This window comes from Salmo trutta, chromosome 13 (assembly GCF_901001165.1).
Source record: "Salmo trutta chromosome 13, fSalTru1.1, whole genome shotgun sequence".
In the NCBI taxonomy this organism is placed as follows: Eukaryota; Metazoa; Chordata; class Actinopteri; order Salmoniformes; family Salmonidae; genus Salmo; species Salmo trutta.
In genome coordinates, this window is record NC_042969.1 from 37,994,673 (window position 1) to 38,066,761 (window position 72,089).

At 40.1% G+C, this 72,089-nt stretch overlaps 1 protein-coding gene across 3 annotated transcripts; it reads right to left on the bottom strand.

Annotated features, from left to right (window-relative positions):
• Positions 1-12,596: 12,596 nt before the first annotated feature.
• Positions 12,597-57,741, bottom strand: LOC115205753 (kelch-like protein 4). Of its 3 annotated transcripts, XM_029772050.1 has the most exons (11): positions 56,946-57,741; positions 35,732-35,875; positions 28,781-28,917; positions 27,575-27,771; positions 24,599-24,811; positions 20,788-20,974; positions 17,318-17,542; positions 15,702-15,864; positions 14,448-14,660; positions 13,208-13,379; positions 12,597-13,058 (listed from the first exon to the last, which is right to left on the bottom strand). In XM_029772050.1, the coding sequence occupies exons 1-11, from the start codon at positions 57,401-57,403 to the stop codon at positions 12,999-13,001; spliced, it is 2,169 nt and encodes a 722-aa protein (XP_029627910.1). In that variant the 5' UTR covers positions 57,404-57,741; the 3' UTR covers positions 12,597-12,998. The 3 variants fall into 3 exon arrangements, with proteins under 3 accessions (XP_029627910.1, XP_029627911.1, XP_029627912.1); XM_029772051.1 differs by lacking the exon at positions 12,597-13,058 and having other exon boundaries at positions 13,295-13,379; positions 14,404-14,660; XM_029772052.1 differs by lacking the exons at positions 12,597-13,058; positions 13,208-13,379; positions 14,448-14,660; ... (1 more) ...; positions 17,318-17,542; positions 20,788-20,974 and adding an exon at positions 21,266-21,292 and having other exon boundaries at positions 24,567-24,811.
• Positions 57,742-72,089: the final 14,348 nt, after the last annotated feature.

Sequence of the window (72,089 nt, forward strand, 5' to 3'; positions counted from 1 at the left end):
CATTCTCACATAGGTGTTCCTTTTGTTCAGGTGGGAAAGGGCAGTGTGGAGTGCAATAGAGATTGCATCATCTGTGGATCTTTTTGGGCGTTATGCAAATTGGAGTGGGTCTAGGTTTTCTGGAATAATGGTGTTGATGTGAGCCATGACCAGCCTTTCAAATCCCTTCATGGCTACGGACGTGAGTGCTACGGGTCTGTAGTCATTTAGGCAGGTTGCCTTCGTGTTCTTGGGCACAGGGACTATGGTGGTCTGCTTGAAACATGTTGGTTTTACAGACTCAATTAGGGACATGTTGAAAATGGCAGTGAAGACACCTGCCAGTTGGTCAGCACATGCCCGGAGCACACGTCCTGGTAATCCATCTGGCCCTGCAGCCTTGTGAATGTTGACCTGTTTAAAGGTCTTACTCATGTCGGCTACGGAGAGCATGATCACACAATCGTCCGGAACAGCTGATGCTCTCATGCATGCCTCAATGTTGCTTGCCGAGGCGAGCATAGAAGTGATTTAGCTCGTCTGGTAGGCTCGTGTCACTGGGCAGCTCATGGCTGTGCTTCCCTTTGTTGTCTATAATAGTTTGCAAGTCCTGCCACATAAGACGAGCATCGGAGCTGATGTAGTATGATTCAATCTTAGCCCTGTATTGACGCTTTGCCTGTTTGATGGTTCGTCGCAGGGCATAGCAGGATTTCTTATAAGCTTCCGGGTTAGAGTCCCGCACATTGAAAGCGGAAGCTCTACCCTTTAGCTCAGTGCGAATGTTGCCTGTAATCCATGGCTTCTGGTTGGGGTATGTATGTACAGTCACAGTACGTCCTCGATGCACTTATTGATAAAGCCAGTGGCTGATGTGGTGTACTCCTCAATGCCATCGGAAGAATCCCGGAATGAATACACCCCTGATCACGCGTAAACACAATTAACTTTCATAGCAGCCATGAATGGTGCAAAGTACAGAGAGATCATTGATGAAAACCTGCTCCAGAGTGGTCAGGACCTCAGACTAGGGTGAATGTTCAACTTCCAACACAGGGTGAAGGTTCCCCTTCCAACAGGACAACAACCCTAAGCACACAGCCAAGAGAATGCAGGAGTGGCTTCGGGACAAGTCTCTGAATGTCCTTGAGTGGCTTAGCCAGAGCCCAAACTTGAACACAATCGAACATCTTTGGAGAGACCTGAAAAAAGCTGTGCAGTGACGCTCCTCATCCAACCTGACAGAGCTTGAGAGGATCTGCAGAGAAGAATGGGAGAAACTCCCCAAATACGGGTGTGCCAAGCTTGTAGCGTCATACCCAAGCGGACTTGAGGTTGTATTTGCTGCCAAAGGTGCTTCAACAAAGTACTGAGTAAAGGGTCTGAATACTTACAGTATATATGTGATATTTGAGATGTTTTATTTTTAATACATTTGCCCCAAAAAATTGCTTTGTCGTTATGTGATATTGTGATGTCATTATGGGGTATTGTGATGTCATATTGTGATATTGTGTGTAGATTGATGAGGGAAATTGTTTTTAAATACATTTAAGAATCAGGCTGCAACGTAACAAAATGTGGAAGAAGTCAAGGGATCTGAATTCTTCCTGAATGCACTGTACAGGGATTACCAACTGGGGTCATTTTGACCACAAGAAGAAACTATTGGAAAAAGCAACAGTCATAGCAATATATCAACTGAATTCTTATCAAAACATTCTTACACATGTACAGGTGAAGTCGGAAGTTTACATACACATTTAAACTCAATTTCACAATTCCTGACATTTAATCCTAGCAAAAATTCCCTGTTTTAGCTCAGTTAGAATCACCACTTTATTTTGTGAATTTGAAATGTCAGAATAATATTAGAGAGACTTATTTATTTTAGCTTTTATTTATTTCATCACATTCCCACTGTCAGAAGTTTACATACACTCAATTAGTATAATGGTAGCATTGCCTTTAAATTGTTTAACTTGGGTCAAACGTTTCGGGTAGCCTTCCCCAAGCTTCCCACAATAAGTTGGGTGAATTTTGTCCCATTCCTCCTGACAGAGCTGGTGTAACTGATTCAGGTTTGTAGGCCTCCTTGCTCACACACACTTTTTCAGTTCTGGCAACAAATGTTCTATGGGATTGAGGTCAGGGCTTTGTGATGGCCACTCCAATACCTTGACTTTGTTGTCCTTAAGCCCCTTTGCCACAACTTTGGAAGTATACTTGGGGTCATTGTCCATTTGGAAGACCCATTTGTGACCAAGCTTTGTCTTCCTGACTGATGTCTTGAGATGTTGCTTCAATATATCCACATAATTTTCCTTTCCTCTTGATGCCATCTATTTTGTGAAGTGCCCCAATCCCTCCTGCAGCAAAGCACCCCCCCCTCCCCCCCACAACATGATGCTGCCACCCCCGTGCTTCATGATTGGGATGGTTTTCTTCGGCTTGCAAGCCTCCCCTTTTTTCCTCCAAACATAACAACGGTCATTATGGCCAAACAATTCTATTTTTGTTTCATCAGGCCAGAGGACATTTCTCCAAAAAGTACAATCTTTGTCCCCATGTGCAGTCGCAAACTGTAGTCTTACTCTTTTATGGTGGTTTTGGAGCAGTGGCTTTTTCCATGCTGAGTGGCCTTTCAGGTTATGACGATACAGGACTCGTTTTACTGTGGAGACAGATACTTTTGTACCTGTTTCCTCCAGCATCTTCGCAAGGTCCTTTGCTGTTGTTCTGGGATTGATTTGCACTTTTCGCAGCAAAATACGTTCATCTCTAGGAGACAGAAAGTGTCTCCTTCCTGAGCGGTATGACGGCTGCGTGGTCCCATGGCGTTTATACTTGCGTACTAATGTTTGTACAGATGAACGTGGTACCTTCAGGCGTTTGAAAATTGCTCCCAGGGATGAACCAGACTTTTGGAGGTCTCCAATTTTTTTCTGAGGTCTTGGCTGATTTCTTTTGATTTTCCCATGATGTCAAGCAAAGGCCATGACATAATTTTGGCGAATTTTCCTAGCTGTTTAAAGGCACAGTCAACTTAGTACATGTAAACTTCTGACCAACTGGAATTGTGATACAGTGAATTATAATTTAAATAATCTTTCTGTAAACAATTGTTGGAAAAATGACTTGTGTCATGCACAAAGTAGATGTCCTAACCAACTTGCCAAAACTATAGTTTGTTAACAAGCAATTTGTGGAGTGGTTGAAAACGACTTTTAATGACTCCAACCAAAGTGTATGTAAACTTCCGACTTCAACTGTAAATAATGTAAATTTGCATATTCTGTCATATTAAACTATACATTTTTCCCTTAAATAACGTGCAGCTTTTTTCAAAAATACATTCCAAATAAGTACTAAAAGATGATTTACTGTAATTTCATTGTCGCAGGATTACATTTTTAGAATTTTGAAGTGAATAAACATTTAGTGATATTTTTGTGGTAAAAAAAATAAAAATGTAAAATATACTTAATTTTAATTGACAAAAAGTAATTGATTGATTGATCTTGAAAGACAGTGACCAAAAATATGGCTTAGTTTTCTCTATTTGCTTACTCCACAGCCAGCACTTTTATTGCTGCTAGTGAACAATGAGAGTGGTAGGGCCTATGGAATGCTTAAAAAAACATACCTAAATCATCAAAGTCACATCAAACCAAATGTTATAGCAACCCAAATACAAAAACAAATTGCACATATAGCACCAGTCCCTTCTCATTCAAGGGTTTTTCTTTATTTTACTATTTATTTTACTATTTTCTACATTGTAGAATAATAGTGAAGACATCAAAACTATGAAATAACCCATATAGAATCATGTAGTAACCAAAAAAGTATGGTTAAATGTGGTTGAGAGAATGCCAACAGTGTGCACAGCTGTCATCAAGGCAAAAGGTGGCTACTTTGAAGAATCTCAAATGTAAAATATATTTAGATCTGTTTAACACTTTTTTGGTTACTACATGATGCCTTATGTGTTATTTTATAGCTTTGATGTCTTCACTATTATTCTACAATGTATAAAATAGTTTAAAAAAAAGAGAAACCCTGTAATGAGTAAGTCTGTCCAAACTTTTGACTGGTACTGTATACAATATTGGAGGATATTACATGAATTCGGGTATTTATACTGCTCAAAAAAATAAAGGGAACACTTAAACAACACATCCTAGATCTGAATGAAATAAATAATCTTATTAAATACTTTTTTCTTTACATAGTTGAATGTGCTGACAACAAAATCACATAAAAATAATCAATGGAAATCCAATTTATCAACCCATGGAGGTCTGGATTTGTAGTCACACTCAAAATTAAAGTGGAAAACCACACTATAGGCTGATCCAACTTTGATGTAATGTCCTTAAAACAAGTCAAAATGAGGCTCAGTAGTGTGTGTGGCCTCCACGTGCCTATATGACCTCCCTACAACGCCTGGGCATGCTCCTGATGAGGTGGCGGATGGTCTCCTGAGGGATCTCCTCCCAGACCTGGACTAAAGCATCCGCCAACTCCTGGACAGTCTGTGGTGCAACGTGGCGTTGGTGGATGGAGCGAGACATGATGTCCCAGATGTGCTCAATTGGATTCAGGTCTGGGGAACGGGACGGGCCAGTCCATAGCATCAATGCCTTCCTCTTGCAGGAACTGCTGACACACTCCAGCCACATGAGGTCTAGCATTGTCTTGCATTAGGAGGAACCCAGGGCCAACTGCACCAGCATATGGTCTCACAAGGGGTCTGAGGATCTCATCTCGGTACCTAATGGCAGTCAGGCTACCTCATGCGAGCACATGGAGGGCTGTGCGGCCCCACAAAGAAATGCCACCTAACAACATGACTGACCCACCGCCAAACCGGTCATGCTGGAGGATGTTGCAGGCAGCAGAATGTTCTCCACGGCGTCTCCAGACTCTGTCACGTCTGTCACGTGCTCAGTGTGAACCTGCTTTCATCTGTGAAGAGCACAGGGCGCCAGTGGCGAATTTGCCAATCTTGGTGTTCTCTGGCAAATGCCAAATGTCCTGCACGGTGTTGGGCTGTAAGCACAACCCCCACCTGTGGACGTCGGGCCCTCATACCACCCTCATGGAGTCTGTTTCTGACCGTTTGAGCAGACACATGCACATTTGTGGCCTGCTGGAGGTCAGGGCTCTGGCAGTGCTTCTCCTGCTCCTCCTTGCACAAAGGCGGAGGTAGCGGTCCTGCTGCTGGGTTGTTGCCCTCCTACGGCCTCCTCCACGTCTCCTGTGTACTGGCCTGTCTCCTGGTAGCGCCTCCATGCTCTGGACACTACACTGACAGACACAGCAAACCTTCTTGCCACAGCTCGCGTTGATGTGCCATCCTGGATGAGCTGCACTTCCTGAGCCACTTGTGTGGGTTGTAGACTCTCATGCTACCACTAGAGTGAAAGCACCGCCAGCATTCAAAAGTGACCAAAACATCAGCCAGGAAGCATAGGAACTGAGAAGTGGTCTGTGGTCCCCACCTGCAGAACCACTCCTTTATTGCGGGTGTCTTGCTAATTGCCTATAATTTCCACCTGTTGTCTATTCCATTTGCACAACAGCATGTGAAATTTATTGTCAATCAGTGTTGCTTCCTAAGTGGACAGTTTGATTTCACAGAAGTGTGATTGACTTGGAGTTACATTGTGTTGTTTAAGTGTTCCCTTTATTTTTGGAGCAGTGTATATATGTTATTCCCCGTAGAATAACACATATTCTGAGAATGCTCACCAATACATCACTATGTCTTTTTTCAAAAGGGTATCTGGTTTCTCTATCACAGTTCTACCAAGTATTCATACCACTGACTGACTTTTATGAGCTGTTTTGACTGCATCTAAGCCTATATGTAAGGTTCTTTAGATGTTGTACACAGTCATACTGCGGTACAACCATAAGCGAGTCCATAAGGTGTACCATCTCTGCAGGGGATGTCTATCTGTTCAAAATCACTGATACAGGTCCCCCCCCTTTAACCTCTGGTGACGTGTATTATATCTCTCACCGGGATAATGAGAATGTACTCGGCCAATCTACCGCCGGTTCACTTTATGGTGAGAGACATAGCTCCTATTTTTTTTCCAAAGATAATGAGGTGACAATGTATTCAACCGACCTTAGAGAGAAGAGGGGGGGGGGGTGACATTCTACAGCACTTATCCACAGTCTTTGATCAGAGATCCAGCTGTCTCTCTGGGTGTCTGCGGACCATGAAAGCTGTGCCTGTGTCCCAAATGGCAACCTATTCCCTTATAGTGCGCTACTTTTGACCAGGGATCATACATGTAAGGCTGCTTTCATTAACACTATGTCCTTTTGGAGGTTGCATTGTTTCATTCTGACTGATATCCAATATGATGTGATGCTTTATTCTGACTGATATCCAACATGATGAGATGCCTTATTCTGACTGATATCCAACATGATGTGATGCTTTATTCTGACTGATATCCAATATGATGTGATGCTTTATTCTGACTGATATCCAACATGATGAGATGCTTTATTCTGACTGAAATCCAACATGATGTGATGCTTTATTCTGACTGATATCCAATATGATGCGATGCCTTATTCTGACTGATATCCAACATGATGTGATGCTTTATTCTGACTGATATCCAATATGATGTGATGCTTTATTCTGACTGATATCCAACATGATGAGATGCCTTATTCTGACTGATATCCAACATGATGTGATGCCTTATTCTGACTGATATCCAATATGATGCGATGCCTTATTCTGACTGATATCCAACATGATGTGATGCTTTATTCTGACTGATATCCAATATGATGTGATGCTTTATTCTGACTGATATCCAACATGATGAGATGCCTTATTCTGACTGATATCCAACATGATGTGATGCCTTATTCTGACTGATATCCAACATGATGTGATGCCTTATTCTGACTGATATCCAACATGATGTGATGCTTTATTCTGACTGATATCCAATATGATGTGATGCTTTATTCTGACTGATATCCAATATGATGTGATGCTTTATTCTGACTGAAATCCAACATGATGTGATGCTTTATTCTGACTGATATCCAATATGATGCGATGCCTTATTCTGACTGATATCCAACATGATGTGATGCCTTATTCTGACCGATATCCAACATGATGTGATGCTTTATTCTGACCGATATCCAACATGATTTGATGCTTTGCTAATATGTATTTTAAGGTAGCACATTACAGTCGGAACAGCACTGCGTGGCATCTAGGCCTCCTCCAGTCCTCTTCATCAGATGGGATTTTCTTCAAGCCCTTTATTCATGAATATGAAGATCTCCATCACATCACAGAGACCATGAATATAGATGGATTCCCCCCCATCTGCTCCATGTGTTGTGATGCCAACATGACCACCACACTCTACTCCACTGTAATTTCTTATCCTTTTACTCTCCCCCTTTTTCTTTGAGAAATAAACATGCTGTGTTAGATAGATTTTTTTGACATTGGTCAACTGACAATATGTCAATATCAAGCTGGGCGTTTTTCCCGTTTTTATATATCATATTGACAAAAGAGTTGAAATCTGTGCTCCAAAAAAAAATCTCAAATGTCAGTGTGAATGTGTCAGTGATTTCAAAAAGCAGAATTCCCATGTCTTGTAAGGCTTTAGGGCTTAAACCCTTTCAGACCACCTGTTTGTTACCAAGTAGATTTAGAGCAAAAACATATTGTACATATTAGTAATGTCTCCATTCAACAAGATAAAGATATAGATTGCGTGCGTCAAGGATGAAGTTGGAATTAGCACTTGAAATTGGAAGCCTGTGCTAAATGAACTCAGTAAAAGCTATACAGTGTCATATCTGTTTAGGATCTCTTCCATACCGGATGTGCTAGATCCATCCAATCCAAATTTAACTTGGCTTTGAGTTATAATTCTTATAACTCAGTAAGAGGCTCATTAAAAAAAAATAAAAAAAACTTTGCATCCAATTTCCTAATATTTCATCACAGTACCTCAATAATTATGCAGGGTTATTAGCTGAAGCTTTTGTCCTTGGTTCACTTAATTCAGGTTGACGTTTCTTGCTAACAGTAGTGGTAGACTGGGATCTTTGATTTCCCCAGTCTGTAATGGGTATGTATCAGCAAGTCCTCCACAATACAACAGTGCCATCTGCCGGTGCTTTAAAATATAACACCAACATCTGGAGAGCACTATTCATGTCAATATTACAGAGAGCTCTTGCATGTGTTTACAGACAACAACAGCATCATAATAAACACCATCTCCCCAAACCAGAAGCAGTTTATTTTAAAGACAAAGCAGATAAATGGATGTCTTCCTGCCTGTGTAGAATGGTTGGTCTGAGCACATGGAGTGTTCAAATGGACAGAGAACTTCAGGAGTGCTTTCAGAGCATTTTTCATATGCAGAAATGTTGTAGAACAAATCTTGCAAACATAAATGACTGTTATCAGAGGCCTCTTTCAAACTAAAAAATACGTGACAATTACACAGATACTGTAGTCACATACATAAAGGACAATTGTTTCATTTTTCATATATTCTCATTCCTATTATGGATTGATGCTATTTTTTTGGTTCAAGTAACAGCTAGAGATCACTGCTGTTATCCTGTACTAGGGATCCATCTAAACTTACACTGAATATACCAAACATGAGCAACACCTTCCTACTCTCTGTTTATCATATATGCATAGTCACTTTAACCATATCTACATGTACATACTACCTCAATTAGCCCGACTAACCGGTGCCCCCGCACATTGGCTAGCCGGACTATCTACATTGTGTCCCGCAACCCACCACCCGCCAACCCCTCTTTTACGCTACTGCTACTCTCTGTCCATCATATATACATAGTCACTTTAACCATATCTATATGTACATACTACCTCAATTAGCCCGACTAACCGGTCCCTGTATATAGCCTCGCTACTGTTATTTTCACTGTCTTTTTACTGTTGTTTTTTATTTCCTTACTTATCTATTGTTCACCTAATATCTATTTTTTACTTACAAATGGCATTATTGGTTAGGGCCTGTAAGTAAGCATTTCACTGTAAGGTCTACACCTGTTGTATTCAGCATTTCACTGTAAGGTCTACACTTGTTGTATTCAGCATTTCACTGTAAGGTCTACACTTGTTGTATTCAGCATTTCACTGTAAGGTCTACACTTGTTGTATTCAGCATTTCACTGTAAGGTCTACACTTGTTGTATTCAGCATTTCACTGTAAGGTCTACACCTGTTGTATTCAGCATTTCACTGTAAGGTCTACACTTGTTGTATTCAGCATTTCACTGTAAGGTCTACACTTGTTGTATTCAGCATTTCACTGTAAGGTCTACACTTGTTGTATTCAGCATTTCACTGTAAGGTCTACTACACCTGTTGTATTCAGCATTTCACTGTAAGGTCTACACTTGTTGTATTCAGCATTTCACTGTAAGGTCTACACTTGTTGTATTCAGCATTTCACTGTAAGGTCTACCTACACCTGTTGTATTCGGCGCACGTGACAAATAAACTTTGATTTGATTTGATAATAATGACTTTTCAAAATGGGAATTACAAACTTCAAAAGCTTTTTTAAACTTCAAATACACTACAAGGTTTACATTTCCTGCATAGAAGGAAAATTCTCCTGCAACCGGGTGATCAAATTAAGGTCCTACATTTCTACCAGAAATAAGATTTTACCCTTTAAATTGGTTTCCTTGTAGAAAGTATCGGACATAAAGACAATCACCTGAAGGGAGGTGTGATTCAACTCACTGCTTGGACCCCATTTCCACTCACCACTTACACTTTTTTCAAACACAAAAGAGGAAGAAAATGTACAACTTTAAAATGCTGTCACAGACGCCGTAATGGCACAGATACGAAGTTGAAACCTTCCCTCGGAAACATGGTTCCTACCTTGACACATAAGCATAGTTTACATCTTGCGCTAACATGTGGGTTTTCTGATCTGATCAATATGATCCAATCACTATCTGATCAAGGATTGCCACCTCTAGACATGGTATTAAAATGTGTCTCTTGTCCATTCAGTGTCCGCATTGTGACCAGATTTCCTTGTATGCTAATTATTTCGCAGGTATATTTTTCTAAATAATACTTATTTATTCATTTTTAGACATTGATGCCATAAGTCAATGGTGTCACCTGTCAATGATTTTGATCATTTCGATTTAAATGGTTTCACCGTCTAGATCCGTCTTCACATGTGGTCAGGAAGATGTGTCTGTTAATAGTTTACACCTGTCTAAAAATGTGGGCACAATCAAAATATTGACAAAAATCATGAGAAAGGAGTCATGTAAACACCAGGTATGAATGGGGTTTAAAAAATAGCAGAAACTCATATCCAGGGCAACTTACAGACACAAAAGAGGACAATGAAGTTGTTTTATTTCTAGATCTGTATGCAGTGTAAAAAATCAGGATAAAAATCTACATTTGGCCACAGAGCACGTCAATACATTTGTAATATTCCAAGCTGAACGATCCTCAGTGTGTAAACAGAAAAAAGTAATGTTGTTTACAGATGAACTCAACAGGCCATGATGTGAAAGAGTCTGTACACATGGTGATAATGTAGTAACTCAAAGCTGTATTTAATGTTCTCAACGTCATATAGGGACGGATTCCCAGACACAGATAAAGCCTAGGTCCAGTCCTAAACAACAACAAAAACAAAATGTGTTTCATGGAGATTCTCCATTGAAAGTGTGTCTTAGTACAAGACTAGGCATAATTCCTGTCTGGGAAACCAGCTCACAGTTTATTCATAAGTCAGTAGCAAACATGAAGTGAAATAAAGAAGAAGGGCATATTGTTAACTTACAACGTAATGTTAACTAGAATTCCAAAATATAAAACCAACATCTGGAGTTGATGGTTTAATGGTTTAGGAATGATGTGAGGTTATCAAGATGACTGCAATTTTGACAAACTTATAAAACAATCTTTACAGTAATGAGAAATATCAATATGATATATTTATATATTCACGATTGTGTAAACTTAATTTTTTAAAACATGTACGACACATTTTGTAAGACAGGCTAATGACTTTGGTGTAATTCATCTATAGCTTCCAAGAAAAAAAGAAAGAAAAAAAAAACAATTTTAAAAATGTCCTTTAGATTTCTTTCCTTGCTAAAAAAACGATATACATTATGAGTAACTTCCTCAAATTGGTCTGACAAAGCATCCCGGTATTGTACTTTACAAAACTCATCATCTTCAGTATTATTCACAGTGGTCTTTCTTAAAAAACTGTTTGTCCAAGAGTAGAAATCATTGGTACGCAGAGCACCTTCACCCAGATATGAAGTGAACCAGTTAATAACAGAGATGTATTCATTTCCAGGTGGCTAAAAGAGAGATATATATATATTTTAGAATATAAATCAAAAAAATATTCATATGTGATGAGACAAATATAGAATGCAACTGTATAAATGTAAAAGTATCAATTAAACCCCTAAGGTCCATGTCCGTGCACTCGCGGAAATCTAATTAGCATAATACAAAATCCCCCAATCAAATTCGGTCAGTTTAAGCTTGGGATATCAGTTTTTTTTTGTTTTTTTTTTGCATTGGATGCATCTCAATCCATCAAAACAACCTACTTCAACAGAGCTAGACTGACGCTTGTCAGACCATGAGACCCCCCCTCTCACAAAAACGTTTTTTTTTTCTCACAAAATCTTATGCAACGTCCAAACTATTATGACCCCTCTATATAAGGATGAGACTCTCACCCACATGATGGTGTTCTTCATTTGGCTCTACAAACCCCCACAAGTTTCTTGGGACTTCTCTGAACTCGGTACAGCCGATTATGCCAACTTCTGTCTGTAGCGTCCGAACAGTTTGGGCTACACACTAATATGACCCCCCATGTGGAAAGGTGAGACTCTCATGAACACGTACATGTCTCGCAAGACTCGTCTGAAAGTCCCACAGTATCAGTTGAAAAAATTTATGGAAGTATACTGTATATGGAGACTGTTCAGTGCCAAAAATAAGGGGTTAAATACATGTCCCCCAAAAAATAACAAATGTTTCCTGATCTTTCTTATAGCTCAAACTTCCTTTAGATGTTTTTGTGGGTGACTATGTGTTGTTCTATGTAGTGAATCTGTTATTCAATGTTTATATTGGCTAATAGCAGTCAGGCCAAATAAAAATGTTCATAAAAAAAAAAAGTACATAATTTTTTGATACTTCAAGGGGCCTTAAAATTCCAAATCGAATAGCTAAACGACCCTTGATATGACTTTCTTAAAACAATTCCATATAGCTTAGTAGAACCCTCCCTCCACCGGCTTAGACAGGGCTTAGACTGTTCAGTGCTAAAAATAAGGGGTTAAATACATGTAAAAAAAAAAAATACAAACGCTTCCTGATCTTTCTTATATCTCTCAGATATAGGACAGACACTTCAAAACAAACTTCCTTTAGATTTTGTTTTGGGACTATCTGTTGTTCCGTGTAGTGAATCTGTTATTCAATGCGTTTTGTATTGGCTAATAGCAGGCCAAATAAAAATGTTCATCAAATAATTATTTTGTTATACTTCAATGAGTCGTAAAATCCCCCTCCCCTGGCTTAGACAGGGTTTCGACTCTTATGGGTTAAATGTAATTTCTTTCTTTGTATCATATAGAAAACATTTTCTGACAGACCATTTTAACAGAGCAACCATATCAACAAGAGTGTGGCAAGGTTTCCTACTTTTTTAACCACTACTATGCAGATTGTTGATTCGTAGATATGGTAAAGTACATTCTCATAATCAAAAAGAAAATCCTTGGACAATGAAAATCACTGTTGACAGAAACAATGGTTTGTGAGGAATGCAATATAGGTTTGCCTTTACAGTAGAAAAAAACATATTCTTAGCGACATCAGTGGTGACATTATATCCTGTTTCCTGTGTGGCATTCCAGTGGGTTGTATGGAGTTGTAGTCCTCAAGGTATTCTCACAACTACAACACAGGCTCCAGCCCTTCCGATGTTGAGATTGACCTCCTATTGGAGACATACAGTACAAGTTGATGCAAGGTCGTACAGTCTGTCTTAAAAATGGATTACAGTAAGGAATTGTGCCAGGCTATTGGAATTGAGAAATTATGGTTCGAAAAGCATTGTAAGAAAATCTAAGAAATAATTCAAGTTACCTCAGTCCATTCATTGTTCTGTGCATCATAGGACTCAACACTGTTCAGGTAGGATGTTCCGTCGTATCCTCCAACAGCATATAGCCTGTCTCCTAGCAGACAGATACCTACAGCATCCCTGGGGACACTCAGAGAGGACACTGTGGTCCATGTGTCTGTTTTGGGATCATACCTGCAGTGACATACAAGGGTAAATATACCTGAAGAAGTATATCCCAGCCTCCCTGGGATATTTAAGAGATACAGAGCAAAGAGTACAACTTGTATATGGATGAATTCAACAATATCTTGTGACGTTTTTCATGTTGTTTTCAATTTAATTGTTTTGACATGATGGTATTCTGTTCATTGATAGGGTCACATGCAGTGTGTATCAGATACAGGTAGATTTTTTACAGAATTAGCCAGCAGAGGGTGACAGAAGCCAGATAATCACACTGCTAAAAAACCAACTCCCATGGAAAGAATGAGGTGTATTGGGTTTGCCCTGTACTTGCAGATAGACAGAGACAATGGCCATGTTTGAGAGCATCAAAACTGTGATGCATTATGTGTAAATTGTGACTGACTGACTGATCTACAAATAATAATGAGTAGTTATTTATGATGCAACGTTTTTTTTTTTGTAGATCAGTCTGTCGGCAGTTGCCTGCACCGTCAACTGCAATTTGAAACAAACTTAATGGCTGCGTTCGACATTGCAGCCGACTTTAAAGGCGAGTAGAGACTGACTGATCTACAAATCACCTTGCATCAAAATGAACTACTCAGTCTTATTTGTAGATCAGGCAGTCAGTCTTATTTTACCCATGATACGTCACAGTTTTAATGCTCTCGAACATGGCCAAAGCCTCAGAAAAGCACCACACACACCCACAACCTAAAATGTCTCTGTGTCTCTATTTGTATAGCTATCATCATCATAAAATCCATGAGTCTATAACAAGACACTTGGAAAAAACGATGTTGACTTTTTTGTTGTTGCTCTAGTACAGTACTGACATAGGCTACATTCCGATTCTCTGCCCTACTCCCAAAAGTGTGCACTTCCATTTCTGTCATGGATTTTAAAGCATTGGATTGGTGTAAGCCTAGGCTAGAGAGAGTTTCCACCATTGTTGAATGCATTTCAGGAAGTGTGCAAGTCCCAAGAATCGAAATGCAGCCATACTGTAGATTAAAGCTATGTTTTTTACCTCTCTACACAGTCTGAGAGTCTGGGAGCAGTCTTTTTTTTTACCTCTCTACACAGTCTGAGAGTCTGGAGCAGTGGTTGGACGCCGGGGCATCATGACCACCCACAGCATAAAGGAAACTGTTGTACGTGGCCACACCCACCCCTCCTCTCCGCTTCGCCATGGGGGCACACATACTCCACTTGTTGGTGTGTGGATCAAAGCATTCCATCGACCGCAGACACGAGCTCCCATCCCGACCGCCAACTGCAAACAATCTGTAAGGACAATAAAAGCATTACAAATCTGACTTTGGATGCTGCTCAGAAATTATGCTCATTTCTCTTCAAGAAATGTTGTGTCGGTCATTCCTAGAAAGTATTGTCTTTTAAGGGAGGGAGAATCCCAGGTTTCCTTAGCAGAGAGGGATGGAGGGGTGGAGAAACATATTCCTTAGCAGAGAGGGATGGAGGGGTGGAGAAACATATTCCTTAGCAGAGAGGGATGGAGGGGTGGAGAAACATCTTCCTTAGCAGAGAGGGATGGAGGGGTGGAGAAACATCTTCCTTAGCAGAGAGGGATGGAGGGGTGGAGAAACATCTTCCTTAGCAGAGAGGGATGGAGGGGTGGAGAAACATCTTCCTTAGCAGAGAGGGATGGAGGGGTGGAGAAACATCTTCCTTAGCAGAGTGGGATGGAGGGGTGGAGAAACATCTTCCTTAGCAGAGAGGGATGGAGGGGTGGAGGAACATCTTCCTTAGCAGAGAGGGATGGAGGGGTGGAGAAACATCTTCCTTAGCAGAGAGGGATGGAGGGGTGGAGAAACATCTTCCTTAGCAGAGAGGGATGGAGGGGTGGAGAAACATCTTCCTTAGCAGAGAGGGATGAAGGGTTGTAGAAGCATATTCTTTCCTTAAGAGGAGAGAGATGGAGGATTGTAGAAAAGTCTTCCTTCCTTGTTTTCTATTTTTCACCCAGATGCAGGAAGAAAATCTAAAAAGGTTTTATAGAGTGAAAACACACCGCAAAACAGTACTTTGTTGTCTGCCATTATGTAACGTAGAGCTGTTGTAGTCTAGGCCCAGGCTTACACACAAAGAAAAGCCTTCTTGTTTTTATACGAAGATTAGACCTTAACCAAAATGTGTTACATAACAAGAAACAGAACTTAGTTTTCCTGTTGTGCTGGTTATTAGCTTCTAGTGTCTATATACATAATACATTCTCCTTTCATTTTGTGCCTTATGTCATAAATAAGCTTGTGTTTCAGTAACAACTGTTACTGTATGCTGTCATAATGTTTTAGTACAGCCACTTACTTTCCATTGAGTGCGGTGACTCCCATAGTGCTGCGTGGGGTGGACATGCTGGCCACATAGTTCCACTGTCTAGCCTGGGGGTCCCACCTCTCCACTGTATTCAGGTAACTCCATCCATCATGGCCACCTACTGCATACATGGGGCCCTCCAACACTGTTATACCTGGAGAGTTAGAAAGAGGGGGGAACCATCAACCAGAGCATACTCTGTGTGTGTGTGTGTGTGTGTGTGTGGGTGTGTTGGTGTGTGTGTGTGTGTGTGTGTGTGTGTGTGTGTGTGTGTGTGTGTGTGTGTGTGTGTGGGAAAATATAATTTTGAATGGGACTGAATTGTGTAACCCCACAAGGTTAGCTATACAAGACTTTCTGTCTGTCTGTCTGTCTGTCTGTCTGTCTGTCTGTCTGTCTGTCTGTCTGTCTGTCTGTCTGTCTGTCTGTCTGTCTGTCTGTCTGTCTGTCTGTCTGTCTGTCTGTCTGTCTGTCTGTCTGTCTGTCTGTCTGTCTGTCTGTCTGTCTGTCTGTCTGTCTGTCTGTCTGTCTGTCTGTCTGTCTGTCTGTCTGTCTGTAAGATGCTCAACCAGAGGCATCAACCACGATGCTCATTCTAGAACAGTTGAAGTGCTGTTAGATGAGTCACCATTACGTGGAACTGAACGAATGTAGTCTATTCTATTCCCTTAAACAGACTTGGGATCTAGTACTATTTTAAGTCATTTAAAAAAAATATCATTTTCCATTTGATTGGTTTAATGGAACCAATATAATAGCCCCAAAACTACAAAACCGCCCATCTAGCACCAGGCAGGCTTGGGAAAACGTAGTATTAGAAAGATTTCAAATAGTATTTCAACACAGGGTCTGTTCTCCAAACAGAATATAAAACAACTGTGTTATTCCTGTTATTGCTGGGGTCACAGAGGGGAAAATGTTTTCCAACAACAATGAATATAGGATGTTACTGTACAACACAATAAATGGATTTATATAATGGCTGGTAATGTTCTGGTTTAGAGTACAACATTATTCTAAAGGAACATCACCTGTAAACATTCTACCTTCCGTATGAATAAAAGTTCAACTGAAATAGCCATTTTAAAAACCAGTTATTGTTGATTTGAAAATATGAATAAGTAGTTCCTTCTTTGCTGAATGCACACAGCAGGACAAAGCCTTAGCAGGGAGGCTATGTAGCTCCTCACATCTTCACAGTTAAACCGTGCTCACCACAAGCAAAGTATGAGAGCTATCTGCTACAGCCCCGATCAAAGGAGACTAGGTAATACTATTCACTGTAATCTCTGGGGCAAGCGTGTTCACCCATATCTCAGAAAAGCCAACCACAGACAAGTGAGATGAATACTTGACTACATCGCCTCAGTTCACAGGCATAGACCTATTTCAACTGTGAATCAAACCATTCCTCTGACATGAAACGTATGAGAAACGGCCAGGGAAAAGAGACAATCAGAGCAGGCGTACGGTAGGCTGACAAGGTTTTATATAGGAACAGCTTGTGCTACAATAGTATAGGTATGAATTGTAATCCCACTGAGTTTGTGCTACAATAGCATAGGTATGAAATGTATTTTTTATTTTATTTTTTACTGTAAACCCACCGAGTCCATGTCTGTGCGTAGACATGGGAGGCATGGTGGACCAGACATTGTTGAAAGGGTTGTAACACTCCACCATGTTGGATGTCTTCAGCCCGTCTCGGCCCCCCACCACGTACAGCTTGTCGTCGATCACTGCCACCCCGAACTGAAGCCTCCGGCCGTTCATCACTCCCACCTGGATCCATGTGTTAGTCCGCAGGTCATACTTCTCTATGGTCGTAGATCCTATTGGAACACACAAGGAGATCTATAGATCCTATAGGAACATACAAGGAGATCTATAGATCCTATAGGGACACACAAGGAGATCTATAGATCCTATAGGAACACACAAGGAGATCTATAGATCCTATAGGAACACACAAGGAGATCTATAGATCCTATAGGAACATACAAGGAGATCTATAGATCCTATAGGAACACACAAGGAGATCAATGGATCCTATAGGAACACACAAGGAGATCTATAGATCCTATAGGAACATACAAGGAGATCTATAGATTCTATAGGAACAGACAAGGAGATCTATAGATCCTATAGGAACAGACCATGAGATCTATAGATCCTATAGGAACACACAAGGAGATCTATAGATCCTATAGGAACACACACGGAGATCTATAGATCCTATAGGAACACACAAGGAGATCTATAGATCCTATAGGAACACACAAGGAGATCTATAGATCCTATAGGAACACACAAGGAGATCTATCGATCCTATAGGAACACACAAGGAGATCTATAGATCCTATAGGAACAGACAATGAGATCTACAGATCCTATAGGAACAGACAAGGATGATGCTGACGACTTCAGGTGACCCCCCCCCCCCAAAAAAAAATAAGTTTATTTGTCACACACGCCAAATACAACAGGTATAGACTTTACCGTGAAATGCTTACTTACAAGTCCTAAACCAACAACGCAGTTCAAGAAATACAGTTAAGAAAATATTTACTACATAAACTAAAGTAAAAAATTAAATAAAAAGTAACACAATAAAATAACAATAAGGAGGCTATATACAAGGGTTCCTGGTATCAAGTCAATGTGCAGGGGTACAGGTTAGTCGAGGCCATTTGTGCATGTAGGTATGGGTAAAGTGACTATGAATAGATAATAAACAGATACCGTAGTAGCAGCAGTGTAAAAACAAGGGCGGGGGGGGGTCAATGTAAATAGTCCAGGTGGCCATTTGATTAATTGTTCAGGGTAAGCAGGTTTAAAGAGGCTGAGCATTGAATTATATTCTGTTCTGATTCCACTTACCCTCCATATCTATCATAGTGTTTGATTAAACACCTACGTTTTAATATATTGTGTTTCTCAAACACACGCTGTAATGTGTTCTATTAACTGTATATCTAAACTGTATAGGATCCATTTTAGTATCAGCTACATTGGGGCAAAAAAGTATTTAGTCAGCCACCAATTGTGCAAGTTCTCCCACTTAAAAAGATGAGAGAGGCCTGTAATTTTCATCATAGGTACACGTCAACTATGACAGACAAAATGAGAGAAAAAAAAATCCAGAAAATCACATTGTAGGATTTTTAATGAATATATTTGCAAATTATGGTGGAAAATAAGTATTTGGTGACCTACAAACAAGCAAGATGTCTGGCTCTCACAGACCTGTAACTTCTTCTTTAAGAGGCTCCTCTGTCCTCCACTCGTTACCTGTATTAATGGCACCTGTTTGAACTTGTTATCAGTATAAAAGACACCTGTCCACAACCTCAAACAGTCACACTCCAAACTCCACTATGGCCAAGACCAAAGAGCTGTCAAAGGACACCAGAAACAAAATTGTAGACCTGCACCAGGCTGGGAAGACTGAATCTGCAATAGGTAAGCAGCTTGGTTTGAAGAAATCAACTGTGGGAGCAATTATTAGGAAGTGGAAGACATACAAGACCACTGATAATCTCCCTCGATCTGGGGCTCCACGCAAGATCTCACCCCGTGGGGTCAAAATGATCACAAGAACGGTGAGCAAAAATCCCAGAAGCACACGGGGGGACCTAGTGAATGACCTGCAGAGAGCTGGGACCAAAGTAACAAAGCCTACCATCAGTAACCCACTACGCCGCCAGGGACTCAAATCATGCAGTGCCAGACGTGTCCCCCTGCTTAAGCCAGTACATGTCCAGGCCCGTCTGAAGTTTGCTAGAGAGCATTTGGATGATCCAGAAGAGGATTGGGAGAATGTCATATGGTCAGATGAAACCAAAATATAACTTTTTGGTAAAAACTCAACTCGTCATGTTTGGAGGACAAAGAATGCTGAGTTGCATCCAAAGAACACCATACCTACTGTGAAGCATGGGGGTGGAAACATCATGCTTTGGGGCTGTTTTTCTGCAAAGGGACCAGGACGACTGATCCGTGTAAAGGAAAGAATGAATGGGGCCATGTATCGTGAGATTTTGAGTGAAAACCTCCTTCCATCAGCAAGGGCATTGAAGATGAAACGTGGCTGGGTCTTTCAGCATGACAATGATCCCAAACACACCGCCCGGGCAACGAAGGAATGGCTTCGTAAGAAGCATTTCAAGGTCAGGATTAGCCTAGCCAGTCTCCAGATCTCAACCCCATAGAAAATCTTTGGAGGGAGTTGAAAGTCCGTGTTGCCCAGCGACAGCCCCAAAACATCACTGCTCTAGAGGAGATCTGCATGGAGGAATGGGCCAAAACACCAGCAACAGTGTGTGAAAAGACAGAAAACGTTTGACCTGTGTCATTGCCAACAAAGGGTATATAACAAAGTATTGAGATAAACTTTTGTTATTGACCAAATACTTATTTTCCACCATAATTTGCAAATAAATTAATAAAAAATCCTACAATGTGATTTTCTGGATTTTTTTCCTAATTTTGTCTGTCATAGTTGAAGTGTACCTATGATGAAAATTACAGGCCTCTCTCATCTTTTTAAGTGGAAGAACTTGCACAATTGGTGGCTGACTAAATACTTTTTTGCCCCACTGTAAATAAATAGTGTTAGTCCGTGGAATGAAAGGGTTAATCTCAGTCGTGTGGATTGAGCTGCATTACATTAGTAGCCTAATAGACCTGAAGTCTGTAACAATAAAAGCGTCGTCGTGGTCGGGCGAGATCGACTGTGACATCACACGTTAGTGGGCATCCATCTTGGTAATGAGGCTCATTGATCAAAACCTGTGGGCTTTTATTAATAGTAGCAAGCCATTAGGGTCCAATAGACATAATGGATTTACTGAGCTTTATGTCTCACACTGGGGCAAACTCCATAAAGACTACGAATGCACCTGAAATGGCAACCTATTCACTATATCGGGCTTAAGTCAAAAGTGGTGCACTATATAGGGAGTAGGGTGCCATTTGGGATGCAAAACCCTATATAGGGCACTTCTTTTGACCAGAGCCCTATGGGCCTAGTGCACTATATACATTAGGGGAGTAGGGAATAAAGTCTAGGTCTAACCCTTGGTAGCGTCCATGCCTCCCACAGCGTAGAGTACTCCTACGGTGGACTTCCTGGGTTTAGTCCTGGGGCTCTGGAACATGAGACGACGCTCCGGCAGCAGATGGTACTTCATGGCTTCCATTAGAAGCTTCTGGCATTCCAGGTCATCTGAGAACATTGTGTTGTTCTCCAGGTCAGCTAGGAGCTGGAATTAAAGGGGAGTTCAGTTCAGTTCAGTAAATCTTCATTATCCCCAAAGGGCGATGGTGAGTGCAGCATAAAAATATGTAGGAAACAAAACAACAAGAAAAAAAAAATATATATAATTATTACATTGTATTAGCTAAATGTATGTCTTTCAACTAGGAAGCAGTAACAGCATTCAACCAGGAAGCATTAACCAGCTCATTGTCCCCTGGTCAAATGTAATGCACTATATAGGGAATAGGGTGCCATTTGTGATGAAGTCATTGATAACCTACTGACTGCCCACCTGTGGAGGTAGAGAAGGGTACCATTTGTGTTAAAGTCATTGATAAATTATTTTTTTTATATTTTTAATGGGTGGATCAGCTTTGCGGATTGCGGATAGATTGTTACTTCCTTCAATGTAAATGTCTGCATCCTGTCCAATCCCCCATATATTTTTTTAGGTAACTACAGTTGAAGTTGGAAGTTTATATACACCTTAGCCAAATACATTTAAACTTAGTTTTTCACTATTCCTGACATTTAATCCTAGTAAAAAATTCCTGTCTAAGATCAGTTAGAATCACCACTTGATTTTAAGAATGTGAAATGTCAGAATTATAGTAGAGAGAATTATTTATTTCAGCTTTTATTTCTTTCATCACATTCCCAGAGGGTCAGAAGTTTAAATACACTCAATTAGCATTGGGTAGCATTGCCTTTAAATTGTTTAACTTGGGTCAAACGTTTCGGGTAGCCTTCCACAAACTTCCCACAATAAGTTGGGTGAATTTTGTCCCATTCCTGCTGACAGAGCTGGTGTAACTGAGTCAGGTTAGTAGGCCTCCTTGCTCGCACAAGATTTTTCAGTTCTGCCCACACATTTTCTATAGGATTGAGGTCAGGGCTTTGTGTTGGCCACTCCAATACCTTGACTTTTTTGTCCTTAAGCCATTTTGCCACAACTTTGGAAGTATGCTTGGGGTCATTGTCCATTTGGAAGACCCATTTGCGATCAAGCCTTAACCTCCTGACTGATGTCTTCCAATGTTGCTTCAATATATCCAAATAATTTTCCTTTCCTCATGATGCCATCTATTTTGTGAAGTGCACCAGTCCCTCCTGCAGCAAAGCACCCCCACAAAATGATGCTGCCACCCCCGTGCTTCATGGTTGGGATGGTGTTCTTCAGCTTGCAAGCCTCCCCCTTTTTCCTCCAAACTTAACGATGGTCATTATGGCCATTATGGACATTTTTGATTCATCAGACCAGAGGATATTTCTCCAAAAAGTACAGTCTTTGTTCCCATATGCAGTTGCAAACCGTAGTCTGCTTTTTTTATGGCGGTTTTGGAGCAGTGGCTTCTTCCTTGTCCCTAACATCTTTTACTCTCTCGCAACAGTTGTGGAATACACACACACACACACACACACACACACACACACACACACACACACACACACACACACACACACACACACACACACACACACACACTCAACCCAACTCAAGAAAGGTATTGATTTACAAATGCGTGTACAGTTGCAGCTGTATGAGAAGGCCAGGAAAACTGAGCAAAAAAAAGGCAGAAATGGGGAGATTTGATTAACCATTGTCAAATCCTAGGTGATGGAGGCCAGATATACACCCTACCCCTGAAACACCTGGTCCCCCGTAGTGACCATATTCCCTGGCATTTTTGTGCAGTCAGACCTTTGATTTTGTGCCACCAGGGCCACAATAATATGCCCCTTCTCTGAATGTCTGAGTGTGACCCCCTCCCCATGGGTTACTGCAGCTAGTGTTGCCAGCTCTGCCACTTCCTGGGTCGGGGCACCAAACCGGAATCCCCACCGGCTAGATACAAGGTCGTCAAGGTTCTCATTAGCAGCTTTGAGAGTTTTCTTGTATATTATGGTCTCCCTTTAGGGGGCTTTGGCTTTGCAGGACCAACCCTGCCAAGCAGGCTCAGAATCTTGAGGGGGTGGTGCTGCTCTAGAAGGTCTCTGACCACATTTTGGCTGCATACAGGCAGCTTACAGCAGGCCCATAAAACAGTTAGGGACTTCTCTTTAGTATCTGGGTCATTCAGGTTGGTGTCTAGAGTAGAGGGTAGTGGACCGTTCCATCAAGATAGGACCATAAATACATTAATGAAACTTTAGAATTTACTTTTTAAATGTAGTTCCCCATGACTGGACAATAAAATACATTAGATGTATAATTTATTTTAAAATGCAGTTCCACCAAGATAGGACAATAAATAAATAAATAAATAAGGTGTATAATTCATTATAAAAATGTATATCCCTCATCTGCACAACATTGAAAGCTCTCTCACAACCCCTGCTCACAGACACATTGGTTCTGGGATATGCATCCATTTTCTTTCTCACTCACTTAACGCCACACTTTCCCAAACACCATAAAACACACACACCACACCATCCATCTCAATACATCCACACATACTGTGCCTTCTGTCTGCTGTGTTTTTATCACCACCATGTTGCATTTGTGCTTTTGTGTTACAATCACGATAGATAGAAAAGCTATATATTTTTTGGTATCATTACGATTCATACCATGGCTAGTATTGTGTGTTTCATTATTTGCCTCCTCTATGAGAACTTTGTAATTTTTAGAATAACCATGGAGTAATCTTTGTGTCTCTGAACAACTGGTTATCAATATACAGTTTATCGACTACTAGAGCTACTCTTTCTCCTTTCAATCTATTTTCCTTGAATATTGGATACAGAACTACAGACCTCCGTTCTGTAATTTCCTTCGGGAACTGGTCATTCATGCCTATTTTTGTGCCAGCAAGTCTTTTACCCAGGCTTTTAATCATTATTTTATCTTTAAAGAAAGCAAATTTTGTAACGATTGGGCATTCATACCTCTGCCCTCTATCCGAAACGATGTACCACTTCGAGTTGGATTTTGTCGATAGCTTCACGTGGGATCTGAAGAGCTGTAAGGAGGAACTCACTAACTACAGATTCAGGAACTTCTCCTTCTTTCTCTTGTATTCCTGTAAGTACCAGATTCTCTCTCATGGATCTAGTCTGTATGTCAAGTAAGGCTTCTCTCAGAATGATGTTCTCCTTTTTAAGTTCATTAACTTCGGTTTTTATCTTGTTGACTGTCCCTTTCAGCTTGTTTGTGTCTTTCTCCAATGTTGCAGGTTTTTGGTCACTCATCTCGAGGCCTTCAACTCTTTTATATCCTTACTGACTAGTTCTAGTATACCCAGTTTGTCATTTATTGATTTTAACAGATGCGTTTCGACCTTTACCATTCCCGGTGGTGAAAATATTAAATCTTCTGTGTCTGTAGAAGAATCACGTTTTCGTTTTTGAAATAGGTTCCCATCTCTTACTCTCTGTCATCTTTGAGTGTTGCTTGTTTTCATAATATTTGTCGATATATTTCTCTAGCCTTATGATTTGTTTTGTGTTGTTATCCAGATTGAAGGTTATTACCCACCAGATTGTGAAGTGCTAATATTTAGTCTAATTTACCGATATTGAATATTATGTTTTTATCTTGAGGTGAACTACACTGCTGTGTTCAGTCCGCCATCTTTTCCAGTCTAGTTTTGATGAAGTCATTGATAACCTACTGACTGCCCACCTGTGGAGGTAGAAGTGGCAGGCGGATGTAGGCCAGGAGAACCCCAAGGTCCTGCTGGCGATGCTGAACATCGAACCGCACCCACGTCATCAGAGCCTGGAAGATGGTCTCCTCATCTGGTACGTTTATGTCGTCACTGGCCAAGAGTTTGACGATCTCAGCAGTAGGAAGCAGGAGAAACTCCTGGTTCTGAATCACCTCTAGGAAGTGCTCCTGAAACAGGGATGTGACAGGGAGGAGGACTTACTGGTAAAGGGAAAATACTGCAACCCAACCTTACAGATGACGGTCGCCAAAACGCTGGGCTCGTTTTCATCTGGACGTTGGGTTGCAAAATACTTACATCCAATTTTCAGGTGCTGCCTGGATAAAAAATACAATTAATAAATGAAAGAAGACATTACTTATTGCATGTAGAAGTTAGTCATTCATTGGGTATATAAGTAGATTAGGTAGAGAAATTGCTTACGTAGATCTAGTGTAAACGTCTTACCAGTAGATGGTTTAAATGTGTTGTTTACAACAACAAATACATTTTCTATATACTGAAATCAGGAGTATGATCATACATTCTCGGACAACAGTATTAAGAAATGGTCTGAGCTGTCTGTCTCAGGAGCTAAATATACAGTCAATACGGACCGAATGCCTCATTTGTTTCTCGGTTGATTGATTCTCAGTATTTGACTGACACAGGAAGGAATCAGTGGATAAATCGGGCGGTGAACTTATTTAAACCTAATGAACAACACATTATAACATCAATGTTGCTAACATGGGCCAACATGACAGCTAAGCCACAGAGGGGAAGGGGAAGGAACGATGGAAAAAGGGGGATACTGAGTCAGTTGTACACCTGAATGCATTCAACTGAAATGTGTCTTTCCGCATTTACCACAGATTAATCGTGTTACCAGATCTCTATGCTAGTCGAGAACATAGTGAAAACACACTGCCAGAAATGTAATTAATAAAAATCATTGCATAGCAAATGATTAACTGTGGTCTTAAACTTAGTCAGTATGAGGTCAAATACACAGTAACAGTCACATTGGACAATAGACAATAAAGATTATGTTCAATCTGGAGCTCGGTATACATCTTTATATAGATTCAACTTCCATTTGTTGGCCATCATCCCGGGCAATACATATATATATATATATATATATATATATATATATATATATATATATATATATATATATATATACAGAATGGCTTTGTGTGATTGCCTCTACGAGCCTCTTCAAGGACTCTCTCTGGATAATATCGTTATAGAGATGATTCTATATAAAAGCCCTTTATGCTGCTCTGTTATGTTCAACATAACAGGGAACAAGACACTGAGCTGTTATTTATTGCACCAGCAAGAATAAACGTTGACACATTTAACATTTCTTTGGGGAAGTGCCTAACAATTATGAAAAAACAAGCATGCTATTGATCCTTAATCTGTTGCAAATTATAGTTGGCTCACAGAATGTATCACGAGTCTTGGTTTAGGATCTTAGCAGTGATAAGCCTAATGAAATGAGTCTCCTTCATTGATCTGTTCTGGTAATTCAGAAAGAGAGATCCTACTTCCTACACACTGTAGGAACATCTATACCAATGTTGTTTGACATTCATTATTTGTAATTACCATCAGCCAGAATGCTGACAACAAATTGAATACATGAATTATGCTACACTGCAGACTCTTCGATTCACAGACATTTAAAAACAAAGGATGACTCAGAAATGGCACCCTAATTCCCTGTATAGTGCACTACTTTTTGACCAAAACCATGTGGGCCCTGGTCAAAAGCAGTGTACTTTATAGTGAATCGGGTGCCATTTCAGACACACCCATTCATTATACAAGAAGACAAACCTGCGGTAAGTAACTGTTTGAGAAACAAGAGCAGTGGAGAAAAGTTGTGTGTTGATCTATAGAAGAAACACAATTACATAAGAAGATGAAGAGGTTTTGGCGAGAAAAAGAACACATCATAATTCAAAATGTGCATGAGATGCTTTGATTAAGTTTGTTAAGTTGAAACAGAAATGCTAGCATGAATAATAGAGCACTAATCTGAACCGGTCGTTTTTAAAGTAGGCTAATTCTGGGAGTAGCCTACTGAAATCTAACATGAAGACTTTAACAACAGGGCTCAAAGATAGCAGGGCAAGGTTTAGGACACTTATAGGAGAAAAAAATACACTTCTCTCACAAAGGAACAGGATGTCACAAAACATAGAACATCCATCCAGCGTAAACTAGCGACAAAAATATCCTTATCAAAATAACAAGCTGTTGATTCAGAACCCAGAGGACAGTGGTACAGGAAGCTCTGTGACTCTCCGACTGCGTACAAAATGATGCCCTATTCCCTATATATAGTGCACTATGGGCTCTGGTCAAAGGTAGTGCACTATTTAGTAAATAAGGTACCATTTGGGACGCTTCCTCCATGTTCTTTATTGGAGGGATTGGACAGGAAGCGGTCGTGCTAGTGTTGTGATTAGATGAGCCTCACTGTTCTGGACAGAGCTCTATTTAAACAGAGCCTAGCAGATGTCTTTCAGGAGATAACAGCTATCTCCATAAGTTGTTTACTCCGTCAGCCGGGGACATTATCTAGCAAATACTGCATCTTCTTGATCCCGTAGAAAAAGGTGTGAAAATAAATAATTCAGCTGTATTAAAAATTTTAAAAAATAAAAACCTACCTCTCAAAATGTTAGTTGATATGTCTCAACATTGATAGCCACAAAATAGCTAACCTTGACCAAACATTTTTAAATAAAATCCTAAAATGTAAAATGATATTTGCACTTTAGCTAAGCATTCAATGGTCATCCAACCCTAAAAATGTGATGTAGACCTATGGCAACCACCCAAAGGAAAATATGCCAATAGCAACAGACCCCCCAAATAATTGAAGGTGATTCTTTGGAGTTTAGGCTGTGTAAACCTGGTTGGATTCCTACCATAGTGTAGTTGTGAGCCACGTTGAGCAAATCCATGCATCCCTGGGCGTCAGCGAAGGAGTGTATCCCCAGGCAGTTAGATGGATGGAGTTGTTTCATGAGGAAGTTACAGCAAACCTCAATGACTTGTGAGAGCTGTAGAAGGCAGGCTGCAGCCAATAAACTCTCTATGGTCTCCTCCTTCAATTCAAGGACACCTGCAACATTAACAAGATATGTTGTTACAGAGAACAATGAAAGTAGAGTGTATTATGAGCTCCAAAAACATCACCATGCCTGGGGCACAGGGGAAAAAATAACTAAAAACATCACCATGCCTGGGACACAGGGGATAAAATAACTAAAAACATCACCATGCCTGGTGCACAGGGGATAAAATAACTAAAAACATCACCATGCCTGGGGCACAGGGGATAAAATAACTAAAAACATCACCATGCCTGGGGCACAGGGGATAAAATAACTAAAAACATCACCATGCCTGGGGCACAGGGGATAAAATAACTAAAAACATCACCATGCCTGGGACACAGGGGATAAAATAACTAAAAACATCACCATGCCTGGTGCACAGGGGATAAAATAACTAAAAACATCACCATGCCTGGTGCACAGGGGATAAAATAACTAAAAACATTACCATGCCTGGGGCACAGGGGAGAAAATAACTAAAAACATCACCATGCCTGGGGCACAGGGGATAAAATAACTAAAAACATCACCATGCCTGGTGCACAGGGGATAAAATAACTAAAAACATCACTAGGCCTGGGGCACAGGGGATAAAATTACTAAAAATATCACCAGGCCTGGGGCACAGGGGATAAAATAACTAAAAACATCACCAGGCCTGGGGCACAGGGGAGAACATAACTAAAAACATCACCAGGCCTGGGGCACAGGGGAGAACATAACTAAAAACATCACCAGGCCTGGGGCACAGGGGAGAAAATAACTAAAAACATCACCAGGCCTGGGGCACAGGGGATAAAATAACAGATTGACAGATGTGGAGATTTGATGCTGCCCTTTATGCACCAGCCGGCTCCATGGGTATGACTGGGTGGATACGTTCAAATGGCATCATATTCCTAATTTAGTACATTATTTTGACCAAGCCCTTTGGGTCGTGGTCCAAAGTAGTGCACTACATAGGAAATAGGGTACCATTTGAGAAACATAAATGAGTGTTTGCGAAGTTCTCACCAGTGTAGGCAAAGTGGACCAGAGATCTCAAGGCTTCTGGATCCACCCCCTCCATCTTGATCTCCTCCTGTTTGGCCTCTCTCACATCGCTGGTGAACATGGCAGCAAAGTAGTCAGATACTGCACTAAGGACCAGTCTGTATAGGACAACAACAACGAAGTAGTGGTCAGAGACTGCACTAAGGACCAGTCTGCACACAGCAACAACCAGCAAATAAACCAGAGGGCCGTCACAAATGGTACGCTATTCCCTATTTAGTGCACTACTCTCTGGTCAAAAGTAGTGCACTACAGTATATAACTGTAGAGGGAATAGGGTGCCATTTGGGGGACAAGTCACTGCACTGAGGATCAGTCTGCACACACAACACAACCAACAGCCTTGTATTGACGTCTTCATATGCATTGATTATCCGTTACATAATGTCATGCTGATAGAGCTGTGAGGGACCTGTGAGAGGGATGTGGCGGAGCTGAGAGGGAGCTGTGAGGGAGCTGTGACGGAGATGTGCGGGAGCTGTGAGGGAGCTGAGAGGGAGATGTGAGGGAGCTGAGAGGGAGCTGTGAGGGAGCTGTGACGGAGATGTGCGGGAGCTGTGAGGGAGCTGAGAGGGAGATGTGAGGGAGCTGAGAGGGAGCTGAGAGGGAGCTGTGAGGGAGCTGTGACAGAGATGTGCGGGAGCTGTGAGGGAGCTGAGAGGGAGATGTGAGGGAGCTGAGAGGGAGCTGAGAGGGAGCTGTGAGGGAGCTGTGAGGGAGCTGTGAGGGATATGTGAGGGAGCTGTGAGGGAGCTGTGAGGGATCTGTGAGGGAGATGTGAGGGAGCTTTGACGGAGCGGAGAGGCTGTCCTGCTGTACAAAGGCCAGTTTGACCAGGAATGTAACCAAATGCTCTGAGTTTGAGTTTGAGTTGCAAGTTTTATTGTTATACTATGGCCTGTATTTACTATCCAAATGCTGCTCCATGACAGACAGTATACTAGGTGGTATGTCAGACAGACAGTATACTAGGTGGTATATCAGACAGACAGTATACCAGGTGGTATGTCAGACAGACAGTATACTAGGTGGTATATCAGACAGACAGTATACCAGGTGGTATATCAGACAGACAGTACACCAGGTGGTATATCAGACAGACAGTATACCAGGTGGTATATCAGACAGACAGTACACCAGGTGGTATATCAGACAGACAGTATACTAGGTGGTATATCAGACAGACAGTATACCAGGTGGTATGTCAGACAGACAGTATACTAGGTGGTATGTCAGACAGACAGTATACTAGGTGGTATATCAGACAGACAGTATACCAGGTGGTATGTCAGACAGACAGTATACTAGGTGGTATATCAGACAGACAGTATACCAGGTGGTATATCAGACAGACAGTACACCAGGTGGTATATCAGACAGACAGTATACCAGGTGGTATATCAGACAGACAGTACACCAGGTGGTATATCAGACAGACAGTATACTAGGTGGTATATCAGACAGACAGTATACCAGGTGGTATATCAGACAGACAGTACACCAGGTGGTATATCAGACAGACAGTATACCAGGTGGTATGTCAGACTGACAGTATACCTGGTGGTATATCAGACTGACAGTATACCAGGGGGTATGTCAGACTGACAGTATACCAGTTGGTATGTCAGACTGACAGTATACCAGGTGGTATATCAGATAGACAGTATACCAGGTGGTATGTCAGACTGACAGTTTACCAGGTGGTATATCAGACTGACAGTATACCAGGGGGTATGTCAGACTGACAGTATACCAGTTGGTATATCAGACTGACAGTATACCAGGTGGTATATCAGATAGACAGTATACCAGGTGGTATGTCAGACTGACAGTATACCAGGTGGTATATCAGACTGACAGTATACCAGGGGGTATGTCAGACTGACAGTATACCAGGTGGTATGTCAGACTGACAGTATACCAGGGGGTATGTCAGACTGACAGTATACCAGGTGGTATATCAGACTGACAGTATACCAGGTGGTATGTCAGACTGACAGTATACCTGGTGGTATATCACCGAATAGCACAGCCTGTTTGAGCAATTTTGGTGCCATGTTTTCAAATATAGCCCACCTCAGCTCAGTGATTTTTAAGAAGATGGTGCCAACAGACATGGCAGCTCTGCATCTAGCTCCTAAGCAACTTTGTTTTTTTGTGTGTCGTTATTAGCCCAGAAATGTTTTTGTGTTATTACATACAGACGGAAATAACTTTTGGATATCAGAGCAGCGGTAACTCACCAGCATTACGACCAGAAATACGACTTTACAGAATTGGATCCTTTGTTCGTAACCCCTAGGGCAATTTAACTTATACCGGAGGCTGCACATCCAGTATTTTACTCGCTAATGTTCAGTCCCTGGACAATAAAGTAGACGAACTCAGGGCGAGGATCTCCTTCCAGAGTGACATCACGGACTGTAACATACGCTATTTCTCGGAATCATGTCTTTCTTCGAATATACTGTCTACGTGCATACAGCCAGTTGGGCTCAGTACATCACGCAGACAGGAATAAAGAACTCTCCGAGAAGAAGACAGGCAGTGGTGTATCTTTCATGATTAACTACTCATGGTGTGATTGTGATAACATACAGGGGGGCGGTAGGTAGACAGGTGGTTAGAGCGTTGGGCCAATAACCAAATGGTTGCTGGATCAAATCCCCAAGCTGACAAGGTAAAAATCTGTCGTTCTGAAATGTATAGGGAATGTTGTTCCCACTGTGAACATTAAAACCTACCCAAACCAAAACCGTGAACAGATGGCAGCATTCGCGCTAAACTGAAAGTGTGAACCACCGCATTTAACCACGGCACGGTGACTGGGAAAATGGTTGAATCCAAACAGTGCAATTATTCCCTCCATAAGGCAATGAAACAGGCAAAACGTCAGACAAAGTGGAGTTGCAATTCAATGAGTCAGACACAAGACGTATGTGGCAGGGTCTACAAACAATCACGGATTACGAATGGAAAACCAGCCACATCGTGGACACCGACATCTTGCTCTCGTACAAGCTAAACATCTTCTTCGCCCGCTTTGAGGATAACGGATAACACAGTGCCACCGATACGGCCCGCTACCAAGGACTGTGGGCTCTCCTTCTCCGTGGCTGACGTGAGTAAGACATTTAAGCATGTTAACCCTTGGCTCCCGGCCCAGACGGTATCCCTAGCCATGTCCTCAGAGCATGCGCAGACCAGCTGGCTGTAGTGTTTACGGACATATTCAATCTCTCCATATCCAAGTCTGCTGTCCCCACTTGCTTCAAGATGTCCACCATTGTTCCTGTACCCACGAAAGCAAAGGTAACTGAAGTAAATTACTATCGCCCCGAAGCACTCACTTCTGTCATCATGAAGTGCTTTGAGAGGCTAGTTAAGGATCATATCACCTCCACCTTACCTAACACCCTAGACCCACTTCAATGTGCATACCACCCAATAGATCCACAGACGATGCAATCAACATCGCACTGCACACTGTCCTATCCCATCTGGACAAGAGGAATACCTACGTCAGAATGCTGTTCATTGACTATAGCTCAACATTCAACACCATAGTACCCTCCAAGCTCATCATTAAGCTCGGGACACTGGGTCTCAACCCCGCCTTGTTCAACTAGGTCCTGGACTTCCTGACGGGCTGCCTCCAGGTGGAGAAGGTAGGAAACAACATCTCCACTACTGTGATCCTCAACACTGGTGCCCCACAAAGGTGCGTGCTCAGCCCCCGCCTGTACTCCCTGTTCAACCATGACTGCATGGCCACGCACGCCTCCAACTCAATCATCAAGTTTGCAGATGACACAACAGTAGTAGGCCTGATTACCAACAATGATGAGACAGCCTACAGGGAGGAGGTGAGGGACCAGGTGGAGTGGTGCCAGGAAAATACCCTCTCCCTCAACGTCAACAAAACGAAGGAGCTGATCGTGGACTTCAGGAGACAACAGAGAGAACATGCCCCTATTCACATCGATGGGACAGCCGTGGAGAAGGTGAAAAGGTTCAAGTTCCTCGGCGTACACATCACTGACAATCTGAAATGGTCCACCCACACAAACAGTGTGGAGAAATTCGGCTTGGCCCCTAAGACCCTCACAAATTTTTTGAGATAAACAATTGAGAGCATCCTGTCGGGTTGTATCACCGCCTGGTACGGCAACTGCACCACCTGCTCTCCAGAGGGCTCTCCACGGTGATGTGTTGGGCAGACTGCACCACCCTCAGGAGAGCCCTGCGGTTGCAGGTGGTGCAGTCTGCCCAACACATCACTGTGGGCGCACTGCCTGCCCTTCAGGACATCTACAGCACCCAATGTCACAGGAAGGACAAAAAGATCATCAAGGACATCATCCACCCGAGTCACGGCCTGTTCACCCTGACCTGTTCTAGAAGGCGAGGTCATTACAGGTGTATCAAAGCAGAGACCGAGAGACTGAAAAACAGCTTTTATCTCAAGGCCATCAGACTGTTAAATAGCCATCACTAGCCGGCTACCACGCGTTTACTCAACCCTGCACCTTAGAGGCTGCTGCCCTATGTACATAGACATGGAATCGCTGGTCACTTTAAATGGAACACTAGTCACTTTAATAATGTTTATATACTGTTTTACTCATTTCATATGTATATACTACTTTCTACTGTATTTTAGTCAATGCCACTCAGACATTACTCGTCCTAATGCTTATATATTTTTGAATTCCATTATTTTACTTTTAGATTTGTGTGTATTGTTGTGAATTGTTAAATATTACTGGACCGTTGGATCTAGGAACACAAGCATTTCGCTACACCCACAATGACATCTGCTAAATATGTGTATGTGACCAAAACATTTTGATTTTATTCGATTTTTTTAAAAGGTAGAATGGCTGGCTGGCTGGTTGGCTTTCTGGGTATTGATGTTAGAACAATCAGCTCTCTGATTTACAGGTAGAAAGGTAGGCTGGCTGGGTGGGTGTTTAAGGCGATGTTGGAACACTCAGCTCTGTGATTTACAGGTAGAAAGGTTGGCTGTCTGGGTATTTAAAATGATGTTGGGACACAGCTCAGGGATTTACAGGTAGAATGGCTGGCTGGCTGGCTGGCTGACTGGCTGGCTGGCTGGCTGGGTGTTTCAAAGGATGTTGGAACACTCAGCTCAGTGATTTACAGGTATAATGGCTGGCTGGCTGGCTGGCTGGCTAGGTGGGTGGCTGGGTGGGTGGCTGGCTGGCTGGCTGGCTGGGTGGCTGGGTGGGTGTTTCAGAGGATGTTGGGAAACAGCTCAGTGATTAATATGTAGAATGGCTGGCTGGCTGGCTGGCTGGCTGGCTGGCTGGGTGGGTGGGTGGGTGTTTCAGATGATGTTGGGACAGAGCTCAGTGATTTACAGGTAGAATGGCTGGCTGGCTGGCTGGCTGGGTGTTTCAGATGATGTTGGGACAGAGCTCAGTGATTTACAGGTCGAATGGCTGGCTGGCTGGGTGTATGGCTGGCCAGCTGGCTGGCTGGCTGGCTGGCTGGCTGTGTGTTTCAGATGATGTTGGAACACTCAGCTCAGTGATTTACAGGTAGAATGGCTGGCTGGCTGGGTGTTTCAGAGGATGTTGTGACACAGCTCAGTGATTTACAGGTAGAATGGCTGCCTGGCTGGGTGTTTCCGAGGATGTTACGACACAGCTCAGTGATTTACAGGTAGAATGGCTGGCTGGCTGGGTGTTTCCGAGGATGTTACGACACAGCTCAGTGATTTACAGGTAGAATGGCTGGCTGGCTCGCTGGGTGTTTCAGTGGATGTTCAGCTCAGTGATTCTCTAACCGCCCCTAACAACCCTTTGTGTTCCCCATGACTACATCCTATTTGTTGAAGCAGCATATGAAAAAAATACAAATGAAAGTATCTCATAAACAACATTTACAATTAATTCTAATAGAGAAAAGACTCAAGAGCTCTAATCGTGTTTATGTCTCCGTCTGGTTTGTTTCACAAGTCTGCTAATGTAAGAACTGAAGTGGAGAGTAATCAAAATCTGCTAGCACAAGGAAATGAGTTTTCTTTGAAATGTGTTATTAAATGAAACAGAGGATATTATGGTCTGTCCTCTACAGAGCAGATAATAAAACTTTTGTAAATGCATGTGTAATGATCGTGTCATATTACACTTGTACTAAGTGTTTAATGAATGCTTATGGCAAGGAGTCATGACTAGTTTTTTTTTCGATTGCCCTGTTGAGGCTATGCAACATGTTTTATCAAAGTGTATGTTTTTCTTTTGCTTTCTTCACTCACACCCACTCAGTAAACAGTCATTCCTGTTTGTGGGGGCGACAGGTAGCCTAGTGGTTAGAGCGTTGTACCAGTAACCAAAAGGTTGCTAGATTGAGTCCCTGAGCTGACAAGGTAAAAATCTGTCGTTCTGCCCCTGAACAAGGCAGTTAACCCACTGTTCTTGGGCCATCATTGTAAATAATAATTTGTTCTTAACTGACTTGCCTAGTTAAATAAAGGTTACATATATTTATTTTTTTATTCCTCTGGATTTTCTGGACCCTCAAATTGCTATCTGAAGCAGGCCCTTCTGAAATAAGAGCAGCCCTGGTTTATTAGATAGTACTATTGATTGTACAGATAACCTAAGTCTTGTGGTGGTCTATGGTGGTAATCTATGGTGGTAATCAGTGAAAGGATTCACACAGGTGGCTATCATAATAATATTGATCCTGATTAATCATATAGGCTGTGTCCCAAATGGCACCAAATTCCCTATATAATGCCCTACTTTTAACCAGAGCCTTATGGTCCGTGGTCAAAAGTAGTGCACTTTATAGGGAATAAGGGTGTCACTTGGGACACTGCCAGTAGAGCTCTAACCCAGTGGGCAGGTGAAATTACATTTAAGAAGAGCAGCAGGCACTGACCTGTGAGCCGGGATCTTATGATCTCCTGCTATCAAGACAACATCACACAGCTGCTTGTGCTGAAGATAAGTCTCCATCTTGCGAAAGGTCTGTTCCGCATGGTTTGTAGCCTGGAAGAACTCATCCGAGCCGTTGGAGCTCATCCTAGAGTAGGAGGAGGTAGAGGAAGAGGAGGAGGGGGAGGATGAGGAGGAGCAGAAGAAGAAGAAGGAGGATATGTGTAAGTAATCATGGTTATAGCCCTACATGGAAGAAGCTATATGACCATATAATGCAACAGATATCAACATTTTTGAGACCACATATGGACTGTGAATAGAACATATTATTTCATAAGTGGAACGCAATTCCCCCCCACCCCCATAAACAAAAACTGAGAGACGTACAGTATCACATTAATGTTTTGTTTAACCAAGTATGAGAAGTTGGATACAGCATACACTCTTACAAAAAAGGTGCTATCTAGAATCTTAAAGGGTTCTTCGACTGTCCCCAAAGAAAACCCTTTGAGTAGAACCATTTTGGTTCCAGGTAGAACCCATTTGGTTCCATGTAGAACCCTTTACACCGAGGGTTCTACATGGAACCCTAAAGGGTTCTACCTGGAACCCAAAAGAGTTATTCCTGGAAACAAAATGGGTTCTCTTACGGGGACAGACAAATAACCTTTTTGGAGCGAAGAGTGAACCTAGCAGACCTAAAAGGTATATTCTATCACAATCAAAGTGACACAATTATAGTGATTTGATGAAACACAACTTGCTATGCGGCAGGCAAACATAATTTATATTGACTAAACCGTCTTCTTTCTCCACCAGTCTGAGCCGGATTAAAAGTGTAACAACTAAACTGCGTACCTAAGTGGTAAAGAAACTGAGCGCTAACTCCAACGGGACAGTCTGCTTACAATCTGAACAAATCCGCCTCGCCTTCCAAACACATTTTTTCTTTTTTTTTTATAGACATGGACTAAGCAAGTGAGCTGGCTTCCCCTTCACAGTATTGTGGTAAAGCAGTATTCTGAGCCCCGCTCCCCAAAGACTGGTAGATTACATGCTGTTTTACGGAGTCAAAATAATCCTTCAGATTTGTGGCAAATAATTCAGACCAGTTACTTTAGTGTCCTTCAAGGGAGAAAATCCACTTGCTGACATTTAAGTTGTTTGTTACACTGCATAAACAATCTCAACTCTCAGGGGGAATGAACTGATCCTAAAAGCTTTTTCTATGAAGAGATTCATAATTTTCAAAGAACAACACTGTACATGGAGACTGTAAGAAATGTCAACATCTATGACGTTATGTTATCAGTCCACACCAGCATATAAAAAGTGAACAGGAACAGAATTCACACACACAGGACAACATATGGCTTTCCTCTTTTCAGAAACAAAACTCTGTCAAACAAATTTTGCTGAATGATTTTATTTTATACAGTTGAAGTCGGAAGTGTACATACACTTTAGCCAAATACATTTAAACTCAGTTTTTTTTTACAATTCCTGACATGTAATCCTAGTAAAACTTCCCTATCTTAGGTCAGTTAGGATCACAACTTGATTTTAAGAATGTGAATGATTTATTTCAGTTTTTATTTCATTCATCACATTCCCAGTGGGTCAGAAGTTTACATACACTCAAATAGTATTTGTTAGCATTGCCTTTAAATTGTTTAACTTGGGTAAAACATTTCTGGTAGCCTTCCACAAGCTTCCCACAATAAGTTGGGTGAATTTTGGCCCATTCCTCCTGACAGAGCTGGTGTAACTGAGTCAGGTTTGTAGGCCTCCTTGCTCTCACACAATTTTTCAGTTCTGCCCACATATTTTCTATGGGATTGAGGTCAGGGCTTTGTGATGGCCACTCCAATACCTTGACTTTGTTGTCCTTAAGCCATTTTGCCACAACTTTGGAAGTATGCTTGGGTTCATTGTTCATTTGGAAGACCCATTTGCGACCAAGCTTTAACTTCCTGACTGATGTCTTGAGATGTTGCTTCAATATATCCACATCATTTTCCTACCTCATGATGCCATCGATTTTGTGAAGTGCACCAGTCCCTCCTTCAGCAAAGCACCCCCACAACATGATGCTGCCACCCCCATGCTTCACGGTGGGGATGGTGTTCTTCGGCTTGCAAGCCTCCCCCTTTTTCCTCCAAACATAACGATGGTCGTTATGGCCAAACAGTTCTATTTTTGTTTAATCAAACTAGAGGATATTTCTCCAAGAATTATGATATTTGTCCCCATGTGCAGTTGCAAAACGTAGTCTGGCTTTTTTTATGGCAGTTTTGGAGCAGTGGCTTCTTCCTTGCTGAGCGGCCTTTCAGGTTATGTCGATATAGGACTCATTTTACTGTGGATATAGATACTTTTGTACCTGTTTCCTCCAGCATCATCACAAGATCCTTTGCTGTTGTTCTGGGATTGATTTACACTTTTCGCACCAAAGTACGTTCATCTCTCAGAGACAGAACGCGTCTCCTTCCAGTGTGGTATGACGGATGCGTGGTCCCATGGTGTTTATACTTGCAAATTATTGTTTGTACAGATGAACGTGGTACCTTCAGGAGTTTTGAAATTGCTCCCAAGGATGAACCAGACTTGTGGAGGTCTACAATTTGTTTTCTGAGGTCTTGGCTGATTTCTTTTGATTTTCCAATGATGTCAAGCAAAGAGGCACTGAGTTTGAAAGTAGGCCTTGAAATACATCCACAGGTACACCTCCAATTGACTCAAATTACGTCAATTAGCCTATCAGAAGCTTCAAAAGCCATGACATAATTTTCTGGAATTTTCCAAGCTGTTTAAAGGCACAGTCAACTTAGTGTATGTAAACTTCTGACCCACTGGAATTGTGATCCTGTGAATTATAAGTGAAATAATCTGTCTGTAAACAATTGTTGGAAAAATGACTTGTGTCATGCACAAAGTAGATGTCCTAACCGACTTGCCAAAACTATAGTTTGTTAACAAGAAATGTGTGGAGTGGTTGAAAAACGACTTTTAATGACTCCAACCTAAGTGCATGTAAACTTCCGACGTCAACTGTACATAGGAGGCCGGGTCCACAGCCTATAGTATAAACATTTATTGGGATGCTTTATGGTAAATACAGCTGTAATTTATTGCCATGTCACATTTATCCCTGTCTGACTCAGAGAGTCTTGAGCTCGTTCCAAATAGCACCCTATTCCCTATATAGTGAACTACTTTTGACCAGGGACTATAGGGGACGATTTGGGACACAGCCTTTGTTGGCAACACTAAACTAGACTGAATAAGGGACTGGGGCTGTAAAACCTAGATGTATCACCTCTGTTTGGGCTCAAAGGAACGCTGTAAGGGTTTTTCATGCCTACCAATCTCCAGGACACTAATTGCTTTGGAACAGCGCTCTAGGGAGCTGTACATTTCCATGAGGTGTTTATTTTCTTTTCAGAATGGTGTTGTTCATTAAGGGCATACTCAGCCATTAAATTAGCCTCTAAACTAGGAGCATCTATTGAAAACTCTAACAATAATTTTTAATGCCACAATGCCTAGGCATTGTCTCAGGTTATATGTGAGGTGGTAACATACAGTATGTAGGCAGAAATACAAGAAAATACAATGAGGTGAGCACAATGTTCATATTACAGAGAGACAGTAAGTTACTATTACAGAGGGACAGTAAGTTACCATTACAGAGGGACAGTAAGTTACTATTACAGAGGGACAGTAAGTTACTATTACAGAGGGACAGTAAGTTACTATTGCAGAGATACAGTAAGTACCTTTGCAATAGGTCGCATGTGTCTGTATCTACCAGAGGTATCAGGTCTCTTTGTGTTTGTATCTACCAGAGGTATCAGGTCTCTTTGTGTTTGTATCTACCAGAGGTATCAGGTCTCTTTGTGTCTGTATCTACCAGAGGTATCAGGTCTCTTTGTGTTTGTATCTACCAGAGGTATCAGGTCTCTTTGTGTCTGTATCTACCAGAGGTATCAGGTCTCTTTGTGTCTGTATCTACCAGAGGTATCAGGTCTCTTTGTGTTTGTATCTACCAGAGGTATCAGGTCTCTTTGTGTCTGTATCTACCAGAGGTATCAGGTCTCGTTGTGTCTGTATCTACCAGAGGTATCAGGTCTCTTTGTGTCTGTATCTACCAGAGGTATCAGGTCTCTTTGTGTCTGTATCTACCAGAGGTATCAGGTCTCTTTGTGTCTGTATCTACCAGAGGTATCAGGTCTCTTTGTGTTTGTATCTACCAGAGGTATCAGGTCTCTTTGTGTCTGTATCTACCAGAGGTATCAGGTCTCTTTGTGTCTGTATCTACCAGAGGTATCAGGTCTCTTTGTGTTTCTGTATCTACCAGAGGTATCAGGTCTCTTTGTGTTTGTATCTACCAGAGGTATCAGGTCTCTTTGTGTCTGTATCTACCAGAGGTATCAGGTCTCTTTGTGTCTGTATCTACCAGAGGTATCAGGTCTCTTTGTGTCTGTATCTACCAGAGGTATCAGGTCTCTTTGTGTCTGTATCTACCAGAGGTATCAGGTCTCTTTGTGTTTGTATCTACCAGAGGTATCAGGTCTCTTTGTGTCTGTATCTACCAGAGGTATCAGGTCTCTTTGTGTTTGTATCTACCAGAGGTATCAGGTCTCTTTGTGTCTGTATCTACCAGAGGTATCAGGTCTCTTTGTGTCTGTATCTACCAGAGGTATCAGGTCTCTTTGTGTCTGTATCTACCAGAGGTATCAGGTCTCGTTGTGTCTGTATCTACCAGAGGTATCAGGTCTCTTTGTGTCTGTATCTACCAGAGGTATCAGGTCTCTTTGTGTTTGTATCTACCAGAGGTATCAGGTCTCTTTGTGTCTGTATCTACCAGAGGTATCAGGTCTCTTTGTGTCTGTATCTACCAGAGGTATCAGGTCTCTTTGTGTCTGTATCTACCAGAGGTATCAGGTCTCGTTGTGTCTGTATCTACCAGAGGTATCAGGTCTCTTTGTGTCTGTATCTACCAGAGGTATCAGGTCTCTTTGTGTCTGTATCTACCAGAGGTATCAGGTCTCTTTGTGTCTGTATCTACCAGAGGTATCAGGTCTCTTTGTGTTTGTATCTACCAGAGGCATCAGGTCTCTTTGTGTCTGTATCTACCAGAGGTATCAGGTCTCTTTGTGTCTGTATCTACCAGAGGTATCAGGTCTCTTTGTGTCTGTATCTACCAGAGGTATCAGGTCTCTTTGTGTTTCTGTATCTACCAGAGGTATCAGGTCTCTTTGTGTTTGTATCTACCAGAGGTATCAGGTCTCTTTGTGTTTCTGTATCTACCAGAGGTATCAGGTCTCTTTGTGTCTGTATCTACCAGAGGTATCAGGTCTCTTTGTGTCTGTATCTACCAGAGGTATCAGGTCTCTTTGTGTCTGTATCTACCAGGGGCATCAGCTATTAATGGAAAGGATTATTGCCCCAGTATACTGTATCAATATACTGTATCAATATACTGTACCAATATACTGTATCAATATACTGTACCAATATACTGTACCAATATACTGTATCAATATAGTATATTAATATACTGTATCAATATACTGTACCAATATACTGTACCAATATGCTGTATCAATATACTGTATCAATATACTGTATCAATATAGTATATTAATATACTGTATCAATATACTGTACCAATATACTGTACCAATATGCTGTATCAATATACTGTATCAATATACTGTACCAATATACTGTATCAATATACTGTACCAATATACTGTACCAATATACTGTATCAATATACTGTACCAATATACTGTACCAATATACTGTATCAATATACTGTATCAATAAACTGTATCAAAATAGTATATTAGTATACTGTTTCAATATACTGTATCAATATACTGTTTCAATATACTCTTTCAATATACTGTATCTCTCCCTCACTGCTATTATGAACCCCCCTGACTGCGTCCCAAATTGCACCCTGTTTCCTATAGAGCACTACCTTTGACCAGGGACCATAGCGTCCCAAATGGCACCCTGTTCTCTGGTCAATGGAAGTGCACTGTATATGGAATAGGGTGCTATTTGAGACAACACTGTGTGTTGCAAAGCGTATCAGTAAAGTCGTCTTGTCAGCGTAATGTCTCCCCTGCCTTGATACATAATGTAGGATATAGCCGGTAAGATATTGATTTATAGTACGTCAGTTCGGTTTAAATGAAGAGGCATACAATCAGACATGTATTTACATTTACATACTCATTTAGCAGATACTCTTATCCAGAGCAACTAGGGTTAAGAGCCTTGCTCAAGGGCACACCGGCTGCTTATTTTTTTATCTAGTCGGCTCAGGGACTCAAACCAGCAAACTTCCAATTAAGGGCCCAACGCTCTAAACTTCTAGGTTATCTGCCACCCTTTAGAATGTGTGGTTTCACAGCCCATTCAACCGTTCATATTTACAGGGGTGTGAGTGTTCGTAGTGCTTGCTGATATGTGATATGTGTGTGTACTATAAAATATGCTGAAAATGTATTGCATGTAGAAATAGGTTTTGCCTTTGGTAGTGAAAATTACATTCAATTCCTCAGTGAGATTTGGCATTCCACATCCATAGATTACCTATATGATCACTCTGCCAAGGCCTGGGGGACTTCAGGAAAGGGGAAATATATATTTAAGTGGAAAATTAGCAGGTGTTAGCAAACCACTTCCCCTAGTTGGCAAAATATGCACAATAAGACTGTTCCTACAGGGATACCTGTTGGGATAGGTCCATAGCAACACATTTAATGTATTAGACCCACAATAAAAACAGCTCCTACATTTACCTGTTTGGATAGGTCCCTAGCAACACATTTAAAGGATATAAACATAACATTTGAATTGGAAAAGGGGGTTGTTAGATTTTTATTTTGTTGTATCTTGCAAATTCTTTAACAATTGCTTTCTTACTAGGTAATACATCCTCCTACTGCTTGGTTATTCCCTATGTTTAATGGGATCTTAACATCAGACTGGGTGTCAACCACCAACTGAGAGCCTATAAGCCATCATGAAAAACAACTGAGTTACTGCCATTGACAGGGAGATGGTGGTGGTATTTCTCTTCCAAGGCGATTGAGGGTGGAATTGAGATATCATTCATGGGAACAGCTGCTGACTCAAACCTCTTGTTAGAATGTTATAAGGAAAAGGGGTCAGGGTTTTCGATTTTTTGGGGGTTATGTCGTATATTTTCAGAGAAAGCAGGTTGAGACATTGTTTGTTAAAGCGGCAATGAGAGGATCGTTTGAATGTTAGTGATGTGGAGAAATCCAAGTCGTCCAAGGAGAAATCCAATGGTGCACTGTGATATATTGGTTGGGTGTGGGTTTATTGAGAGAAACCAAGTTTGACTAATGACTATGACTTAAATGTGCTGGTGGCAAGAGACTGGAATTCATGTTTTTTGACATCCAGATTCTGATTTGGTAGATTTATGAGATTGTCCGAAATTACACGTCAACCAATTTATGATGTGAAAGGTAATTGGATCACCACCCAGATGTCAGAGGGAATCAATGTGAATATTTTTATCAAATACTACGTACATTCGGTTAGCTTTTGATGCGTGTGAAACCGATGATGGAGCGGCAGGTAGCCTAGTGGTTAGAGGCAGGTAGCCTAGCGGTTAGAGGTAGGTAGCCTAGTGGTTAGAGGCAGGTAGCCTAGCGGTTAGAGGCAGGTAGCCTAGCGGTTAGAGGCAGGTAGCCTAGCGGTTAGAGGCAGGTAGCCTAGTGGTTAGAGGCAGGTAGCCTAGCGGTTAGAGACAGGTAGCCTAGCGGTTAGAGGGAGGTAGCCTAGTAGTTAGAGGCAGGTAGCCTAGCGGTTAGAGGCGGGTAGCCTAGCGGTTAGAGGCAGGTAGCCTAGTGGTTAGAGGAAGGTAGCCTAGTGGTTAGAGGCAGGTAGCCTAGTGGTTAGAGGCAGGTAGCCTAGCGGTTAGAGTCAGGTAGCCTAGCGGTTAGAGGCAGGTAGCCTAGCGGTTAGAGGCAGGTAGCTGAGCGGTTAGAGGCAGGTAGCCTAGTGGTTAGAGGCAGGTAGCCTAGCGGTTAGAGGCAGGTAGCCTAGTGGTTAGAGCGTTGGACTAGTAACCGGAAGGTCGCAAGATCAAATTCCCTAGCTGACAAGGTAAAAATCTATTGTTCTGCCCCTGAACATGGCAGTTAACCCACTGTTCCTAGGCCATCACTGAAAATAAGAATTTGTTCTTAACTGACTTGCCTAATTAAATAAAGGTAAAATAAATGTTTATAATAGACAGATACCACTGTGCATTAAAATACATCAGAATACATCTCCAATCATCTGTTTATCTCTCCATCCTGGGATAGATGTTATTGACTTGATATTACAAGATATATTTTTTTAAAGTACATCATATCTATGTTATCTGATCTGTACCGTCAACTTGGAAGGTCATTTAATTTTTGAGGAGTTCACTAACGGCCCCTTATCATGGGCCACTGAAGGAGCTCAATGGAATTTCATTAGAGATGATTGAGAATAGCACAGAGTAACAGGGTATTTGATGCTCATGGTAGAATAACACAGAGTAACAGGGTATTTGATCCTCATGGTAGAATAACACAGAGTAACAGGGTATTTGATCCTCATGATAGAATAACACAGAGTAACAGGGTATTTGATCCACATGGTAGAATAACACAGAGTAACAGGGTATTTGATCCTCATGGTTGAATAACACAGAGTAACAGGGTATTTGATCCTCATGGTAGAATTGCGCAGAGTAACAGGGTATTTACATAATTTAGCAGACACTCTCATCCAAGAATTTTACAGTAATGGATGCATTTTTTTATAACTTTTTCCATACTGGTCCCCCTCGGGAATCAAACCCACAACCTTGGTGTTGCAAGCGCCAGCCTCAACGAACTGAGCCACAAGGGACCATTTGATCATCTTGGAAGAATAGCATAAAGCAGCGGGAGAAAAATGATTCAGCTGTGTTTTTGATCATGCTTGACCCATTCTGTTTGAGTCCATATTATTAACATAATAACCAGTTCGTTGAACGAGCAGTTCAAGAGTTCTACAGCATTGCCTACCCAAAGACTTGACCATACTAGATATAGTTCACTTAGACCACTGCCTGCCCACCATCTTCTCAACAAAGACTTTTCCATACTAGATATACAGTGCCTTCAGAAAGTATTCAGACCCCTTGACTTTTTCCACATTTTATTTGGTTACAGCCTTATTCTAAAATGGATTAAATAAATAAAGATAGTGAACAAGCTACACACAATACCCCATAATGATATAGACAGAGCTTCGAAATTGAGCTCAGCTGCATCCTGTTTCCATTGATCATCCTTGAGATGTTTCTACAACTTCATTGGAGTCCACCTCTGGTACATTCAATTGATTGGACATGATTTAAAAAGGCAAACCTGTCTATTTAAGGTCCAACAGTTAATAGTGCATGTCCGAGCAAACACCAAGCCATGAGGTGGAAGGAATTGTCTGTAGAGCTTCGAGACAGGCATTGTGTTGAGGAACAGATCTGGGGAAGGGTACCGACACATTTCTGCAGCATTGAAGGTCCCCAAGAACACAGTGGCCTCCATCATTCTTAAATGGAAGAAGTTTGAAACCACCAAGACTCTTCCTAGAGCTGGCCGCCCGACTAAACTGAGCAGTCGGGGGAAGAAGGGCCTTGGTCACTCTAACAGAGCTCTAGAGTTCCTCTGTGAAGATGGAAGAACCTTCCAGAAGGACAACCATCTCCACAGCACTCCACCAATCAGACATTAATGGCAGAGTGGCCAGACAGAAGCCACTCCACAGTAAAAGGCAAATGACAGCCCTCTTGGAGTTTGCCAAAAGGTACCTAAAGAATCTCAGACCATGAGAAACAAGATTCTCTGATCTGATGAAACCAAGATTTAACTCTTTGGTCTGAATGCCAAGGTCATGTCTGGAGGAAACCTGGCACCATCCCTACAGTGAAGCATGAAGGTAGCAGCATCGTGCTGTGGGAATGTTTTCAGCGGCAGGGACTGAGACTAGTCAGGATTGAGGCAAAGTAGAGAGAGATCCTTGATGAAAACCTGCACCAGAGCACTCAGGACCTCATACTGGGACGAAAGCTCACCTTCCAACAGGACAATGACCCTAAGCACACAGCCAAGACAATGCAGGAGTGGGTTCGGGACAAGTCTCTGAATGTCCTTGAGTGGCCCAGCCAGAGCCCGGACTTGAACCCGATCTAACATCTCTGGAGAGACCTGAAAATAGTAGCTGTGCAGCAACGCTCCCCATCCAACCTGACAGACCTTGAGAGGTCCTGCAGAGAAGAATGGGAGAAACTCTCCAAATACAGGTGTGTCAAGCTTGTAGCGTCCTACCCAAGAAGACTCGAGGTTGTAATCGCTGCCAACGGTGGTTCAACAAAGTACTGAGTAAAGGGTAAATTAGGAAATATTTCTATAAACCTGTTTTTGCTTTATCATTATGGGGTATTGTGTGTAGATTGATGAGGGGAAAAAAACGATTTAATCCATTTTAGAATAAGGCTGTAACCTAACAAAATGTGGGGAAAAATCAAGAGATTTGGATAATTTCCGAAGGCACTGTAGTTAACTACATTAAACAGCATGCAGCCTGATAGAAAATGTGCTTTTAAATATGTTTTTGCTGACGATGTTTCATATAAAAAATATCAAATATTTATATTTACATTTACACTACATGTAATTTTATATTTATGTTTAATTCCAATACAACTCATCCTACAATGTTTCACTGATCGAATAAGTGCTGTACCGATGAATCATACCAAAAAGTAGCTACCGGTATTCCAATTAAATAATAATTGAAAACAGATACAGAGTAATCAATACATTTTCATAGGAGGAGATGATGTAGGCTAGTGATTTGAGACAATTTAAATATGACCCTGTGATGTTCTTCCACCATCCCCACACTCAGTTTGTGTGTTTGACATTTCTATTGATCAATGCCTGTCTCGATTTGTCTCAAATCAAATGTTATTTGTCACATGTGCCGAATATAACAGGTACAACACCTTACAACACCTTACCAACACCTTACCATGAAATGCTTACTTACAAGCCCTATGTAGAGGGGGCACCGGTACTGAGTCAATATGCGGGGTACAGGTTAGTAGTGGTAATTGAGGTAATTTGTACATGTACAGTGCCTTGCAAAAGTATTCATCCCACTTGGCGTTTTTACTATTTTGGTGCATTACAATCTGTAATTTAAATTGATTTTTATTTGGATTTCATGTAATGGACATACACGAAATAGTCCAAATTGGTGAAGTGAAATGAAAAAATTAACTTGTCTCATAAAATTCAAAAAAATTCAAAAACAGAAAAGTGGTGTGTGCATATGTATTCACCCCTTTTGCTATGAAACCCCTAAATAAACACTATTAATATTGGTAACACTATTAATATTGGTAACCCTATTAATATTGGTAAAACTCTATTAATATTGGTAACCCTATTCATATTGGTAAAACTCTATTAATATTGGTAACACCATTATTATTGGTAACACTATTAATATTGGTAACACTATTAATATTGGTAACACTATTGATACTGGTCGCACTCTATTAATATTGGTAACACTATTGATATTGGTAACACTATTAATGTTGGTAAAACTCTATTAATATTGGTAAAACTCTATTAATATTGGTAACACTATTAATTTTGGTAACACTTCATTTTGGTAACACTATTAATATTGTTAACTGTCTATTAGTATTGGTAAAACTCTATTAATATTGGTAATACTGTTATTATTAGCAACAGTCTATTAATAATGGTAACAGACTATTAATATTGGTAAAGCTATTAATATTGGTAACCCTCTATTCATTTTTGTAACACCATTAATATTGGTAACACTATTAGAAGTTCAGGCCAAAAAAAATGGGTTCCCTGCTGAAAAAGTTTGAATACCTCTGATCTCCAGGCATAGAAAGCCTTGTTTTGGGATCAGTGTCTGTGAAGGGCTCATCTCCTGAGTTTGCCATAAATGGGATAAAATCCTCTTAAGGATCGTACCCTTTTTTTCAATTTTCACTTAAAATGACATACCCAAATCTAACTGCCTGTAGCTCAGGACCTGATGCAAGATATGCATGTTCTTGATACCATTTCAAAGGAAACACTTTGAAGTTTGTGGAAATGTGAAATTAAAGTAGGAGAATATAACACATTAGATCGGGTAAAAGATAATACAAACATCTTGGAAATGCAAGAGAAAGGCCATACTTTCAGATAGGAGTCTAGGTGTAATTTAGATGTTGGCCATCAGATGGCAGCACTGTGTGTGCAAAATTCCAGACTGATCTAGTAAAGAATTACATTACTGCACAATATTTTGAATCAAGTCTGCCAGGAGTTTGCCCAAATGTGCCGAATTGGTCAATCGATACATTTTCAAGTACATAACTATAGAGAACATACAAAAATGCTATGGTAATAAAATAAATTAAGTTTACACACTCCCAGGAATGTCGTACATGATGGATAATTAGCTTATACACTAACTATCACACCTCTAGATGGCAGGGCGGGGTGGGTGTTGAGCCAGAGACAGCAGTGGGGTCAAACTGTAGAACCCAGTTCCTACATTTGAACATAAAAATTGATAACAAAAAAAACATGTTACATTTTATCTCTGGGACCCTCAGAATGACAAATCCGAACAAAAATGTCTTCTTTTTTGTAATTTTATTTAACCTAGGCAGGTCAGTTAAGAACAAATTCTTATTTTCAACGACGGCCTAGGAACAGTGGGTTAACTGCCTTGTTCAGGGGCAGAAAGAGAGATTTTTACCTTGACAGCTCAGGGATTCAATCTTGCAACCTTTCGGTTACTAGACCAAAGCTCTAACCACTAGGCTACCTGCCACCCCAAGATTACTGAATGTAAGTACATTATTTACCTTCAGAGGTGAATGTATCAAACTAGTTGCCATGATAAAAATGTTTTGTTGTTGTGCACTCTCCTCAAACAATAGCATGGTATTTTTTTCACTGTAATAGCTACTGTTAATTGGACACTGCAGTGAGATTAACAAGCATTTATAAGACATGTCTATATCCCAGAAAGTTGACTGTTGTACACAACGTCATTCTAGTCACATTAGCGCACGTTAGCAGCAACCTTCCCGGTTTAGGGACAACCAAACTTCATAGAGGATAAAGGGAAACAGATCCTCTTCATCTCTGAATGCTCACCTTTCAATAGCAACACCTGTTTACTTCCCTGCAAAAACACAAGCAGAACAAGATATCACCCCAGAAATTACCTGGAATATAAAATCGGCTAAAAATTGTACACAACAATACAAGATAACACACCCACAAACTCCCAAGTATGTATTTGAACATGATCCTTTTATAGGTTACTTTACAAAAAAAATTTATATGCCAGAGATGAACTAGCAAACAGATAAAGCATCAAAAAGATATATGGGAGTGGGAGTTTAATATCCCAATCTGAGATATTACTATGTTTCTGGAGAACAATTGAAAAAAACTATTTTCATAAGAACTGTCATATTTTGATCCTCTAGTGTGGATAATTAATATTCATGTATTTGTCCTTCTCTTTTCTCTCTCTTACTGTTCTATAAGGCCTGTCTGTCCGTATTTTTTCTCTCTCTCTCTCTCTCTCTCTCTCTCTCTCTCTCTCTCTGTTCTATAAGGCATGTCTGTCTGCCTGTATTCTCTCCTCTCTCTCTCTCTGTTTTATAAAGCATGTCTGTCTGCCTGTTACTGTGTTCTCTCCTCTCTCTCTGTCTGTTTTATAAAGCCTGTCTGTCTGCCTGTTACTGTGTTCTCTCCTCTCTCTGATGTAATGGGTGTTCTTCCTGTAACCACTTTAACTCCCAGGATGAATACATTAAAGTGCACTAAAGTCTCTATTGCTGCTGACTGAGCTGAAGACCATGTTGAGTCAAACTGAATATATACATTTTTATTCTCACAGGAATAAAGCAAACGGCTTTGGAAGCCTTATCTGCACAAAAACACAAAGTCGTCTGTGATACCATGCATAACGACTATAACGTCCATTGAATAATTTTAAGATATTCTAGTGGTTTGTGTATCTTTGTCCTGTAGAGTAGAATGTGTGAGTGAACTACTCCCCAGGTGAGTTAAAAAGACAGCTGTACCAGTGAACTACTCCCCAGGTGAGTTATAAAGACAGCTGTACCAGTGAACTACTCCCCAGGTGAGTTAAAAAGACAGCTGTACTAGTGAACTACTCCCCAGGTGAGTTATAAAGACAGCTGTACCAGTGAACTACTCCCCAGGTGAGTTATAAAGACAGCTGTACCAGTGAACTACTCCCCAGGTGAGTTATAAAGACAGCTGTACCAGTGAACTACTCCCCAGGTGAGTTATAAAGACAGCTGTAACAGTGAACTACTCCCCAGGTGAGTTATAAAGACAGCTGTACCAGTGAACTACTCCCCAGACAGCTGTACCAGTGAACTACTCCCCAGGTGAGTTATAAAGACAGCTGTACCAGTGAACTACTCTCCAGGTGACTTATAAAGACAGCTGTACCAGTGAACTACTCCCCAGGTGAGTTATAAAGACAGCTGTACCAGTGAACTACTCCCCAGGTGAGATATAAAGACAGCTGTACCAGTGAACTACTCCCCAGGTGAGATATAAAGACAGCTGTACCAGTGAACTACTCCCCAGGTGAGTTATAAAGACAGCTGTACCAGTGAACTACTCCCCAGGTGAGTTATAAAGACAGCTGTACCAGTGAACTACTCCCCAGACAGCTGTACCAGTGAACTACTCCCCAGGTGAGTTATAAAGACAGCTGTACCAGTGAACTACTCCCCAGGTGAGTTATAAAGACAGCTGTACCAGTGAACTACTCCCCAGGTGAGTTATAAAGACAGCTGTACCAGTGAACTACTCCCCAGGTGAGTTATAAAGACAGCTGTACCAGTGAACTACTCCCCAGACAGCTGTACCAGTGAACTACTCTCCAGGTGAGTTATAAAGACAGCTGTACCAGTGAACTACTCCCCAGGTGAGTTATAAAGACAGCTGTACCAGTGAACTACTCCCCAGGTGAGTTATAAAGACAGCTGTACCAGTGAACTACTCCCCAGGTGAGTTATAAAGACAGCTGTACCAGTGAACTACTCTCCAGGTGACTTATAAAGACAGCTGTACCAGTGAACTACTCCCCAGGTGAGATATAAAGACAGCTGTATCAGTGAACTACTCTCCAGGTGAGATATAAAGACAGCTGTACCAGTGAACTACTCCCCAGGTGAGTTATAAAGACAGCTGTACCAGTGAACTACTCCCCAGGTGAGTTATAAAGACAGCTGTACCAGTGAACTACTCCCCAGGTGAGTTATAAAGACAGCTGTACCAGTGAACTACTCCCCAGACAGCTGTACCAGTGAACTACTCTCCAGGTGAGTTATAAAGACAGCTGTACCAGTGAACTACTCCCCAGGTGAGTTATAAAGACAGCTGTACCAGTGAACTACTCCCCAGGTGAGTTATAAAGACAGCTGTACCAGTGAACTACTCCCCAGGTGAGTTATAAAGACAGCTGTACCAGTGAACTACTCTCCAGGTGACTTATAAAGACAGCTGTACCAGTGAACTACTCCCCAGGTGAGATATAAAGACAGCTGTATCAGTGAACTACTCTCCAGGTGAGATATAAAGACAGCTGTACCAGTGAACTACTCCCCAGGTGAGTTATAAAGACAGCTGTACCAGTGAACTACTCCCCAGGTGAGTTATAAAGGCAGCTGTACCAGTGAACTACTCCCCAGGTGAGTTATAAAGGCAGCTGTACCAGTGAACTACTCCCCCAGGTGAGTTATAAAGACAGCTGTACCAGTGAACTACTCCCCAGGTGAGTTATAAAGACAGCTGTACCAGTGAACTACTCCCCAGGTGAGTTATAAAGACAGCTGTACCAGTGAACTACTCCCCCAGGTGAGTTATAAAGACAGCTGTACCAGTGAACTACTCCCCAGGTGAGTTATAAGGGCAGCTGTACCAGTTGGAGTTTAGTAACTACACAGCTAATTTAGTAGCTACTGTATAGTTAATCATCATGGGGAACTGTATAGTTAATCATCATGAGGAACTGTATAGTTAATCATCATGAGGAACTGTATAGTTAATCATCATGGGGAACTGTATAGTTAATCATCATGGGGAACAGTATAGTTAATCATCATGGGGAACTATATAGTTAATCATCATTGGGAACTGTATAGTTAATCATGGTGAACTGTATAGTTAATCATCATGGAGAACTGTATAGTTAATCATGGGGAACTGTATAGTTAATCATCATGGGGAACTGTATAGTTAATCATCATGGGGAAATGTATAGTTAATCGTGGGGAACTGTATAGTTAATTATGGTGAACTGTATAGTTAATCATCATGGGGAACTGTATAGTTAATCATGGGGAACTATATAGTTAATCATCATGGAGAACTGTATAGTTAATCATGGTGAACTGTATAGTTAATCATCATGGAGAACTGTATAGTTAATCATCATGGAGAACTGTAAAGTTAATCATGGTGAACTGTATAGTTAATCATCATGGGGAACTGTATAGTTAATCATGGGGAACTGTATAGTTAATCATCATGAGGAACTGTATAGTTAATCATCATGTGGAACTGTATAGTTAATCATCATGAGGAACTGTATAGTCAATCATCATGAGGAACTGTATAGTTAATCATCATGGGGAACTGTATAGTTAATCATGGTGAACTGTATAGTGAATCATCATGGGGAATTGTATAGTGAATCATGGGGAACTGTATAGTGAATCATCATGGGGAACTGTATAGTGAATCATCATGGGGAACTGTATAGTGAATCATCATGGGGAACGGTATAGTTAATCATCATGAGGAACTCTATAGTTAATCATGGGGAACTGTATAGTGAATCATCATGGGGAACTGTATAGTGAATCATCATGGGGAACTGTATAGTTAATCATCATGGGGAACTGTATAGTTAATCATGGGGAAATGTATAGTGAATCATCATGGGGAACTGTATAGTTAATCATCATTGGGAACTGTATAGTTAATCATCATGGGGAACTGTATAGTTAATCATCATGAGGAACTGTATAGTTAATCATCATTGGGAACTGTATAGTTAATCATCACGGGGAACTGTATAGTTAATCATCATGGGGAACTGTATAGTTAATCATGGGGAAATGTATAGTGAATCATCATGGGGAACTGTATAGTTAATCATCATGAGGAACTGTATAGTGAATCATCATGGGGAACTGTATAAATAATCATCATGGGGAACTGTATAGTTAATCATCATGGGGAACTGTATAGTTAATCATGGGGAACTGTATAGTGAATCATCATGAGGAACTGTATAGTTAATCATCATGGGGAACTGTATAGTTAATCATCATGGGGAGCTGTATAGTTAATCATGATGAACTGTATAGTTAATCATCATGGGGAACTGTATAGGTAATCATGGTGAACTGTATAGTTAATCATGGGGAACTGTATAGTTAATCATCATGGGGAACTGTATAGTTAATCATCATGAGGAACTGTATAGTTAATCATCATGGGGAACTGTATAGTTAATCATCATGGGGATCTGTATAGTTAATCATGGTGAACTGTATTGTGAATCATCATGGGGAACTGTATAGTTAATCATCATGAGGAACTGTATAGTGAATCATCATGGGGAACTGTATAGTTAATCATCATGGGGAACTGTATAGTTAATCATCATGGGGAACTGTATAGTTAATCGTGGGGAACTGTATAGTGAATCATCATGAGGAACTGTATAGTTAATCATCATGGGGAATTGTATAGTTAATCATCATGGGGATCTGTATAGTTAATCATGGTGAACTGTATAGTTAATCATCATGGGGAACTGTATAGTTAATCATGGTGAACTGTATAGTTAATCATGGGGAACTGTATAGTTAATCATCATTGAGATCTGTATAGTTAATCATGGTGAACTGTATAGTTAATCATCATGGGGAACTGTATAGTTAATCATGGTGAACTGTATAGTTAATCATGGGGAACTGTATAGTTAATCATCATGGGGAACTGTATAGTTAATCATCATGAGGAACTGTATAGTTAATCATCATGGGGAACTGTATAGTGAATCATCATGGGGAACGGTATAGTTAATCATCATGAGGAACTGTATAGTTAATTATGGGGAACTGTATAGTTAATCATCATGAGGAACTGTATAGTTAATCATCATGGGGAACTGTATAGTTAATCATGGGGAACTGTATAGTTAATCATGGGGAACTGTACAGGTAATAATGGGGAACTTTATAGTGAATCATCATGGGGAACTGTATAGTTAATCATCATGGGGAACTGTATAGGTAATCATGGGGAACTGTATAGTGAATCATCATGGGGAACTGTATAGTTAATCATCATGGGGAACTGTATAGGTAATCATGGGGAACTGTATAGTGAATCATCATGGGGAACTGTATAGTTAATTATCATGGGGAACTGTATAGTTAATCATGGGGAACTGTATAGTTAATCATCATGAGGAACTGTATAGTTAATCATCATGAGGAACTGTATCGTTAATCATGGGGAACTGTATACTGAATCATCATGAGGAACTGTATAGTTAATCATCATGAGGAACTGTATAGTTAATAATGCGGAAATGTATAGTGAATCATCATGGGGAACTGTATAGTTAATCATCATGAGGAACTGTATAGTTAATCATGGGAACTATATAGATAATCATCATGGGGAACTGTATAGTTAATCATCATGGGGAACTGTATAGTTAATCATCATGAGGAACTGTATAGTTAATTATCATGGGGAACTGTATAGTTAATCATGGGGAACTGTATAGTTAATCATCATGAGGAACTGTATAGTTAATCATCATGAGGAACTGTATCGTTAATCATGGGGAACTGTATACTGAATCATCATGAGGAACTGTATAGTTAATCATCATGAGGAACTGTATAGTTAATAATGCGGAAATGTATAGTGAATCATCATGGGGAACTGTATAGTTAATCATCATGAGGAACTGTATAGTTAATCATGGGAACTATATAGATAATCATCATGGGGAACTGTATAGTTAATCATCATGGGGAACTGTATAGTTAATCATCATGAGGAACGGTGAACTGTATAGTTAATCATCATGGGGAACTGTATAGTTAATCATGGTGAACTGTATAGTTAATCATCATGGGGAACTGTATAGTTAATCATCATTGGGAACTGTATAGTTAATCATCATGGGGAACTGTATAGTTAATCATCATTGGGAACTGTATAGTTAATCATCATGAGGAACTGTATAGTTAATCATCATTGGGAACTGTATAGTTAATCATCATGGGGAACTGTATAGTTAATCATCATGGGGAACTGTATAGTTAATCATGGGGAAATGTATAGTGAATCATCATGGGGAACTGTATAGTTAATCATCATGAGGAACTGTATAGTGAATCATCATGGGGAACTGTATAAATAATCATCATGGGGAACTGTATAGTTAATCATCATGGGGAACTGTATAGTTAATCATGGGGAACTGTATAGTGAATCATCATGAGGAACTGTATAGTTAATCATCATGGGGAACTGTATAGTTAATCATCATGGGGAGCTGTATAGTTAATCATGGTGAACTGTATAGTTAATCATCATGGGGAACTGTATAGTTAATCATGGTGAACTGTATAGTTAATCATCATGGGGAACTGTATAGTTAATCATCATGGGGAACTGTATAGTTAATCATCATGACCAGTATAGGGGTTATTTGTATTTGTAGGTTGGTCAGGACGTGGCAGAGGGTATTTGTTTCATGTGGTTCGGGGGTTATGTACATTGTAGGGGTGTTTGATTTATTATTTCCGGGTTTTGGTTTATGTTCTATGTTTTGTATTTCTAGTTTCATTCTAGTTCTTTGTATTTCTATGTCTAGGTAATTGGGTGTTGGAGGCAGGTGTTTTTAGTTGCCTCTGATTGAGAGTCCTGTATATAGGTATGTGCTTTGTTTGTAGTTTTTGGGTAGTTGTATTTCGCACTGCTGTGAGTATTAGCCTGTGAAACTGTCATTCTTTGTTTTCACATTTATTTAATAAAATATAATGATGAACATGCAACCCGCTGCGCCTTGGTCCTCTCTACCCAACGACAGCCATGACAAAAATAAAATCTGATAATTGTATTTGTATAATGATTTGTATAAATATCGTAATAATAAAACAAATATTACAAAAATGGACTCACAAAATAATGCAACTCAATTTAGGCTTTCACCTATTTGGAATAATGGCTGGCTCACATTTTTGTCAATGCAGACTTCTTTTGTGAACCTCCACCATAGCTTACTGCAGTGTTAGAAAAAGTATCCAATTGTCATACTTGAGTAAAAGTAAAGGTACCTTCATAGAAAATGGCTCAAGTAAAAGTGATAACCCAGTAAAATGTATAAAAAATCTAAAAGTATTTGGTTTTGAATATATTTAAGTATTCAAAGTAAATGTAATTGCTAAAATATACTTAAGCATCAAAAGTATAAGTAATTTCAAAATCCTTATATTAAGCAAACCAGGCGGCACCATTTTCTAGTTTTTTTTATTTATGGAAAGCCAGGGGCACACTCCAACACAGACATCATTTACAATTGAAGCATGTGTAGGAATGACCAGGGATGTTCTCTTGAAAAGTGTGTGAATAAGATCGTTTTCCTGTCCTGCTAAGCATTCAAAATGTAACAAGTACTTTTGGGTGTCAGGGAAAATGTATGGAGTAAAAAATACATTATTTTCTTTATGAATGTAGTGAAGTAAAAGTAAAAGTTATCAACAATATAAATAGTAAAGTGAAGTACAGATACCCCAGAAAACGACATACTGTAAGTAATACTTTCCAGTATTTGTACTTATTAAGTAACTTATACCACTGGCCTACTGTGCATGTAAACAAGGTGCTAAAGCAATTACCTCTTGGAAAATACAACTGCCTCTGGCTTTACCGAACTTGGTTCTTAATCTGACTATGATTGTTTTGACTCAGTTTCATCCATATGTGTCTCCTGCGTTGCCATACCTGTGTCTTGCTTCCGCCTCCGAGGACTCCTCTACACTCTTCACATTCTCCTGGCTGCTCTTGGAGCAGTCCTCCTTCCTGGTGTTGTTAGGTGAGCTGCTGTTCTTAGGCAGCTCGTGGCCGTCATGCTGCTGCAGGTGCTGGATAATGTTCTGCTGGTGCCATGATTGATTACTGCCTCTGACATAGACAGGCGTGGGGGCCAGGATACTATGGACCGGACTGTTGCTGTTCTGCTTCCAGAGTCCCCCTCCGCTGCCACCTCTGTCCCGGGAGTGACTCTTCAGCCTGCCCTGGACTGGGGTCCCTCTGTGATCAAAGCTCTCCTGGAGGTATCCTACTCCTCCTCCTCCTCCACCTCCTCCTCCTCCACCGGCAGAACTCTGGGATGAATGACTAAACCAGCGCCAACGCAGCCTGAGGATCTGTTTCACGTCAAACTCTTTCTTCCCCGACATCCTTCTTTCTTTCTTTCTTTCTTTCTTTTTAGAGCTGAAGAAGAAGCCAGCAGTCAAATTTACTAGTGTAGAATCCCCCTAAAACATGGTGGAGGGTAAAGATAAAGGAGCCTATGAATTCAGTTCCAGTATGTTCAGTACTGTACGCCTCCCTCCTCCTTTTGTCTTCTTCCTCCTCCTCCTCCGTTGTTCTTTGAGTGGAGGGCAAGAAGGGAACAGTCTTCTCTCTCTGCAGCTTTTGTCTCCCTGTGCCTGGGCTTATTTTCCTCCTCCCTCCAACTCTGTCTCTCTATGGCTCTCTTTCTCTATGTCTCTCTCTCTCTATCTCTCTCTCGCTCTCTCTCTCTCTATGGCTCTCTCTCTCTCTCTCTCGCTTTCTCTCTCGCTGTCTCTCTCTCTCTCTCTTGCTGTCTCTCTCTCTATGTTTCTCTCTCTCTCTATCTCTCTCTCTCTCTCTATGTTTCTCTCTCTCTATGTCTCTCTCTCTCTGTTTCAGCTGCTGATCCTCCTGCTGCTCCCTGTAAGCTCAGTTAAAGCACATACATGACACACGCTCCCTCCCTCCCTCCCTCGCTTGTCTTCTTGGTCTCGCTCACTCGCTCCGTGTCCTCACTGCACACGCACACAGAGGAACCGAAACAGAAATGCCCATCCCAGTATCCAGTAGCTGATAATGTTGGACTAGGCAGCCCCAGCCCCTCACCAAAGGGAGGGGAGAGAGGGAGAAGGGTGTGGGTATCATACACACAGCATGATGAGGTCACAGCTTTAACCAAGTAAATCATCTCTTCTCTGAGGGGAAGGGAAGAAAAGAACGACAGCACTATATCCTCCATCTCTAGTAGCAGGGTTCCTCACTGCAAGCCTCACGCTCTGCTATCATACAAGATGCACACACACGCACATGACCATTTACACACACACTCACACACAGACACACACATACACACACACAAACACACATCACATCACATCTGCCTACACACTACTGTCCCCCCACGTCTCACGGCATCCCATAGGGAAAGAGGCTCTATCTCTCAATGCAGGCACTCAACCATGCAGAATAATGATTCTCTCCGTTCAGTCCTCCTCGTACTAGTAGAAACGCAGCATTAGTGATGAACCGTCAAGGTCGATAAGCTGCCACTGCTGATCACTTTTCAAAGACATCAAATTCTTACTTGTAAAATAAATGCAGATTAAAATGTAAAGAAGTGATGTAAACATGTAGCCGCTTCCTGTATCACATGGTCCTGGATATGGACTCTAGGGTACGGAATAAAGAGACGGTTTGATATAGTGTGCAGGGTAATCTGAGGACAATCCAATCGGTCTTGACAACATCCACAGCATAGGAAAATAAGAGTCCAGTATAAGTTGCAGTATGATACATTGTCCACAGTGATTCTTGTTCGCTCTAGTTATTTTATTATGGGAAATTAGAAATTAGTGGTCAGAAAAAAATTAAACTTGCCCGAAAAAGGCTAGTGAAGTAATTGATTTCGATAATGAAGGAACAATGTGTAATGCCAAGTTAGATATGGACGCCACAGACAGACCACGAGCTATATAGCTCTGTAGTTGTGGTTTCTATAGTGATATGTTATTTGCGCTCGTACATTATAGTTGTTACTGTCTGGACAGGAGGTCTACTAATGACATTATCACCAAAGGACAGAACATTAAAGGGGAAATGTCGGATTCAATCAACAACAATGTAATTCATTTAGAAGTCCAAAGAATTCCCCTTTAAGCATTTCATGTGGTTTATTTTGACACAGACAGTCACACCTTGTCAACGCACTCTATGTTAATATATTGTCAACATACTGTATATATTATTACCTTGTCAACGCACTCTATGTTAATATATTGTCAACATACTGTATATATTATTACCTTGTCAACGCACTCTATGTTAATATATTGTCAACATACTGTATATATTATTACCTTGTCAACGCACTCTGTTAATATATTGTCAACATACTGTATATATTATTACCTTGTCAATGCACTCTATGTTAATATATTGTCAACATACTGTATATATTATTACCTTGTCAACGCACTCTATGTTAATATATTGTCAACATACTGTATATATTATTACCTTGTCAACACACTCTATGTTAATATATTGTCAACATACTGTATATATTATTACCTTGTCAACGCACTCTATGTTAATATATTGTCAACATACTGTATATATTATTACCTTGTCAATGCACTCTATGTTAATATATTGTCAACATACTGTATATATTATTACCTTGTCAACACACTCTATGTTAATATATTGTCAACATACTGTATATATTATTACCTTGTCAACGCACTCTATGTTAATATATTGTCAACATACTGTATATATTATTACCTTGTCAATGCACTCTATGTTAATATATTGTCAACATACTGTATATATTATTACCTTGTCAACGCACTCTGTTAATATATTGTCAACATACTGTATATATTATTACCTTGTCAATGCACTACTATGTATATATTATTACCTTGTCAATGCACTCTATGTTAATATATTGTCAACATACTGTATATATTATTACCTTGTCAACGCACTCTATGTTAATATATTGTCAACATACTGTATATATTATTACCTTGTCAACGCACTCTATGTTAATATATTGTCAACATACTGTATATATTATTACCTTGTCAACGCACTCTATGTTAATATATTGTCAACATACTGTATATATTATTACCTTGTCAACGCACTCTATGTTAATATATTGTCAACATACTGTATATATTATTACCTTGTCAACGCACTCTATGTTAATATATTGTCAACATACTGTATATATTATTACCTTGTCAATGCACTCTATGTTAATATATTGTCAACATACTGTATATATTATTACCTTGTCAACACACTCTATTTAATATATTGTCAACATACTGTATATATTATTACCTTGTCAACGCACTCTATGTTAATATATTGTCAACATACTGTATATATTATTACCTTGTCAATGCACTCTATGTTAATATATTGTCAACATACTGTATATATTATTACCTTGTCAATGCACTCTATGTTAATATATTGTCAACATACTGTATATATTATTACCTTGTCAATGCACTCTATGTTAATATATTGTCAACATACTGTATATATTATTACCTTGTCAACGCACTCTGTTAATATATTGTCAACATACTGTATATATTATTACCTTGTCAACGCACTCTATGTTAATATATTGTCAACATACTGTATATATTATTACCTTGTCAACGCACTCTATGTTAATATATTGTCAACATACTGTATATATTATTACCTTGTCAATGCACTCTATGTTAATATATTGTCAACATACTGTATATATTATTACCTTGTCAACGCACTCTGTTAATATATTGTCAACATACTGTATATATTATTACCTTGTCAACACACTCTATGTTAATATATTGTCAACATACTGTATATATTATTACCTTGTCAACGCACTCTATGTTAATATATTGTCAACATACTGTATATATTATTACCTTGTCAACACACTCTATGTTAATATATTGTCAACATACTGTATATATTATTACCTTGTCAACGCACTCTATGTTAATATATTGTCAACATACTGTATATATTATTACCTTGTCAATGCACTCTATGTTAATATATTGTCAACATACTGTATATATTATTACCTTGTCAATGCACTCTATGTTAATATATTGTCAACATACTGTATATATTATTACCTTGTCAATGCACTCTATGTTAATATATTGTCAACATACTGTATATATTATTACCTTGTCAACGCACTCTGTTAATATATTGTCAACATACTGTATATATTATTACCTTGTCAATGCACTCTATGTTAATATATTGTCAACATACTGTATATATTATTACCTTGTCAACGCACTCTGTTAATATATTGTCAACATACTGTATATATTATTACCTTGTCAACACACTCTATGTTAATATATTGTCAACATACTGTATATATTATTACCTTGTCAACGCACTCTATGTTAATATATTGTCAACATACTGTATATATTATTACCTTGTCAACACACTCTATGTTAATATATTGTCAACATACTGTATATATTATTACCTTGTCAACGCACTCTATGATAATATATTGTCAACATACTGTATATATTATTACCTTGTCAACGCACTCTGTTAATATATTGTCAACATACTGTATATATTATTACCTTGTCAACACACTCTATGTTAATATATTGTCAACATACTGTATATATTATTACCTTGTCAACGCACTCTATGTTAATATATTGTCAACATACTGTATATATTATTACCTTGTCAACATACTGTATATATTATTACCTTGTCAACATACTGTATATAATATATTGTCAACATACTGTATATATTATTACCTTGTCAACATACTGTATATAATATATTGTCAACATACTGTATATATTATTACCTTGTCAACATACTGTATATAATATATTGTCAACATACTGTATATATTATTACCTTGTCAACATACTGTATATAATATATTGTCAACATACTGTATATAATATATTGTCAACATACTGTATATATTATTACCTTGTCAACACACTCTATGTTAATATATTGTCAACATACTGTATATATTATTACCTTGTCAACGCACTCTATGTTAATATATTGTCAACATACTGTATATATTATTACCTTGTCAACACACTCTGTTAATATATTGTCAATATACTGTATATATTATTACCTTGTCAACACACTCTGTTAATATATTGTCAATATACTGTATATATTATTACCTTGTCAACATACTGTATATATATTGTCAACATACTGTATATAATTATATCTTGTCAACATACTGTATATATTGTCAAAATACTGTATATATTATTACCTTTTCAACATACTGTATATATGAATTTATTGTCAACATACTGTATATAATATCTTGTCAACATACTGTATTTATTAAAACCTTGTCAACATACTGTAAATATGAATATGTTGTCAACATACTGTATATATTAATATACTGTCAACATACTATATATTATTACCTTGTCAACATACTGTATTTTAATACCTTGTCAATATACTGTATATATTAATATACTGTCAACATACTGTATATATTCAAACCTTGTCAACATACTGTATATATTAATATACTGTCAACATACTGTATATATTCAAACCTTGTCAACATACTGTATATCTTAATATATTGTCAACATACTATATATATTAATACCTTGTCAACATACTGTATTTATTAAAACCTTGTCAACATACTGTATTTATTCAAACCTAGTCAACATACTGTATATATTAATACTGTTATATTGCATAGATTGAATAACAAATACATATGTATGGCAGTGGAGATTGTCATAAATATTTTACGCCATGAATCATAAACTGAGATCAGAAGTCATATGCTTTCCCAAAACCCATATCAATATCTGGAGATATATACTATTAAAGGTGGGTAACACTTTACAATAATCCCATATCAGTATCTGGAGATACAGTATATACTATTAAAGGTGGGTAACACTTTACAATAATCCCATATCAGTATCTGGAGATATATACTATTAAAGGTGGGTAACACTTTACAATAATCCCATATCAGTATCTGGAGATACAGTATATACTATTAAAGGTGGGTAACACTTTACAATAATCCCATATCAGTATCTGGAGATATATACTTTTAAAGGTGGGTAACACTTTACAATAAGGTACCTTTTATAAAGCGTTTATAAATGGTTTATAGTTACGTTATTGACGGTTATTTTAAAAAGGGTACCTTATTGTAAAGTTTTACCTAAAGTATATAGTATTTACAGTATGCAATTTCCTTTGTCAATATGCTCCTGTGCGTTCAAATATGAATGCTTTTTATACTGTACACCAGCAAAGATGAATGATTTCTTGCTCATACATGCTGCTGAGAGGGAAAGAAAGCCTGCTGAAATGTTGACAGTAGATTTCAATGTGCTGCAGCAGTGTGTCTCATCTTTCTCCTAGCCTCATGCTCTGTATATAAAGGGTTGAATCCCAAATGGCACCCTATTGCCTATATAGTGCACTACTTTTGACCTGAGTCCTATGGGCCCTGGTCAAAAGTAGTGAACCAAATAGGGAACAGGGTGCCATGTTTGTAGCTCAGCCTTATATACAGAGGAGAGGAGGAATTTACAGCTCTTGTAGCCACTACACTCTATGACTTATTCATATGCTGTGAGCCATCAGTTGACCGTTATACTGATGGGCCGTGAAAATATTGAACAATTCTCTCTCTCTCTCTCTCTCGCTCTCTCTCTCTCTCTCTCTCTCTCTCTCTCTCTCTCTCTCTCTCTCTCTCTCTCTCAAACAAAATTATAATGAATCAAAGCTAAATGTAAATTAAAATGAATAAAAACTCTAACTAAATGATAATGAATCAAGGCTAAAACAGAATGATAATGAATCAAGTCTAAAACAAAATGATAATGAATCAAAGCTTAAACTAAATGATAATGAATCAAAGCTAAATCTAAATTAAAATGAATAAAAGCTCAAACTAAATTATAATGAATTAAGGCATATTGTTTTAGCCTTGATTCATTATCATTTTGTCTAAGCCTTGAATATTTTATCCCCTCTCAAATATTTACTGTGCCTTCAGAAAGTATTCACACCCCTTTACTTTTCCACATTTTGTTGTGTCAGAAAGTGCGATTAAAATTGATTTTATTGAAATGTTTTGTCAATTATCTACTCAAAAAGGTCAAAATGGAAGAAATATTAAAAAAATTAAACACATCTTGATAAATATTCAACCCCCTGAGTCAATACATGTTAGAATCACCTTCGGCAGTGATTACAGCTGTGAGTCTTTCTGGGTAAGTCTCTTTGAGATTTGCACACCTGGATTGTAGAATGTTTGCACATTATTATTTTGAAAATTATTCAAGCTCTGTCAAGTTGGTTGTTCATCATTGCTAGAAAGCCATCAAGATTTTCAGGCAGATTTACAGTTGAAGTCGGAAGTTTACATACACCTTAGCCAAATACATTTAAACTCAGTTTTTCACAATTCTTGACATTTAATCTTAGTAAAAATTCCCTGTCTTAGGTCAGTTAGGATCACCACTTTATTTTAAGAATGTGAAATGTCAGAATAATAGTAGAGAGAATGATTTATTTCAGGTTTTATTTCTTTCATCACATTCCCAGTGGATCAGAAGTTTACATACACTCAAATAGTATTTGGAAGCATTGCCTTTAAATTGTTTAACTTGGGTAAAACATTTCGGGTAGCCTTCCACAAGCTTCCCACATTAAGTTGGGTGAATTTTGGCCCATTCCTCCTGACAGAGCTGGTGTAACTGAGTCAGGTTTGTAGGCCTCCTTGCTCACACACACTTTTTCAGTTCTGCCCACAAATTTTCTATAGGATTGAGGTCAGGGCTTTGTGATGGCCACTCCAATACCTTGACTTTGTTGTCCTTAAGCCATTTTGCCACAACTTTGGAAGTATGCTTGGGGTCATTGTCCATTTGGAAGACCCATTTGCAACTAAGCTTTACCTTCCTGACTGATGTCTTGAGATGTTGCTTCAATATATCCACATAATTTTCATCATCATGCCCTCTATTTTGTGAAGTGCACCAGTCCCTCCTGCAGCAAAGCACCCCCACAACATGATGCTGCCACCCCCGTGCTTCACTGTTGGGATGGTGTTCTGTGGCATACAATTTTCTCCCTTTTTCCTCCAAACATAACGATGGTCATTATGGCCAAACAGTTCTATTTTTATTTCATCAGACCAGAGGACATTTCTCCAAAAAGTATGATCTTTGTCCCCATGTGCAGTTGCAAACCATAGTCTGGATTTTTTATGGCAGTTTTGGAGCAGGTTCAGGTTATTTTTTTTATTTTTTTTATTTCACCTTTATTTAACCAGGTAGGCCAGTTGAGAACAATTTGTCATTTACATCTGCGACCTGGCCAAGATAAAGCAAGCAGTGCTACACAAACAACAACACAGAGTTACACATGGAATAAACAAGTGTACAGTCAATAACACAATAGGAAAAAATAAGTCTATATACAGTGTGTGCAAATGGCTTGAGGAGGATAGACAATAAATAGGCCATAGTAGCAAATAAATGACAATTTAGCAAATTAACACTGGAGTGATAGATGTGCAGATGATGACGTGCAAGTAGAAATACTGGTCTGCAAAAGAGCAGAAAAATAAATTTAAAAAACAATATTGGGATGAGGTAGGTAGATTGGACGGGCTATTTACAGATGGGCTATGTACAGCTGCAGCGATCAGTTAGCTGCTCAGATAGCTGATGTTTAAAGTTAGTGAGGGAAATATAAGTCTCCAACTTCAGCGATTTTTGCAATTCGTTCCAGTCATTGGCAGCAGAGAACTGGAAGGAAAGGCGGCCAAAGCAGGTGTTGGCTTTGGGGATGATCAGTGAGATATACCTGCTGGAGCTCGTGCTACGGGTGGGTGTTGTTATCGTGACCAGTGAGCTGAGATAAGGCAGAGCTTTACCTAGCAAAGACTTATAGATGACCTGGAGCCAGTAGGTCTGGCGATGAATATGTAGCGAGGGCCAGCCGACGAGAGCATACAGGTCGCAGTGGTGGGTGGTATATGGGACTTTGGTGACAAAACGGATGGCACTGTGATAGACTGCATCCAATTTGCTGAGTAGAGTGTTGGAGGCTATTTTCTAAATGACATCGCAGAGAAGTCGAGGATCCGTAGGATAGTCAGTTTTACAAGGGTATGTTTGGCAGTGTGAGTGAAGGAGGCTTTGTTGCGAAACAGGAAGCTGATTCTAGATTTAATTTTGGATTGGAGATGTTTAATATGAGTCTGGAAGGAGAGTTTACAGTCAAGCCAGACACCTAGGTATTTGTGGTTGTCCACATATTCTAAATCAGAACCGTCCAGAGTAGTGATGCTAGTCGAGCAGCTGGGTGGGGGCAGTGAATGGTTGAAGAACATGCATTTAGTGTTACTAGCGTTTAAGAGCAGTTGGAGGCCACGGAAGGAGAGTTGTATGGCATTGAAGCTCGTTTGGAGGTTTGTTAACACAGTGTCCAAAGAATGGCCAGATGTATACAGAATGGTGTCATCTGCGTAGAGGTGGATCAGGGAATCACCAGCAGCAAGAGCGACATCGTTGATGTATACAGAGAAAAGAGTCAGCCCGAGAATTGAACCCTGTGGTACCCCCACAGAGACTGCCAGAGGTCCGGACAACAAGCCATCCGATTTGACACACTGAACTCTATCTGAGAAGTAGTTGGTAAACCAGGCGAGGCAGTCATTTGAGAAACCAAGGCTGTTGAGTCTGCCGATAAGAATACGGTAACTGACAGAGTCGAAAGCCTTGGCCAGGTCGATGAAGACGGCTGCACAGTACTGTCTTTTATCGATGGCGGTTATGATATCATTTAGTACCTTCAGTGTGGCTCGGAAACCGGATTGCACAGAGGAGAAGGTACAGTGGGATTCGAAATGGTCGGTGATCTGTATATTAACTTGGCTTTTGAAGACTTTAGAAAGGCAGGGCAGGATGGATATAGGTCTGTAACAGTTTGAGTCTAGAGTGTCACCCCCTTTGAAGAGGGGGATGACCGCGGAAGCTTTCCAATCTTTAGGGATCTCGGACAATATGAAAGAGAGGTTGAACAGACTGGTAATAGGGGTTGCAACAATGGCGGCGGATAATTTTAGAAAGAGAGGGTCCAGATTGTCTAGCACAGCTGATTTATACGGGTCCAGGTTTTGCAGCTCTTTCAGAACATCTGCTATCTGGATTTTGGTGAAGGAGAAGTGGGGAGGCTTGGGCAAGTAGCTGTGGGGGGTGCGGAGCTGTTGGCCGGGGTTGGGGTAGCTAGGAGGAAAGCATGGCCAGCCGTAGAGAACTGCTTATTGAAATTCTCGATTATCGTGGATTTATCAGTGGTGACAGTGTTACCTAGCCTCAGTGCAGTGGGCAGCTGGGAGGAGGTGATCTTATTCTCCATGGACTTTACAGTGTCCCAAAACGTTTTGGAGTTAGAGCTACTGGATGCAAATTTCTGTTAGAAAAAGCTAGCCTTTGCTGTCCTAACTGACTGTGTGTATTGGTTCCTAACTTCCCTGAAAAATTGCATATCACAGGGACTATTCGATGCTAATGCAGTACGCCACAGGATGTTTTTGTGCTGGTCAAGGGCAGTCAGGTCTGGAGTGAACCAAGGGCTGTATCTGTTTTTAGTTCTACATTTTTTGAAAGGGACATGCTTACTTAAGATGGTGAGGAAATTACTTTTAAAGAACGACCAGGCATCCTCTACTGACAGGATGAGGTCAATATCCTTCCAGGAAACCCAGGCCAGGTTGATTAGAAAGGCCTGCTCGCAGAAGTATTTTAGGGAGCGTTTGACAGTGATGAGGGATGGTTGTTTGACCGTGGACCTTTGCTATTGTTCTGGGATTGATTTGCATTGATTTGCAAAGTACGTTCATCTCTAGCAGACAGAACGCGTCTCCTTCTTGAGCGGTATGACGGCTGTGTGGTCCTATGGTGTTTATACTTGCGTACTATTGTTTGTACAGATGAACGTGGTACCTTCAGTTGTTTGGAAATTGCTCCCAAGGATGAACCAGACTTGTGGAGGTCTACAATTTTCTTTCTGAGGTCTTGGCTGATTTATTTAGATTTTCCCATGATGTCAAGCAAAGAGGCATTGAGTTTGAAGGTAGGCCTTGAAATAGATCCACAGGTACACCTCCAGTTGACTCAAATGATGTCAATTAGCCTATCAGAAGCTTCTAATGCCATGACATCATTTTCTGGAATTTTCCAAGCTGTTTAAAGGCACAGTCAACATAGTGTATGTAAACTTCTGACCCACTGGAATTGTGATCCTGTGAATTATAAGTGAAATAATCTGTCTGAAAACAATTGTTGGAAAAATGACTTGTGTCATGCACAAAGTAGATGTCCTAACCGACTTGCCAAAACTATAGTTTGTTAACAAGAAATGTGTGGAGTGGTTGAAAAACGAGTTTTAATGACTCCAACCTAAGTGTATGTAAACTTCCGACTTCAACTGTAAATCAAAACTATAACTATGCAACTACGGAACATTCAATGTCATCTTGGTAAGCAACTCTGTTGTCTATTTGGCCTTGTGTTTTAGGTCCTGCTGAAAGGTGAATTTGTGTCCCAGTGTCTGTTGGAAAGCAGACTGAACCTGATTTTTGTCTTGGATTTTGCCTGTTCTTAGCTAAATTCCGTTTCTTTTTATCATGAAAAACTCCCTAGTCCTTGCCAACGACAAGCATACCTATAACATGATGCAGCCACCACCATGCTTGAAAATATGAAGAGTGGTGCTCAGTGATGGGTTGTGTTGGAGTTGCCCTAAACATAACGGTTTGTATTCAGTCCATAAAGTAAAACATTTTGCCACATCTTTTGCAGTTTTACTTTAGTGCCTTTTTGCAAGCAGGATGTATGTTTTTAAATATTTTGTATTCTGTACAGGCTTCATTCTTTTCACTCTGTCATTTAAGTTAGTATTGTGGAGTAACTACTATGTTGTTCATCCATCCTCAGTTTTCTCCTGTCACAGCCATTCAACTCTGTAACTGTTTTAAAGTCACCATTGGCCTCATGGTGAAATCGCTGAGCGGTTTCCTTCCTCTCACGTATCTGAGTTAGGAAGGACGTGTCTATCTTTGTAGTGACTATGTGTATTGGTACACCATCCAAGTGTAATTAATAACTTCACCATGCTCAAAGGGATATTCAACGTCTTCTTTTGTTGTTTTTACCCATCTACCAATAGGTGCCCTTCTTTGTGAGGCAGTGGAAAACCCACCTGGTCTTTGTTGTTGAATCTGTGTTGGAAATGCACTGTTCGACTGAGGGACATAATATATAAGTGTGTGGTATAGAGTTGAGGTAGTCATTCAAAAATCATGTTAACTGTACCTTTCAAGCCTCTAGTCAACAGAACTGTATCTCTTCTCATGGAGCAAGGTTGAAGTCAATTTCATTTCAATTCCTGTCAAATCAGGAATTACACTGACATTCACATTCAGATTCTCTTCAGTGCTTCTTAATGAGAAGCATTTTGAATTGGAATTTTGTTTACTTTCTGAATTGACTGGAATTGAAATGGAATTTACCCCAACCCTGTCATATAGCATAGCTCCCCTTAGATTTGATGCTACTATGACTTTCATTTCCATCATACAGTACATTTTTATTCACTTTTACACAAAATAGAAAAAGTGGTTTACCGTAAGTAGGAGCAGTAAGATTTGTTTTATATGTTTTCTCTATAATACATTGTATGCTGCATATTAAATCTATGCAAGTAACAGCAGGGAGTCCAGGTCACGTGTGGAGTACAAGGATCATTATTTTTTATGTTTCTGCTTGATACCCCTTCTATCTAACTATATCCAAGGGGGCACAGATATTAAATTATTAAACAGGAATTCTCCCTCTGTAAGATATCATTGAATAACTTAAAATTCTAGACTTCATGTTCAAAAGCATTGTGCTGCGTATACTGTAACGTATTCAGAATGAAAGGTTCCACTGATGAAGTTTTCAATAAGTGTAATACTTTACAATAAGTAACACATTTACACATGTAGGACCAGTTTCACAGACAAGGCTTAGATTAAGCCAGGAGTTCGGCCTTAATGTGTATTAGTTAAACTAGGACATTTAAGTATCTTTCATGAACGTGGCTTAAATGTGGCTTAGTTAGTTGGAGACTATGGAGTCATGGAGTAAGGTAAATAAGCCTAAATGAGAACACCTATGTTAAGCCTGATTAGGTTAAGTATGAGCACACGCTGTTGATTTCCTCTCTGAAACTGAGCAACAATGTTTGAAAACTCTAAATTGGGAGTGCATACATTGAACATTGATGGTAAACCAGTTGTTATGGTTACGGTACTCCTCAGCATCAGGAGTTGATGGTAAACCAGTTGTTATGGTTACGGTACTCCTCAGCATCAGGAGTTGATGGTAAACTAGTTGTTATGGTTACGGTACTCCTCAGCATCAGGAGTTGATGGTAAACCAGTTGTTATGGTTACAGTACTCCTCAGCATCAGGAGTTGATGGTAAACCAGTTGTTATGGTTACAGTACTCCTCAGCATCAGGAGTTGATGGTAAACCAGTTGTTATGGTTACAGTACTCCTCAGCATCAGGAGTTGATGGTAAACCAGTTGTTATGGTTACGGTATTCCTCAGCATCAGGAGTTGAAGGTAAACCAGTTGTTATGGTTATGGTACTCCTCAGCGTCAGGAGTTGACGGTAAACCAGTTGTTATGGTTACGGTACTCCTCAGCATCAGGAGTTGATGGTAAACCAGTTGTTATGGTTACGGTACTCCTCAGCATCAGGAGTTGATGGACACTTCATGGGAACATGACATCCATCTAACCAGCCAATCACTCCTGGGAAGTGCCCATATTCACAGAATTGCACTTTATAGTTGGCTTGGCCAGCAGCATCAGGGATATTTATTGTAGAGACTCCTCAGTTCACAAAATGGCCCCTGCAGACTTTGAACTATTCTACACAAGGTTGCGTCACTGGCACCACACAAATCAGCAGTTTCATGATGAAAGATTCCAGATGCCAAAAACCTCAAAGTGATCAGAACTTGGAGAGAATTGGGTAATGGCTTTCCTCTTTGAGACAGAGAGGAAATTCTAGGCTCAAGCAAAGATATTATCTCCAATACATTTTCTTTGTACATACGAAAGCGGTCTCGAAAAGCTATTTCATCAAAGTATAATTTAATGGATTACTCCTATTCACAAGTACTGGTCTGGCTGTCCTCTGTAGTGCGTGTTGGTCTTCATTTAGACATTACAAATAGTCCAGGCTCCCTCACAAACAGCACTAAGCAGAAGTTAAACCTGCCTTTTTGAAAGATTAATTTAAGCTTCAATTTAGTCCTAGAGTAGCTCTCATCCTCCCTCTTGCAATCGACTTTGTTTAATCCAGAACAGGCTAAATCTACGACTATTTTAAGATAAGTCTGTGCAAGTCTCTTTGAGTTAAGACAGCTCAAAACAGGCATTTTAGTCTGAGGCTTAATCCTTGTGTGTGAAACCGGCCTGTAAATCAACGGTCAGTCCTAAGCAACTGTAGCCTACTGATCGAATTTTTCGAAATAAAAAGGATTTATTTTTTGTCCACAGGAGACGTCTTAATCACAAGACCATGATACATTGTTACCCTTTCATAATTACCCCAAGTGGTCTTAGCTACAACACTAATTGATGAGATCTAATTATCAAAGGACAACACAATTAGGCTACACGCCTCCTTGATAAAATATGTTCTGAACTGACCTATTCAAAGTGATGTTTCTATAAAGTGATGTTTTCTCCACTGACTTTTATTTAACCTATATTTATTTGTATTTGTTTTCATTATGGATCCCCATTAGCTGCTGCCAAAGCAGCAGCTACTCTTCCTGGGGTCCAGCAAAATTAGGACAGTTTGTACAGTTAATACAAAATTGATACAGGTAAGTCAATCTTAGATGTTAAGTCCCCTATTTGAGAGGTTCTGGACTGGTTCCGACAGGGTTCCCGAGTGGCGCAGC

What these genes read in the sequence shown, in the direction of transcription:
- LOC115205753 (XM_029772050.1), bottom strand. Translation starts at nt 57,403, where the DNA reads ATGTCGGGGAAGAAAGAGTTTGACGTGAAACAGATCCTCAGGCTGCGT. An exon ending in GGTCCACTTTGCCTACACTG is followed by an intron (nt 27,772 to 28,780) that starts GTGAGAACTTCG and finishes TTAATGTTGCAG; the next exon opens with GTGTCCTTGAATTGAAGGAG. An exon ending in TGGCTCACAACTACACTATG is followed by an intron (nt 24,812 to 27,574) that starts GTAGGAATCCAA and finishes TCCCTGTTTCAG; the next exon opens with GAGCACTTCCTAGAGGTGAT.